Genomic DNA, 72089 nt, shown 5'->3' on the forward strand with positions numbered 1-72089 from the left:
GATCCTTGAAAATATAAATGAGGAAATGTAAAAACTCACAAAAATTTAAAAACTTACACCTGTTGTTATCACATTTGAAACAATTATCAAAAAACAGAAAAAAGAATTATGGTTCTTGGCCTTCTTACTCATATTAACTGATGACAAAAATGTTTGAGATTTCAAAGCTATAGAAAGTATTCAAAAAAGTGAACTTGAACAAAAACAACAAAGAAATACCGACATTCTAAGTTAAAAATGCTCATAATTATGACAAAATGCAAAAGAGAGTTGTGGTTTTTGACCTTCACACTAATTTAATGTTTATTAGCAAGTAGAAAAAAAAATGACCTAAATAAAAAAAAATCAAATTTTTTAAGTACATAAAGAGTAATAATTCAGACATATCAGACTTACGGCACGTGACCTACTTACTCACCTAATGACGATAAACAAGTCTGAAAAGTTCTGATAGTATTCAAGTGAAGTGGACCTTAACAAAAATTTGAACCAAGAAATTCAAATTGTATAAGTAGAAAAGGAACTGTTACCTGAATATGAAACAGCATGTTCAGTTATTTAGAAATTTTACTTTGACAAACTGACAAGTTTCAAGTTTTATTGATAAAGTCAATGCCCTTTAAGGGCATCTGACAACAACAACATATACAGTAACAAAAGAATGAAAATGGCAAAAACGACAATAATGGCAAGACACATTTTGTTTGACTGTATTGTTATTAGTAAAAGCTCTACTTTACTGCATCACCAATAATTTATACTTTGCATTAACTGGGAGCCCCTTACCCTGCATAAATTTTATAACATTATAATAAACCCAACGGGTGATCTTTTGCGGCGAATGATTACACATAATGGGGATTCCGAGTTTCTGATTGGTTGAAAATGGGCCGTTTTAGTGGAATCCGGGATTCTGGTGGATCGGTGAATTACAGCTTTCAGTCTTGGAATCTAAGTATTGTGGCGCGGAACTTATAAAACTGGACACGCACGTCGAACGCCAGCTTTTCCTTTCTATTTTCGCCTAGAACCACCCAAAATTACAGTTATCAAATTTCTTATAAAATCAATATGAATTTATAAATCTGTTAACAATTTACACAACCATAACTAATATAATTAACATTTCCCCGGAGGATCAGGACCATACAGGACCAAAGCAGCTGACCAACGGCAGAAATGTAAATATAACGTATAAAAAATAACGATATCATAAATTGGTGTGAGGTAAAAGTAGCGTTAAATAGCAATGAATTAAATTGCCAAATCCGCGTAGAACAAGAATAAGGTAAGAAATCCTTCCAATATCTGAGCTAAATCACAGGGTTTACAGAAAAACCTATGTGCTTACGTTGGAAAAGGATAACACCGACACATTGTACAGGTCAGTTAACAGGAAAAATGGCTGTTTCCGCAAACATTTGTGAGAAATGGCATTGACAGAGCGATCACGTTGCAGCTTTTGTATTCACTTGGTGTTTTATACAGTAATAAAGCATAACATAAATATCAAAATCTTATCGTATCTTATCTGGCTACCGACTAAAATCTCTTTCTTTAGAAATTTTTTTTTATATATATTCTGACTTCATCAGTTTTGAAAAGAAAAGGGACATTATTAAACAAAATTTGAATAGCCTCAGGAGTTATCATATTAGCAGGTAGAATATTTTCTGTATAATGTATCTATTTCCAAGAAAACAGATATCACAGTTTTGACCTACAATCGATTTTAGTCGTACTTTGTTTGATAAGGCGGGCCCCTGTGTCTTATGCGCTACACATCGACTCATGATGGCAAATATTTGTGACAAGTTATTTCAGAATCCCTTCATGCATAAAGACGTTATGACCCGGACACAAAAAATGATCCGACCCTATTTTTGAAATTTGACCTTGGAGCTAGGGAACTGTGTCATGTACGCGACACATCGTCTCATGATGGTGAACATACCGGTATGTACCAAGTTATTTTAGAATCCCTTAATGCATAAAGAAGTTATGGCACGGAAACGAAAATTTGATTTTTTTTTACCTTTGACCTCTGTGTGACATTAACTTTAAAGAGAAAAGAAAAAGAAGTGTGTGTGAAGTTTAAGAGAGGTAAGGTGTAATAGTATTCAAGTAATTGCAGGACCAAATTTATGAGGACACACATACAAACAGACCGGACAGACGGACAGACTGTATGGTGACTCCCTCTCCTTCAAACTTCGTTTGCGAGTTATAGTTATGAAGAAATATGAAGGGAAACGCCGATATTTAATGAATAAGTCTGTTGCTAACAGGCGTACAGTCTTTTTTACGAAAGTCGTCAACATTTGTACAGTACTGCAAGCAAACATGCATACAGTCAGGACATCACACCGAATCTTCTTTCATTGACGGTTATAAACAAACTGGAGGTTTTAGCAATGATTTTATTTAATTTACCAAACTAGCATTGTTTCTTTATCAACGAAACTGTCGGATTTATATGTAGATCATTCTTCAAGTAAGAAAATATGTACTTTTGACGCCAACAATGTGCAATTTCTGGACAAAATCAGTGATCAGTCGAGTTGATTGCTGTAATTTTACCTGTAATCAGACTAACGCATTATATAAAAAATAAACAAATCATGTTCAGATTCCAATGAAATATAAATACACACACCAACAAAGCACAATAATCATTTTAAAATAGGTTTTTCCAACTTTTAGCGGTCAGATTATAGTTTTGATTGGTCTCAACAGGAAAAGGGGAAGTACAGTCCTTTATAGGGTGTGCGTTCGGGTGTTAGTAGTGGAACTTTAAAGTCGCAGGACATAAATAATTTATTTTCTATTTTTTTTTGTAATAAGCACATTAATATGAGTTCCTATTATATTCTTTCTGTTATATATAAATGATGACTGACTTGATTGTTGACATATCGGAATAAATGTGGGAAAGGGATTGCCTACATGTTCTTTTTTAATTTTCACATTTTATTTGAATGAGAGCCGTTCCAAAATTAGTCCTTTAACTCACGAAGCATGCAGGAAAATCTAAACATAAAGAGAGGACCTCCGTGGCATAGTTGCTCACTCCGAATCATTTGCACCTCGGTATCGTGGGTACAAAACCACGCTTGGTGTGTAAAATTCTTCATGTATGGAAGCCATCCACTTTGCGCAAGTTACAGCTGTCTTAAGGAAGGTCGATGACTTTACCAAGGTGTTCGCCCGTGGTGAATTAGTGTTCGTAGGAGCAGTTGGGATCTTCCTCCACCGTTAAAAGCTAAAAAGGTCGCCATGCAACCTTAAGTATATCGGTATGGCTCTAAACCCAACACAATAAAGAAGTCAATAACTGTATATGAAGAATTACTTTTTGGGAAGGTAAAATAATTGCTTGTGTTTACAAAGCACACGTGAAAAAAACCTGACTTCTTTGTTTACATAATGCAATTTCTATATTTGCCAAAATTCATTTTTAGATCATCACACTTCTAGTGCCTGTTATCTGTATTACGTAGTGAATTATATATTCCAAATCGAAGCGTGTCCTTTAAACGTGATGATATTGGTCATATATCTTTGAATTGTTAGCATTCGTGTCAAAATCTTAAAAAAAGAAAACTAAGGGGATTTCATGAATAAAGATTATTGAATAAATATTACTTGAAAGCATTAATTGTATATATGCAAAGAAACCTTCACAATAGATGTTAAACTTGTGTATCGTTCTGTGGACTATAATTAAACAGCAATATGAAATTCTTGATCCGTAAGTACATTTCAAGTTTCTATTTTAAGACTAGACTGTGACAATCGGAGGGTTTTAGCTGTCAGCATTCAAACTACAGAGCATTGGTCTCTCATTATTACGGTGCATATTCATATCGGCGGTTTCTTTGCTTAAACAATGTCCAGGTCGGTAGAGGAGGCGAAAAATCGAGCTGCCATCCATGGTTATAGGTATGCTGCTCAAAAAAGTAGAGCACGGAACATTAGAATGTCTTTTATGGGCGGCGGTTACCGCCAAAATTAGTAAATATACAATCGATTCCTAAACAAGTCAGTCAGTGCAGTGCATTTCAACGCCGTCTAATCTAAAATTCCATCCCGTCCAATATATTTGCATTCAACGCTTTGCATTTTGAGACTATTTAATACAAAACTTCATTCCATTCATTTAAACATGGAACGATGCATTGAAAAACTTGTTGCGATGCACCGTAATATGAAATCATCCAACAAAACATGATACCATGCAGCTCAATGTGAAGCCGTTTAACACAACATGAGTACGTGCAGTGTAAAGTGAAATGATTTATTACAACTTGACGCCGTCTAATGCATATTGAAACCGCTCTGTGTAATCTAGGGCGGTGTATAGAAACTTGATGCCATGCAGTCTAAATTGAAGTCGTTTAACGCAACATGAATTCGTGCAGTGTAAAATGAAACGATTCTTTAAAGCTTGGTGCGGTTTAATGCATACTGAAGCCGTGTTGTGTGATTTGGAGCGGCTTATCAAAATTTGATGCCATGCAGCCAAATGTGAGCCGTTTAACGAAACACGAATACGTGCATTGTAAAAGATTAGTAAGACAGTATCAGTTCATAAGTTTGACCTGTTATAAATATAGATTCTGGATATGTTTTCAGAAGAATATCTTAAATTTTGTCCTAAAACCGACTTCGTGGTAAAATCCTAACATTTAATTTCAAACAGTTCCTGCGATTTATCTCAGTATTATTAAAAGGGACCTTATTTTCGGGAAACATCTTTCTTCTTAGTTTAAGCTTTGTGAGAAGTATGATTCGTGAAACAGACTCAGTAATAGAAATAATAATGACAAAATTAACACTAAAAAATTCCAGAGTTAATTATTAATAATATAAAGTCAATGTTAACATGGATTTCATACGACCTGTAAGGGGATTTGTCAGGGTCGGATCCAGAAATTGTTGACGGGAGTGGGAAGGGGGAGGGGGCACCAGGGAGACATCACCGCCGAGGCGCGTAGCAAGGTATTGGAGTGGAGTGCCTTTGCCAATGTTAGGGAATTCAGGGGGACTTCCCCAGGGATTTATTTGAAATACAGGTATGAAATGGTATCCTCAGGTGCATTTATTGGTGGGTATACTCCCCTCTTATCGGGGGAGGGGGGTGGAGATCAGGGGGCTTTCCCCTGGTAATTTTTTAAATACAGGCATGGAATGGTGGCCTCTGGTGCATTTTTAGGTCTAAATTTTGAGGTATTGTAGGAGTACGTAAATCCCTTCTTGATTGGGTGGTCAGGGGCTCTCCCCCTAGAAAATTTTGAAATACAGGTATGACATGGTGGTCTCTAGTGCGTTTCTGGTTCTAAATTTTGAGAAAAAATATTCCTTTGTCAAAATAGTAGGGTGAATCTTTGATGAGTATAGGCCACTTCTCAGCCAACTGGGGGGGAGGGGGCACGAGCCCGCTCGGCCCGGCCCTGAATCCGGGCCTGTTATGAACCGAGCGAGCGTAGCAGGTACTTGTGGAGATATAGTTAATACTTGTATGAAATCCAGGAAACTGACCGACCAACTTAAATGAAATACTGTTAAAAAACTGCGGCATAGTTAGATCTACCCCACCACCTACCCCCGAAAAAACAAACAAACATTGACAAAACATTGTACAGTGAAGTACATGTAATTAAGACATTCTGTCTAGAAGCATAAACATGTTAACATTGATTTAATGTTATTAATGAGTAACTCTAAGAAGAAAGGTGTTTCGTTTCACAGACATAAGGTCCCTTTTAATACTGAGATAAATCGCAGGAACTGTTTAAAATTAAATGTTAGAGTTTTACCTCAAGGTCGGTTTTAGGACAAATTTTAAGATATTTTTATGTAAAACTGACCCAGAATCTATATTTATAACAGGTCAAACTTATAAACTGATAGTTTTAACCTTTTACAATGCACGTACTCGTGTTTCGTTAAACGGCTTCACATTTGGCTACATGGCATCAAATTTTGATAAGCCGCTCCAAATCACACAACACAGCTTCAGTATGCATTAGACGGCGCCAAGCTTTAATAAATCGTTTCATTTTACACTGCACGAATTCATGTTGCGTTAAACGTCTTCAATTTGGACTGCATGGCATCAAGTTTCTATACACCGCCCTAGATTACACAGAGCGGTTTCAATATGCATTAGACGGCGTCAAGTTGTAATAAATCATTTCACTTTACACTGCACGTACTCATGTTGTGTTAAACGGCTTCACATTGAGCTGCATGGTATCATGTTTTGTTGGATGATTTCATATTACGGTGCATCGCAACAAGTTTTTCAATGCATCGTTCCATGTTTAAATGAATGGAATGAAGTTTTGTATTAAATAGTCTCAAAATGCAATGCGTTGAATGCAAGTATATTGGACGGGGTTGAGTTTTAGATTAGACGGCGTTGAAATGCACTGCACTGACTGACTTGTTTAGGAATGGATTGTATATTTACTAATTTTGGCGGTTACCGCCGCCCATAGTCTTTACTATGTATTGTAGTGTTTACTTTTTAATCAATAGCGAGTTTGCTCGCAAACTTGATGAAATTAATTAGTTGATGGTGTACTGAATGGAACACTAGCCCGACCTTTTCCATAGTCTTTAACGAGTTTTTGCTTTGAGATCATACATATCAAGCGCACTATTTGTTGTGCATATCATTTTACTTGTGTTCTGAATCCTTCATTTGAATCGTTCCCCTGCCTTTAAACAATATAATGTATAGTATGAATTTGCTTTTTGGCATTCCTAGGCGATGCGACATTGCCATACGGAATGAGTTCCAATCCTGGTTCTGCCATATAAAATATATTTACATTTACTATTCCTGTTACACACAACAGCCTGTTTTATTGAACGAAATGTAGATATGGTGAACCGTTCAGACTATCAATATAAAATCGTGAAATTCGTACAAGTAAGAAAATATTGATATCGACCCTATTAACAATAAAGCAACTTACCATTTTCAAAATTATCTGAAGAAACAAAAACACAAGAATGATAAAAATAACAAAATCAAAAAGCAGCTTTAATTTTACACTCATAGAACAATTGAAACCGACACTGGTAAAAGAAATTTAAGGGGAGAAACAACTTTTCAAAACAGCTTTTCTTGGTGTAAATCGGCTGTTCATAACACTACACAAACAGATATTTAGTAGATTTTATGAACGAAGCGTGCTTTTAAAGGTTTGAACATCCGACATTTAAATCTGCCCTGTGACTTTTCAGACGTCTTCAGGATTTCAGGATTCCTGGTTAAATAAAAAAACTTACATCACTTCAATGTAAATCTTTTAAGTATTTTAATATAGTAATATTATGGGTCGATAGTAAACTCATTTTCAGCTTAGTTTTTTGACGTTTTGAAATAAGGCGTGAAGGCTGACTGTTATAAAAAGTCAGATCTATACACCAAATTGATTAAGCTTAGTCATTAGCATAGAGCTTGCCTGTGCATCAAAAACTGGTGTGCAGAGAGACCGCCGGTGCCCCGACAAAACCGGAAGTAAGGGGTTTTGAATAATTCCCTTTACATTTCGGCCAGTATTTTTTGGAAGCCTTGAAAAATGAATACAAATAGTGCTCTTCATATGTATGATCTCAAACCAAAAACTCGTTAAATTCTGTGGAAAAGGTCGGGCTAATGTTCCAAGTCAATACACCATCAACTAATTTCAACGAGTTTTAGAGCAAAATCGCTCATACATTCTAATGTTCCGTGCTCTGCTTATTTTTGAGCAGCATACATATTATTATGGACGGCAGCTCGATTTTTCGCCTCCTTTACCGACCTGGACATTGTTTATAGCAAAGAATAGCCGGTGCCGACGCAAAGAAACCGCCGATATAGTAAATTTCGCAAATAGTGTGCCGATATGAATATGAACCGTGATTATCGACAGGTTCAGTAATCTAAAGCCTGCCAGGTAACTCCTACAAACGAAGTTTTAAAGGAGTACATCTTTCAGTACGTTGGTCGGTTGATTGGGCGATTGGCTGGTCCGTTGAAAAGCAGACTTCTTGGCAGATTCCGATGCAATATTATATACATTGTTATCGTGAAGTTTCAATATCCGTGACATAGATATTTAGGATTGGTCCTATTATTTCAGAGTTATGTTCCCTTTGAAATATGTACGATGTCATTAATGGTACGTAGGATTGTATTGCCTAATATTGCCAAAACTTCTCGGATTTCAATGAAACGTCATTCACACAATGCAATCATTTATGCAAGACATATTTGTTTTTGTATGTATGATATTTCTAGATAAAATATGACATTTACATTTTTGGTACACGGGACTTTGTGGCGTATAATTCTTCAACAGTTTTAAGGACGGTTGCGGCAGTTTTTGGGTAAAAAAATCCAAATAATAGAATTTGATCAAACTTTGTATATGAACACAGCGGCATGTTAGAAACAGAATCATATAAAAAAATTGAAGGACACCATGCTTGTTGAGGAGTTATCTGCCTTTGAATATGCAAATTTGAAGAAAAATCAAGTTTTAAGGACAGATAACTCCTAAACAAGCACGGTGACCTATGATTGTTTTTGCATTTTTCTGTTTCTAACATGAGACTGTGTTCGTATACAAAGTTTGAACAAATTCTATTATTGGGAAATTTTTGCCCCATCTCTCACACAAGGAACTGCAGCGAGCGTCTTTAAATGGATTCCAGTGCACACTTGATCACGTGTAGTGTAGAACGCACTTTAGATTTATGTAACTTAATATATACTGATTCTATTCTATTACAATGTTTTGACAGTTTTAATGCCTTTAATTGGAACTACATTTGATCCCCATGAAGTGTAGATGTGCATGACATTTTAGAGGCCATTGAGGCATTGCGTAATCATGCACCTTTGGTTTTTGACAAAATTCATAATGTTCTCTAACAAAGCGGTATTACGGGGTAATTAATCACTTCCAGAGATAGCTCAAATTAAAGTATCTATAGGACATGATTTGCTTTCTTTTTTTCTAGATCTGCTCACGATTTCATACATTTACACACTAACTCATGGTTTCCTAACAAGCTACCGTAAGTATATATATTTGTGCACTTTTTCACACGTTCGATTTCTAAAGTGATGATTTACAACATACATTATTGATAATATACTCTTAATGTTTCTATCATATAATTCCTGCAGTCTTTAAAATATGGTGAATGATTCAATATTATCGAATTAAACTACATGTATTTGTAGCATTTTGAATGTGCAGACATTAGACTAGTTCCTAGACTATGATATATTATTTTTTTGTTTTTAAAATTGTGACTATAGACATTCTTTATCCTATGTCCAATATCATAGATAATATTACAATCAGTTCTCTGCGAAAATCTCTAAAATAGACTGGCATTTGCCACTAAAGTTTATATTTTTAACAATTAAATTCTTTATTATCAGTCTATTGGCTTGTGTATGCAGACATGTAGGCTTACTGCATGAAATCCATACACATATTTACAGCAAACTTCATAAACGTTTTGTCATTACAAATCTCTTTGCACCTAGCATGATCAGTTGGGTTTATAGGGAATCGATCCTACCGATTTTCGCGATTTACCGAATGAGATATACTATCGAATTAAAAAATGTGTACTTCCGGCACGTGCACAGAGCGTCTGACTTCGGATGTTTTGGAAGAATACGCCTTTTCCTTGTGCCTAATAAGCGTTCACATAACTTGTCCGAACCACAACGTCTTGCACATCAGTACAAATATGGGCAGTGTTATTTTTTTATTCCAAAATCTACTTTTAAATTGATACAAACGCATATTTGTGGGCAAGCTGATGGACTGTAATGACTGAAAAGAAAACGAACGCCTAAGCGGTAAACACGTGTTATTTCCCGTCAAGACTGAAAATAGCATAATCTTCGACAATACTCAATATGAGGGAAGGCGGTACCGTGTGTTGTGTTGTTGCCTTATGGGATGAGTTGAAGTCGGATCGATTCCCGATTGAGGCAGTGCCTTATTTCATATATGAAAGTTAGTTTGTTTACAAGGAGAGTGTACTGTTTTACAGATTGTAGCCTGGACTGCGGCGGACACGGCAGGTGTGACTATAGGTTTTCAACTAAATATTGCAGATGCAACAGCGGATATACAGGGGATAGATGTCAAAAGAGCGAGTATATTTTGTGTCGTCTAATCAATTATATTTTATAACGGATGTTCCTCTATATAATGATGCCACTCGCACAGTCCTATTCCTTGTATATATTGATTTCAATAACGTGAAAGGTTTAGTCTTTCAAAATAGAGCACTGTCATTTAATGAGATAAATGTTGCTCACATAAACGGATGTTTGTCTGTTTAAGCCATCGGCCAGTTGTATACTCGAACTGATTTCGTCCACAAACTGCTGTATGAAGAGTATGATAGAGTTATTATAATAGATCTGGGATGCTGTATTCGGCTCGAGTGAATTTTTGCCAGATCGGATCTCACGAGGCGCGCAACTTTGCAAAATCCAAGAGAGCCGAATACAGCATCCCAGATGTATCTACCGTTATGACGATCCTTTTATTATACACCTCCACATTTTTTTATGTGCGCTATTTATAGAACCGTGTCAAGTCATGCATATTAATGAAAATAGTCAGGCAACATACAATATAAAGCGGATTCGTATATTAACTTGTGCAATGCCATGCGATTTTTTTATAGAATTGATATAGGTATATTATAATATTTTATATCGGATGTACGTCTGTTTCATGCCGCTCTCTCAGATATATTCCTGTAACGAATGTTTGTCTATTTCATACCGTGCGCTCTATTCTATCCTATAACGAATGTACGTCTGTTTCATGCCGCGCGCTCTATTCTGTTCTATAACGTCTGTTAATTAACTTAAATATTCAACATATTCTTAATAAACGCGATGAATTAAAATTTCATTTAATGCAGTCTTTACATATTGATATTATTGGAATATGCGAAACGTTTTTAACACAAGATGTACACGATAATGAATTAGTAATCCCAGGCTACAATTTTGAGAGAAAAGATCGTGTTTGTAAACGAGGTGGCGGTTTAATTGTATATATATCAAATAAAATATCATATATAAGGCGCTATGTAGGACCACATTCGTAACAGATCGCATTTGTAACAGATTTCGTACGTATGCGATCGCATTCGTAACGAGTAAAATGTGTTACGAATGTGTTTGTCCAACATGGGGGTTGACATGAGAAGCACATATGTATCATGTTGAGTTTTATACTGCAAATGTTCAATCAGTTGGTTGGCATCGCAACATCATTATATGACTGCCATAAGCACCATCACAAGTTAGCGTCGTCGTCGTCGACGTCAATAACGTCTTAAAATTATTTGAGCCGCATCGTGAGAAAATGGGCCTTCGGGAATCTTCGAGGCTTTGCAACCAGTGTGGGCCCAGATCAGCCTGTGCATCCGCGCAGTCTGATCATAGCCCACACCGTTCGCTGTTATTTCAAAGAAGGCTTTATTCTACCTGAATATGAAATTTTCTGACCCTAATTCAGATGCGTAAATTCACAGGTCAGCCTTAATATAGAGTTTCCGGAAATTCACGAAAATATCCGAATGCCAATTTTCCCGTGACTTGGCTCAATTTTTATTATCATTTCTGCATCCACTGCCACTACCACTATAATATGATTACAACTTCAGCTACTTCTACTGTTACCTCGACTAGCTGAAATGTAGACCCACATGCTCAGGTCACTGGTTCGAACCCGGTGGCGACATACATTTGTAGCTATCTTTCGTTGTCCAGAGCTGTCTCAAGTTGGGTGACAAACAGGAGGTTGCTATGTCCTGGGACAAATTATATACAACTTGTCATGGACGGAGTCGTTAGCCTTAAGTATAGGAGGGCCCGACCTTGTGCATGCTGCGAACTAATGTCTATGAGCTTTTAAGAAAAACACCTTAGTTTTTAATTACCCTCACCCCACGGAGCACGCTAGTAAGGAAATAGGCCTTCGTTTATTATTACCCCGCCGTGAAATAGCGGAGTTTGTGCGTTCGTGCAGTTATATATAGGTTCTTTTCCTTGGTATAACTTGCCCATGCATTGTCAGATTTTCAAATTATTTGGTACAAATGATCAGCATGGATAGAAGGTTTGTTGCGATCATGATCCATGTTGCTATATCCAAGATCAAGGTCACAGCTTTGAACTTAGATTTGTTTTGTTATTTTGCTGTAATATATACGTTTGTGTCCGGATCATAACTCGCTTTAGTCAGATTTCCAAATACCTTGTGACAAATAACCACCATTTATTGACAATCTGTAGTGATCATATTACACCTATTACTGCAAACGACTCAAATTTTGGCACCCTGAAGAATGGTTTTGATGAATATTATATTTGTTTGTTGGATTTAGAGCGCTTGTTTTCAACAGTATTTAGGTAATACAGGTTAGGGCAGTTAATCTTACCACTGATCCTATAACGGACCAGTCTAAGATGACGATGATGGTTATGATGATGATGATGATGATGATGATAAAAATGTCAAAAATATTAAAATCAGCACAACAGTATCTTTATGTTAGTTACAGACAACTTCCCAGCTTGAAACAGCACCGATAGGCGAAAATCGCAACAGATACGTGTGGTTTTCACCCGGTCTCGAACGTATATCCCTCGACACTCTAGTCGATTGTTAGTTCCTCCCATTAATATTAATTGAAATTATATCCTGGCTCATATACGAGTTTACACTCATACAATCGTTTACGGGTCTGGTCAAACGCACCGATACACTTAAAGTCTTAACTGGGTGGATGAGAGACACAACATCTCTGGAAATTCCGGCCCTAAATGGGAATTCAACAGGCTCCGCCGGTTTCGTAATCTGCAAAACTATCCACTGCACCACCCGCACCGATGGAGTTACTTGTGCCGCACCTATAGAGGGACAAAATAAGAGTGTTTCCATACGAATGCAGACACCAGGCCAGGCAAGAAAACTCGCTTAGTAAATATAATCCAATAAAGTTCACGTCGGGGTTTTGAATAGGTCATATTTCATTTGATGTATCCATTGTCGTCAGTATAAGTTTTTTTTTTTTTTAGATTTATGTTTAAAGCAATGCAAATTGACAAAGATGAAAAAAAAAAACGAAAACGAAAAAGCAAGATCTTAATGATATATAATTTCAATGCAAGTTTGGTCAAAATCAAATAATAAATGTGATCTATGTCATGTTTACAATGCTAAAGTCAGCAAATTTTGTCATTGTAGGGGCCATAACTCCAGGACAAATGGTGCTATATAGCTGGTTTTCGCAAGGAACCGAGCTGTTATAGATATATAACTTCTATACAAGTTTGGTCAAAATGAAATAATAAATATGGTCTCTATTGTGTTCACAAGACTAAAATAAGCAAATTTGGCCATTTCAGCCATTACTCCGAGACAAATGGCGCAATATGGCTGTTTTAAAGGAAGTGAGATCCTTTATAAGTTTAATAAACATCAAATAATAAATGTAGTCTCCATTGTGTTGACAAGGATAAAATCAGCATGTTTTTTTTTTACTAATTCAGGGGCCGTAACTCCAAGTAATTTGGTGCAATACGGTTGTTTTTGAAAGGAACCGAGTACTTATAGATATATAAGTTGTGTGCAAGTTTAGTAAAAATAAACAAAAAATGTGGTCTCTATCGCGTTCACAAGGTTAAAATCAGTAATTATTGACATCTCTGGGGCAATAACACCAAGACAAATAAGGTGATATGGCTGGTTTTTGAAAGGAACCGAGATATCATAGATATATACACGTTCTGTGCAAGTTTTGTCAAAATCAAATAATGTTGTCTCTATCGTATTCACAAGAAAAATGTGAACGGACGGACGGTCGGACGACGGACGACGTACAAAGGATGATCACAATAGCTCACTTTGTCACTTCGTACAAGTGAGCTGAAACGTGTTACAAATGTGTTTCAGATGTAAAAATGCACTTTTTTGTTCATTTTTCCGATTGAAAATGACATGTGACAAATGTGATCAGATGTCACATCAAAAAATCGGTATCGATCACATTTGTCTCAAAAACTGTTACAAATGTGCTTGATTTCTGTTACATATGCGATCTCATTTGTAACACCTGTTACATATGCGATCGCATTTGTAACACCTGTTACAAATGTGATCTGTTATGGATGTGGTCCTACAGCGCTATGATTTAGAATTAGATGCATTAGAATCAGTTTGGATTCAAATCAGTTTAACCAGAAATAAACCTTTCCTTGTTAACTTTGTATATAGACCCCCTGATTCTAAGCAGTCATGGATAGATTTATATGACAGTCAGTTTAGTAAATTAGAGAATCAACATTATGAAATACATGTTCTGGGTGATTTCAATATAAATTATTTCCCAACTGCAAAAAATAATAAATTCAAAAACAAACGATGGGAGATATTCCTTGCAAAATATGGTCTTTCACAATTAATTGAAACACCTACAAGAATACATAAAACGGGTACTTCTATTATAGATCACATTTATACCACAAGAAGGGATCTCATATCTGATATCGCTGTATATGACTACGCTATAAGCGATCATTTACCTGTCTCTATTACAAGATCTACAAAAAAGAAAACAATGAAAAACAATATAAATAGTCATGAAACAATAGTTTACAGGTGTTTCGAAAACTTTAATGTAGACCTTTTTAGAACTGACTTAGCAAATTCACATCTAAATGGTATCGAAACTGTATCTAACCCAAATCTGGCGCTAGATATGTTTTATGATATCATCAACAGTGTTCTAGCCAAACACACAAAGGTTAAACAGAAAAGAATTAAACAGGTTTGTCAACCAGCTTGGTTTACAGAAGATATTCGACAAGCAATTTATCTCCGAGACTACTATTACAAGCATAAAGACTTTGAAAATTTCAAGAAAACTAGAAATAAGTTATCTTCTATGATACGGAAAAGTAAGAAAACTTTTTATAACAACGCTGTAAAAGATAATAAATCCCCTAAACATCTGTGGAAAAATCTAAAGAATATTACCAATAATGACAATGAAAACCAACAACTTAATATTCCTAATGAACTCATAATTGACGATAATGTCGTAACTGATGAGTTGGAAATATTAAATGCCCTTAATTACCATTTTGTAAATGTATCCCATATAATTACAAAAATACCTTTAGTTGATACAAATTTCACAAAACTTCAAAAATACTTAGATGCGAAATTGCGCCATGTACAGTTTAATATTGAATACATAACTCCATTGGATGTAAAAAATATCATTGACAAACTTGACTTATCAAAATCTACTGGTCTTGACGGTATCGGACCAAGATTGTTGAGATATTGTGGAGATCATATTACTTCTGCAATTGCATCTATTATAAATAATAGTATATACAATGGTACTTTTCCTGATAAATTAAAAGAAGCAAGGGTTATTTCTAAATTCAAGTCAGGTAACAAACAAGACCCAGGAAACTATAGACCTATTTCCGTACTTAATACAATATCTAAAATATTTGAACGTCACATTGCTACACAGTTACAGGACTTCTTTAAACGAACAGATATAATACACAAAAATCAATCAGGATTCAGACCTAACCACTCCTGTCAGACTGCTTTAACATATCTAATAGAAACGTGGCTAAAAGACATTGACAATGGGAAGTATATAAGGGCTATATTTCTTGACTTAAGGAAAGCTTTTGATATGGTGGATCATGAAATACTGATTTATAAACTGAAACTTTACCATTTTACAGACAGAACATTGGATATATTTAAATCTTATTTAGCTAATCGAACACAGACTCTAGAAGTAAAGAAGCTGCATTCCAAAAGAATGACAGTACAATCAGGTGTCCCGCAAGGATCCATACTAGGTCCCCTTCTTTTCCTGATATATATCAATGACATGGCGTTAATTTCAAATACTACCAACATTGATCTATATGCCGACGACTCCACCCTACATAAATCCGCCGACAGTATTACAAAAATTCAGTCTGAACTTCAGTATAGCCTAAATAGTGTCCATAATTGGTGTAAAATAAATAACATGTCACTTCATCCTTCAAAAACAAAATGTATGGTATTGAGCACTAGAGTCAAAATAAAACATACTAAAAAAACTTGAGTTAATTTTAGACGGTTCGGTCATTGAAAATGTGAAGTGTCAGAAAGTTCTAGGTGTATATATCGATGAAACTCTGTCTTGGCAATCCCACGTTAGTACCATGGCCAATAAACTAAACTCAAAAATTGCTCTACTTAGAAGAATTGCATTTTTCTTAACAGATGAGATGAAACTATTGTATTACAATGCATATATTATGTCAACCATGGAGTATTGTTGCAATGTCTGGGGACTGTGTCACAAATCGGACACTGATAAAATTACATCTTTGCAGAGACGCGCTATAAAAATAATTACAAAATCAAATTGTAGCAACTTTGATGAAATATTAAGAAATTCAAAACTTCTATCTTTTGAGAACAGGTGCAAATACCATATTTCATTATTAGTGTACAAAAGTAAAAGAGGAGATTGTCCTATATACATTTCAGATTTACTACATTTTGTTCATAATGATCATTACAGTCTGCGCTCAATCGAAAACATGGATCTTTCTATTGTTAAACCTACGAACTACCTGAAACAAACATTTAGCTACAAAGCTGCACACATATGGAATTCACTTCCTTCTTACATTAAACTTCATAATAATGATATAACTACTTTCAAGCATAATTTAAAGAATTTTCTCTTGTTACGATAGTTTTTAACAATTAATTACTTGTAATTACAAGAATTTTGTTGAATTTGGTGTTACTGTATTCTATTCCAATAATAATAATATTCATACTATCTTATTATTCAAATCTGGAACTATTTATTATCTTATGGGACAGACTTTCTTTTTTGTATGTATCTTAATTGTCATGTATAATCTTTGTGACGCATGATAATTCTTTTAAAACATAGTTATTGTTACATTACGTTTATTTAAGCCGTCTTTAATTTGAGACGTGTTTGTCGAGAAAATTTAAGTAATTCTGATATGTGTATTTTTGTATAAATGTTAAATTATAAATTGACTGTATGATTGTGTGTATGTGTGAATGTATATCAGTTGAAGGCCATACTGGAAATAAGTTGTAAAATATCTGTATTTGTACACTTAGTATGTCACCTTCAGAAAATAAAGTTATTATTATTATTATTATTATTATTAATTCATGCCGCGCGCTCTATTCTATGCTATAACGAATGTACGTCTGTTTCATGCTGCGCGCTCTATTCTATCATATAACGAATGTACGTCTGTTTCATGCCGCGCGCTCTATTCTATTCTATAACGAATGTACGTCTGTTTCATTCCGCACGCTCTGTTCTATCCTATAACGAATGTACGTCTGTTTGATGCCGCGCTCTCAGATATATTCCTGTAACGAATATTTGTCTATTTCATGCCGCGCGCTCTATTCTATCCTATAACGAATGTACGTCTGTTTCATGCCGCGCGCTCTATTCTATTCTATAGTGAATGTATGTCTGTTCGTGCCGCTCTCTGAGTTCTGTTCTATAACGAATGATCGTCTGTTTCATGCCACTCTCTCAGTTCTATTCTATAACGAATGTTCGTCTGTGTCATGCCGCCTTCTGAGTTCTGTTCAAATATCTGTCTATTTCTTGCCGTTTTCTCAGTTTTATTCAGGTTCGACGTCGTTGGAGTAAATAAAGCCATAATTTTTTTTGATTTGGTATTACATTGAACACTAGTGCCACAAAGACCCTTATCAACAGCCTGGTTACTTCACGGTTAGACTACTGTAATGCCTTGTTAAGAGGTATTCCAAACAGCACACTTAACAAGTTGCAACATGTCCAGAATACGGCAGCTCGCGTCATCACCAAGACGCCCCGTCGCAATCATATAACACCGGTTCTGAAGGAGCTCCATTGGTTGCCAGTAAAATACAGGGTGCAGTATAAGGTTCTGACCCACACCTTTAAGTCTTTACACAATCAGTCCCCTGCCTATATTAGGGATATGATAGAAGTGTATAAACCGGTCAGAAACCTAAGATCACAAGACACGCTGTCACTGGTTATGCCAAAAACTAAAACCATGATGTATGGCAATCGCAGCTTTTCGTGCACTGCTCCAAAGCTTTGGAACTCCCTTCCCGTTAAGATCAGGGAAGCTGACACGCTAGCTACTTTCAAAAGCCTGCTAAAAACCCACTTCTTTGTACAATATTTTGTTAACTGACCGATACATTGATGCTTTTTTTTTCTTCTTCTTCATAAAACTGCGTAGAACAGTATTTTATCCTAGGGTAACCTAAATACTTTTAAATATGTATGTATGTTTATCTCGTTTAATCTATACGTTTTACATCTATGAATTTTGTTAATGTGGAATGCATTATTTTTGTATGCGTATTTGTTAATATTTTTGCAATTTTTCTGTGAAGCACTTTTGAACGTGTACACGTGCATGAAAAGAGTGCTATATAAATGTAGTATAATAATAATAATAATAGTGTAATAAAGCTGACGTTGACGTCGTTTGAAGTATAGAAGACGCTGGTCGAAATTACTTGGTCTATATGATTAAAGAAAGGAGGATTTTTGATGTTTTATAAGAAGAATATTACATTTGTGTGTTTCCACACTAAATTAATTATATCCGTTGAATAAAATTGATCAAATGTTCGGCAAAGCCTCCCATTGTATTATTTCATTCAATTCATTTAATAAATTAAATATGAGAAGACACCCACATAATTTCCTCTGTCTATTTCATGCCGCTCTCTCTGTTCTATTCTACTAGTATAACGAATTATCGTCTATTTCATGCCGCTCTCTCGGTTCTATTCTACTAGTATAACGAATTTTCGTCTGTATCATGCCGCTGGCCCAGTTCTGTTCTACCAGTATAACGAATTTTTATCTCTTTCATGCCGCTATCTCAGTTCTGTTGTACTAGTGCAACGAATTTTCGACTATTTCATGCCGCTCTCACAGTTCTATTCTACTAGTATAACGAATTTTCGTCTGTTTCATGCCGCGCTCTCAGTTCTATTCTACTAGTATAACAAAGTTTCGTCTATTTCATGCCACTCTCACAGTTCTATTCTCGTGGTATAACGGATTTTCGCCTGTTTCATGCCGCACTCCTGTTTCTATTCTACTAGTATAACGAACTTTCGTCTATTTCATACCGTTCTCTCAGTTCTATTCTACTAGTATAACGAATTTTTATCTCTTTTATGTCGCTATTCTCAGTTCTATTGTACAAGTGAAACGAATGTTCGACTATTTCATGCCGCTCTCACAGTTCTATTCTACTGGTTTAACGAATGTTCGTCTATTTCTTGCCGCACTCCTATTTCTATTCTACTAGTATAACGAATTTTTGTCTGTTTCATGCCGCACTCCTATTTCTATTCTACTAGTATAACGAATTTTCGTCTGTTTCATGCCGCACTCCTATTTCTATTCTACTAGTATAACGAATTTTCGTGCCGCTGTCTCAGTTCTATTCTATTAGTATTACGAATTTTCGTCTATTTCATGCCGCTCTTACAATTGCGTTCTTAAAGAAATTATGTCCTATTTCATGCCGCTCTCTCAGTTCTATTCTTAATGAATGTTGTTCTATTTCATGCCGTTCTCTCAGTTCTTTTCTTAATGAATGTTGTTCTATTTCATGCCGTTCTCTCAGTTCTATTCTTAATGAATGTTGTTCTATTTCATGCCGCTCTCTCAGTTCTATTCTTAATGAATGTTGTTCTATTTCATGCCGTTCTCTCAGTTCTATTCTTAATGAATGTTGTTCTATTTCATGCCGTTCTCTCAGTTCTTTTCTTAATGAATGTTGTTCTATTTCATACCGCCCTCTCAGTTCTATTCTTAATGACTGTTGTTCTATTTCATAACACTCTCTCAGTTCTATTCTCAATGATTGTTGTTCTATTTCATGTCGCTCTTACTATTGCGTTCTTAAAGAAATTATGTTCTATTTCATACCGCTCTCTCAGTTCTATTCTTAATGAATGCTGTTCTATTTCATGCCGCTATCTAAGTTCTATTCTTTATGAATGTTGTTCTATTTCATGCCGCTATCTCAGTTCTATTCTTAATGATTGTTGTTCTATTTCATGCTGCTCTCTCAGTTCTATTTTTAATGATTGTTGTTCTATTTTCAATGACTGTTGCTCTATTTCATACCGCTCTCTAAGTTCTATTCTTAATGATTTTTGTTTTATTTCATGCCGCTCTTACAATTGCGTTCTTAAAGAAATTGTGTCCTATATCATGCCGCCCTCTCAGTTCTATTCCTAATGAATGTTATTCTATTTCATGCCGCTCTCTCAGTTCTATTCTTTATGAATGTTGTTCTATTTCATGCTGCTATCTCAGTTCTATTTTTAATAAATGTTGTTCTATTTAATACCACTCTCTCAGTTCTATTCTTAATGAATGTTGTTCTATTTCATGCCGCTCTCTCAGTTCTATTCTAAATGATTGTTGTTCTATTTCATGCTGCTCTCTCAGTTATATTCTTAATGATTGTTGTTCTGTTTCCAATGACCGTTGCTCTATTTCATACCGCTCTCTCAGTTCTATTCTTAATGATTAGTGTTCTATTTCCAATGACCGTTGCTCTATTTCATAACGCTCTCTCAGTTCTATTCTTAATGATTGTTGTTTTATTTCATGCCGCTCTTATTAGACCATTTCACGGCAAGCGTCTAAGTATTGGAAAAGTCTTGATCGGTAGACGCATTCTAAGCGAGAATTCTCGAGACGCAACGAGATTTGAAAAACTGGGGGCTCTTCAGTTATTTATCGATTTTTGCAACAAAGTTTCCTGATGTATAAATCGGTGAAAAAGGTTTTCACTTCAGTGGTTTATTGATTCGGCTGATATTGACATAGGAAAACTGAGTAAAAATATGGTTATGATTTTGTCAGCATTTGACCGTATTCATATCGAACACTCAGATAAAACCTTCAACCGTTTTTATCAGTATGTGTATTTCTTTTTTTATCAAATTTGAATAACGTGAATATTATGCAAAAATTTAGAACCCATGTCACCGCTAAGAGTCTGTTTTAAAGAAGCACTAACAAAAGGCAAAAAAAAAAAAAAAAGGCAAAAAAAAAAAAGCCCCAAAAACAATGGACTTTCGCGTTTAAACAATTATACGCTTACTTCATTTTCTTATTTTAATCATTATATTTAATTGCTTTTTGTTTCATACATAAAATAATACAAGTGTATCATTTTTACACAGAACAAAATGAAACAACAACAACAACAACAACAAAAAAAAAATACAATTGGGTCAGGCTACAAGTTATTTCAAATGATCGGTATATAAGTCCTTCCCACAATTTAACATTCATCTTTTTAAATGAACATTTTAAACCATTGTTAACAAATACGTGCAATTCAGATTTTAAAATAATTCCAGTTTTGAAACTTCAAATACAAATGACTCTTAAAAATAGTCTTTGTTTCATTCACCCAGTCAAAAATTCCCCCCCCCCCCCCCTCCGCCCGGAACACTGGTTGGATCGTTCGCCCGTCAGTCGGGCGACCACATGTTTAGTGTCTGGTACGGCCACTCTATCCGTAAATATTATTTATCAATGGGACAAGTTTAAGTTACTGTGGAAATAGTTTAATGCTTGCAAACAAATAAATAAATAACATGTTGAAGAAAACGGGTGTATAACCCTAAACAAACAATAATCATTCCCTTATAAGTTGGTCGAAATATGCACAATCAAAACGACATGAAGTTAATTTCAGACGTAAAAATTTACGGACATGAAATAAGTAAATTTATGTTCTCTTATGAAATAAATTGTTTTAATTTTGGTGGGTATCGTCTTGTCTAACATAACGCATCACTGCTAATCCGCCCCTGTATTTGTATTTATTGTCGTATCAGTTCAAATACTAGTCTGACAAGTTTTTATCCCACGGGATTTTCATGGGCAAATTTAGTGCAGTGACAAGTACATTCTTTATCGGAAATCCGTAGAGGACAGATCGTTTACAAAAATTTAAAGAAGATTACGACGGAAAACTGCAGCGCTACTGTTTTGAGAATTCACAATTGAGATGAGTATACATTATATATTTTCTTTAGATGTCTGCGCTTATAATTTTGATTGCTGAACTTTCTGTTTGTACGGCATTTGAATATGTCCTCTGGAAAGTAATGGAGACACGTCAGCAAGATATTGGCTATTTGGTTTTATTCAATCACTGACTGAATCAGTCTGAAGTGAATTTTAGTTATAAAAAAAATAAATAAAAAAATAAATAAATAAAATTAACAGACATAGTGAGCTGACAAACACTCACAGGTAAAACATGGGTGTGGTCGAGCGTTCTTTTTGTTTGCATGTACATACGCAAAAATGCAGTACGTTAGTTCCTGTACATTATTCTCGGTCATTATTATTTATGGACTTTAATCATATGTACAATATGCATGTACTGGTTTCACCCGAGGTGTATTGAGGATTATGCATTTCTAACGTACATTGTTGCGGAAATATTTTGTAACATGATTTAGTATCGCTAGGATTAATCAAAGAATTTTGCTTTGTAGCCTAATATAATTAAAAAAAATCACAAGCTTTTAAGTCATTAAATCAAATAGAAATATACATTTGGTTGTTTCTTACCAATTGTCAAAATTATACGTTAAATATCTTGCTTCAAATGATAAAAAACATGCTGCATAGTCTAGTTACAGCTTAACAGATCCGATGAGAAAGGAGCGACATACAATTAATTGGTTCCATGCCGTTTTCAACAGTATTTCAGTCAGATGGTTAAAGTGTTCGTAGAGACTGCACATGGGAAAATTGAACTGTTAAACAATATAATCCGGACATGTTCGAAGTAAGACGCAGTTCTAGCCTATACGATTTGATGCGGATTATCCATTACGTCAGCAACTGTAACACCAGCATTAACACGGTCAATCTCTGGTATAAGGGACTGCAGAAAACTAATGTCGTCAACCGGCTATTCTCCTAATGTCTTTAAACAGTTTAGCTATAGGAGCGGCGTGGCATGGTCGGGATCGGCAGCTATTGGGGCACCTTGTGTTGAAAGGTAACTGCTGTACCTGGTTAATTTTATTAGATCCGATTTATCTAGGTCCGTTGCATGCATTACTTAGCTGCCTGCATGTAAAAGAATAAGTTATAAAAATGCATTGATATGGAAAACGAAATAATCAAGAAATATCGAAAATAGGTGTAAAACAGAATTGAATCAATTATGAGAATAATGTTAATAATAATAATAATAATCATAATAACAATAATGATATGAATAATAATTTCATAATATGAATGCAAAGAAGACGTCACATGAAACTGTCCAAACATATTCTGTTTATGACGTAACAAGTCAGTGGCAGTAAGACTCTTCTAATTGAAAGTCTTATGGCTATTGGTTTCCTATTCGTCCGCCTGTCCGTCCGTTCGTCTGATGTTCGTTCAAAATAAATAGATAATACATTTCGACTGAAACCTCAGCAAAAGGTTTCATGATGACCCTAGCTTATAGTAATCGAACTATTGGATAATATGTACATGTACCTGAATGACATTGTAACATTTAAAGATATACAATATGTAAAATATGCAGCGAGTTTCATAGATTTTGATACATCTTAAAAAATTAAGGTACATAGCAAAAAGTAATTTCTAGCTCTAGACTTTTAACTGTTTGTCAATGACCTGCTGTACCTATTGAGTAAACGTGTATTCACTGCATACCTCGTTTTGGCGAATTTTATTTTCATAAAATGTTGAGTGGCCCTCAATACACGTAATGTGCATTTCGGTATGACATATTGTAAATCTTATTAGTACTAAAATCTAAAATGCATTACATTCGTTGAAATCTATAGTTATCATCTTATATCATAGAGATCGTTAGAGCATCTTTGTCACGTTTCTCATTAGTGCGAAGTACTAGAACCTACAATTTCCTATTAGGTCTGGTATGTTCTGCTCTTATTTTCATAGTTTTCTGCACCTTCGCGCTGCTATGTTGCTTCCAGGCATTTTAGCTGGAGCTTTGTCTTTCATATTTTCTCATCATTTTCATATATACCATGCTATATATTTACAATATGCCATAATTTTCATTTGAAAATTTACAATAAAGTCACGGCCTTATCCCACATAATTTTGTTTTTGTTTTTGCTATATTACTTGGTACATTCACCTTTGTCATAGAACCGATGAACTCCCTTATGCAGTCAGACCCGTACTGTAGACAGCCTCCAAAAAATATAACCTGCTTACTATGGTCACACGTCACCTGTCTTGCGAATATATATGTTATCACAAATACCGGCATTTTTTAGTCCCCAAGGGAGGTTCTGCAGCCGGGTTTGACTGTGTATATATATATATAAATACCCTAGCACCCACCAATAAATTAAGTAAATTTATGTTCTCTTATGAAATAAATTGTTTTAATTTTGGTGGGTATCGTCTTGTCTAACATAACGCATCACTGCTAATCCGCCCCTGTATTTGTATTTATTGTCGTATCAGTTCAAATACTAGTCTGACAAGTTTTTATCCCACGGGATTTTCATGGGCAAATTTAGTGCAGTGACAAGTACATTCTTTATCGGAAATCCGTAGAGGACAGATCGTTTACAAAAATTCCCTCACACCCTTCCCATTACAGTAACTTTGTTGTTTTTTAACATATTTCTGCCGTCAAGTTTAATCTGTTTCAGGGTCACAATGGTGAATCATACTGCTGAACCCTGCAACAAAATGTACTGCTGCACCAAACATGTCACGCCGCTTCTGTAATCTATGGTATATTAGAGAATAAACTCTTTACAGTGTGTGTGTATAAACTCAATTTTGCTAGTATGCTTCTGTTGGTACATTTAATCATCATGGAACAATACGGTTGAATGAAACCGGCTTGATTTTTAACTGCATGTATTCATTTATAAACATTCCGAATGTTACTATCTTTTTCTTTTTGGTACTTTGTTTGTTGTTTTTTGTTAAATTTGGTTTGAAGTTAAGCACGAAGATAACATGAATTAGTGCGGGTTTGATGATAGTAAATACTCGGAAAGCAGGGGGTGGAGAGAGCCTTTTCGCTGGTCAGAGCCTCGGATTCTCCCTACCTCCCCCCTCTTATATAAAAATATCATAAAAAATAGAAAAGAGTTAGGGTTGGGGCAGCCGGCTCGCAGCATACGATTAACCTGTCTTTCTGGGTAGTTTTTAGATGAAATTAAAACAAAAAATAATAATTATAATAATAATAATGCGTAAAGATTAAGATAACATGACAAGTATTTGTCATATTACATATGAATTGTCCATTCTGTATTCTGTCTTACTGCATATGTTCATAAATAGTCCGGTATATTTTATGTTTCTTTCGGCATATTGATTGCTTAAGTACATGCATATTTGGAAAGAATTATGATATTCTGTCTATATATATTTCGAAGGCGTTCTATTGATGCATTGTGTTATTGGGATATTGATTGTTATATGAACAGTAGTTAACCACCATCTTTGAAACCAGTTTAAGTTGTTTGTTTGGTATTAGTTATAAAGTAAAGGAAAGAAATAAGGCGTGTATGCGTATATAAACTTGATTTTATTAGTAAACATACATTATTTGCATTGATCTGATTTCATCAATTTAGAATTTGTATTGTCGTGACTTAAATGGCGCTTACAAATTGTAATCTTTATTCGGGTACAGTAAAGAAAGTCTTCTGTATTAAAATGTTTGGCTCAAGTCAATTCTAATTTCATTTTAATTTTTGTCCGTGTTGTGAGCAATATTTAGTGATCCACAAAATATTTTATTCTTGTATACTACGGCAGTATCAAAATAAAAGCTCACTTGTCTAGGTTGACCTTCTCGTATCTGCAACCTCGCGCTCGGTTGGTCATCTCTTATTATTGGTGTTATTGGGCGGGCGCTCTTTAACCGTTAGAGGGGGCCTTGTACCATGTGGTCGGCCATTCACCTGGTCCATGGATTGACTGTGTCTTATATAAACAGGGTTGTTCAACTTATCGGCCATACGATTATTAGTGATCAGTCGAAAGTTGCATTTGTTATATGTACGTGTAGGTCCGTACATATTTTTATAATTTGTGGATCACTTTGCTACAAACCTCTAACACATGGGTTATGTTGAAACAGACATGTAAATCCCCCCTGTTTTCTTACGTTTCCAGTCTGCTGGTTAGCTCAGTCAATCGCTTGGATGGATTATATTATTATTGTAGCATGTTTGCTATAACCATTCCCTCGCACCGGTCCGTTTGTTCATATATTACATTGAAACAATTTTTCAATATTTCAATATTTTTGTGCGTTTGTTTGCTGAAGACTTTCTTGACTTACATCAGATTTTATTTTGATCTTGGTGTTATGTTTCATTTTGCATTTACTTAATCTAGGAAGAATATTTTTGTTGATATATCATCTCATGTCATAGAGATCTGTGAGAGCATCTTTGTCACGTTTCTCATTAGTGCGAAGTACTAGAACCTACAATTTCCTATTAGGTCTGGTATGTTCTGCTCTTATTTTCATAGTTTTCTGCACCTTCGCGCTGCTATGTTGCTTCCAGGCATTTTAGCTGGAGCTTTGTCTTTCATATTTTCTCATCATTTTCATATATACCATGCTATATATTTACAATATGCCATAATTTTCATTTGAAAATTTACAATAAAGTCACGGCCTTATCCCACATAATTTTGTTTTGTTTTTGCTATATTACTTGGTACATTTACCTTTGTCATAGAACCGATGAACTCCCTTATGCAGTCAGACCCGTACTGTAGACAGCCTCCAAAAAATATAACCTGCTTACTATGGTCACACGTCACCTGTCTTGCGAAAATATATGTTATCACAAATACCGGCATTTTTTAGTCCCCAAGGGAGGTTCTGCAGCCGGGTTTGACTGTATATATATATAAATACCCTAGCACCCACCAATAAATTAAATAGATTATTGTACTTATCCATTTGATCTCCATTATTTGTGTTGGGTTTACGCCGTTTCTCAACAACCTTGTCACGGCGTTTTGCTTACACAACCTGTTTTTGGGGGCAATGCCCCCAGATTTAACAAACCGTCTTTCAATTTTCTTGTCGAGCTTATGACCAAACTGACAACACACAGAAAACAAGTTCCAAAGTATTTATCAAACATAACTTTCATATTGCATTTTGCAATTATATTTTCGATCCAGATATGATTAAATAGATCTACACATTTTATATCAACAACAGTGTGTGAAGAAAACTAAACTGCATTATAAATATAAGTTATAATAGATCTTCTTAAGCGTAAGAATAATAAAGACGCTTGATTTGATCACGTGATCGATTCTGAAACCGATACTTGTTTTGATCATGTGACCTATTCTGAAATCCAATAACTAGTTTCAATACGCTCAAAAAATGTGTTCATGATTCTGCGTGAAAATAGCAATTGCAACGCCACTGATAAGCCTTTAGATTATTGATTTTTTCATCACCGTGCCTCGACACTGTTGTGGATGTGTATTATGAATGCCGTGTATTATGGAGAAACTTTATCAGTTTGCGGCGATCAGTACCGTTTATCAGTAGGCGAATCTATAAATATGCGGCGACATCCTATAGATCCCGATTCGCAATTCTGTGCAGGTGTTATTTCTAAAATATTATTTCAGAAAATACAGTGCTGAAATGAAATACTTTTCGCATGTCTAAGAAAATATTTTCAAGAGATATGTTATTTATAAAAATTAATACTATATAAAAGATAATAATAATAATGATAAAATTAAAAAAACAGTGTTTTACTTGAAATAGAATAGGTAGAAAAAATTCATTACTTATTCGTCAGTTTGAATTTATGACTTATTTGGTTCGGGGGTGGGGGTGGGGGAGGGGGGAATTAATTTGAAAATTCGATTTTTTGTAATTATTATCTAATCTAATGATCGTCAGTAGATTTTTTCTCTCATTGTTCGAATTCGTAAAATCAACTATGAACAGATTACTTCTGTTTTACACCAACTATTAAGAACATTTTAAAGCTTAAAGGCATATGTATGTACTTGGTCGGACCGTCCTTATTCGTGATTGTTTGTTATGTATAATTATATATTTTGATCTCGAAATCAGCTGTAAATCGTTAATTAAAATGTCTTGTCCACAGAAGTTGCATAAAAATGAATTGAATTTCAAATAGTTACTAAAAGTTAATACACAATTGCACGGTGCATATCCGTATCGGCGGACTCTGCGAAATATGGCTTTATCGGCGGTTTCTTGCGTCGGCACCGGCGATTCTTTGCTATAAACAGGTTGGCAGTTATAAAAAGTCAGATAAATACACCAAATTAATTAAACCATAATGTTTCCAGATAGTTATTAGCCTAGAGCCTCTCTGTGCGTAATGCAGAGAGCCTGTCTGTGCATCAAAAAAAAAAAAAAAAAAAAAAAAAAACAAAAAAAAAACTGGTATGCAGAGAGAGAGACCACCGGTGGCACGACAGAACCGAAAGTAAGTTGTTTTGAAAATTGATATGTATGATATCAAAGCAAAAAACTGGTTTAAGACTGTGAAAAAAGTCGGGCTAGTGTTCCATCTCAGTACACCATCAACAAATTTCATCGAGTTGCGAGCAAACTCGCTGATAATTAAAAAGTAAACACTATAAATATAGAAAAGACAACCTTATGTTCCGTGCTCTACTTATTTTTTTTGAGCAGCATACCTAATGATCATGGATGGCAGCTCGATTTTTCGCCTCCCATACCAACATGGGCACTGTCTATAGCAAAGAATAGCCGGTGCCGACGCAAAGAAACCGTCGATATGAAGCAGATTTCGCAAAGAGTGCGTCGATATCGATATGTACTGTGAATTGGAGAGAGCAGCCTGAATATACATGTCATTTAGGGAAGGTTTGAATCCATGGAGATGTTGTCAAAAGTTATGGCATCAGAACCTTGCGGGCATGCAGTAATTTCAATTGGAACCACCACGCCACCGCAAATCAGGAGAGATATTTTTTTTTACTTTTTCCTGAGATCAGACCTCACTATAGGGCCAATAGAAACGCGCTTATTCTGGAAAAGTACAGCATTTCCCAGACTGAACATGTGCCTGATTCTTTAGTCTAAAGATCAGAACATCATGTATATGACGTGTTTAACATAATTATAATGTTCGGGAAATCCTTGAAAAAGGACCGAAGAAAACATTCATTCCCAGATTTTTATTTAAAAAAAACAAAGCCATATACGCTGATCAAATTGGTATTTATCTGCAGGAAAATTATCATTTAACGTAAAAAGTGTGCTAAATACTGTTATAATTGTGCGTACATATACGTATTTCATCATTTTTCAGACCGAGTAATTTTTGCTATGGGAGGTAATCCACCACTCCGCGATGATAACTTGCCACAGGTGTCCGTTATATTTTGGCCTCATTTTCTTGGTAATTATCCCTGCAGATATACATTTGTGTTACCAGTTTAATGTATTTCTTCTATCTGAGGGTGCAGATGGTTTCTGATGGTGATATTCGAAGGCAGAACCACCAGAAATCTTGTTCTTTTTCCACGGGCGTTTCGTATCCTAATTTACTCGAACCTAACTGTATACTCCAGTTCGGTAGGTTCATTGATATGACAAATCATGGTTTTCATAGTGTTTAATGTATTTCATGATATTGATAGTTTGAAATACAGGTGTACATTAAATAACTTTGAAACAGACAATGTTATTTTGATCAACAAACATAACAAACAATATGAATAATAATATCATCAATTATCATGTATGTTTTTAAGAAAACAGTTACTTAATTTTAGCAATAGTTGGAATGGAAAAAAATGTAGATCTATAAAAATATTTTTTACAGGTGTTTGTATGTTAACTAATGACGACTCCTTATTAAAACGATGCTTATTGTACCCATTAGAAAACATAGCCTAGATTTTTTCAATGTCAGTTCAAGGAAATCCTGTTCCTTTAAACTTTCACATATTGGAATATTTTGACTTTCTTTCCAAACTTTCATAAAGTGTTACAAAGTTTGCCTGTTTCTGTTAGACTGTCAAGAACACATGGTGTCAGGACTTAGAGTGCAAACAGAAGTATTGAAGAAATTGAAATATATTGTATAGCTTTATCTTTTTCATTTTATCAGACCTGGCAGTGAAAGGTTTTTGTTTGTCGATGAACAACTGCTATTGAACAAGACTAGATTTTTTATCTTTACCTTTTGAACAAACTATAGAAGTGTATTGAACACAAAGTTAATAAATTTTTTGTGCACTCTTGAAGTTGTGACCACTCCATTTCTTGCCACACACAAGTGCATTACATAATGCATGCATGTACTTCCCTGACATGAATGGGTTACATCAAGTCTTGAAACTGCAAAGCATTGCCCCCATCAGTCCTCTCAGTACTTTGATTATACTTTCTAACCAGTAGGTACTCTCCGTAAGAAATTTACATCTTTCCTACTTCATGCAGTGCTGTAGGAAGTCGGGCCCGAACTAACATCTCCAGATTCCGGAGAAAACTGCATTTAGTTATTTATGAAACAGCTGAAACGGGCTTAAACTTCATACGAACAAAAAATCAAAACAAAACAAAAAAAACACTATTTAATAACGCTACAAACCGTAAAATAAAGGCTGCAAATAAATTAATAAATTCCACAAACAGACAATATGAACTTGGTTGGAAAATGCGGGAAAAAACATGTTTAAAGTTCCTTAAACTACCTAATTTTCTTAGCACTGTAGCGGGAAAATGAACCCGGTAGTCAAGGAGTTTTGTTATCTTATTCTGTTCAAAAACATCTCGGGATCATTTTCAGAAAATTTCTAAAAATCTATGGAAGAGAGAACGAGCAGTAAAATGTGTAATAAAAAGTGTCATTTTTTCATTACGCTTTTTTGTGTGTCCAACATGCATTCAGGCATACAAGTGTGACAATAAAAATCGGAAAGAAATCGGAGAATTGCTAACAAAATTGAAGTACGCTTAAAATGAAATTTTTGTTGTTGTTTGTATGTTTCCCTAAATCTCGCGTGAAAAGGATGGTAGGGGAAAATTGAAGACAATACAGCGAAAACAAAGTCGGAGACCCCGCATTTTATCTCTCATTTTACAGTAAAAAAAAATTGTATTATGAGCTTAGTTTTTTTTTAATTCTATGGAATGGTTTTTACACATTACTTAGTCATTCCGTTCGAAAATGATAATTTCGTAGAAAGTTTTTGGCTTAGTCTTTGCATAAAGTAAGAATTCCTTCGGCGAATAGTCGGAGTTCATATTTGAAAATTACATTACCGTATAGATTTCAACGGCCCTGTTATAATAAATGAAATAAATTTCTTTTTGATTGAAATGGGCGCCCGAAACTAAATTAAGTGATTTTTCGACGCCATTTGCGTAAATTGGCATTTGACCTATTCAATAATTGTACATAGAGTGAAGATCAGCTTTTGCTCTTAATTAAACAAGTTATTAAGGACGCAACTTGTGTTTGAAATTCCCGCTCATTACACCTGTCAATAAACTACACACGCAGTGGTTGGTCAGCTATCGTAAGACATTGAAGTAAAGCGTTCAGCTATACAGACTATTTCGTTGTTTATTCTCAACGTAGTTCGATCCAAAAATGAAGAAAACTGTCTCAAACTTAACACGCTGTACATAACCTATCTATCTATCTATCTCTATCTATCTCTTAGCCCCCAGTTTTTGTCTTATCGTTTAATCACGTTAATTCACGGATTAACGCTAATCAGTTTGCGCATGCGCATATACTTCGTGAAATGGTCTTAAAGAAATTATGTCCTATTTCATGCCGCTCTCTCTGTTCTATTCTTAATGAATGTTGTTCTATTTCATGCCGCTCTCTCTGTTCTATTCTTAATGAATGTTGTTCTATTTCATGCCGCTCTGTCAGTTCTATTCTTAATGAATGTTGTTCTATTTCATGCTGCTATCTCAGTTCTATTCTTAATGAAGTTTTTCTGTTTCATACCGCTCTCTTAGCTCTATTCTTAATAAATGTTGGTCTGTTGCATGACGCTCTCTCAGTTCTTTCATGCTATTTCATGCTGCTCTCTCAGTTATATTCTTAATGATTGTTGTTCTGTTTCCAATGACCGTTGCTCTATTTCATACCGCTCTCTCAGTTCTACTTTTAATGATTGTTGATCTTTTTCCAATCACCGTTGCTCTATTTCATACCGCTCTCTCAGTTCTATTCTTAATGATTTTTGTTTATGTCATGCCGCTGTCTCAGTTCTATTTTAATGAATGTTGTTCTATTTCATATAACTCTCTCAGTTCTATTCTTAATGAATGTTGTTCTATTTCATGCCGTTCTCTCAGTTCTGTTTTTAATGAATGTTGTTCTATTTCATGCCCCTCTCTCAGTTCTATTTTTAATGAATGTTGTTCTGTTTCATACTGATATCTCAGTTCTATTTTTAATGATTGTTGTTCTATTTCATGCCGCTCTTACAATTGCGTTCTTAAAGAAATTGTGTCCTATTTCATACCGCTCTCTCAGTTCTATTCTTAATGAATGTTGTTCTGTTTCATACTGATATCTCAGTTCTATTTTTAATGAATGTTGTTCTATTTCATGCCGCTCTCTCAGTTCTATTCTTAATGGATGTTGTTCTGTTACATACTGATATCTCAGTTCTATTTTTAATGATTGTTGTTCTATTTCATGCCGCTCTTACAATTGCGTTCTTAAAGAAATTGTGTCCTATTTCATACCGCTCTCTCAGTTCTATTCTTAATGAATGCTGTTCAATTTCATGCCGCTCTCTCAGTTCTATTCTTAATGAATGTTGTTCTGTTACATACTGATATCTCAGTTCTATTTTTAATGATTGTTGTTCTATTTCATGCCGCTCTTACAATTGCGTTCTTAAAGAAATTGTGTCCTATTTCATACCGCACTCTCAGTTCTATTCTTAATGAATGTTGTTCTATTTCATGCCGCTCTCTCAGTTCTGTTATTATTGAATGTTGTTCTGTTTCATGCCGCTCCCTCAGTTCTATTCTTAATGAATATTGTTCTATTTCATGCCACTCTCTCAGTTCTATTTTTAATGAATGTTGTTCTGTTTCATGTCACTCTCTCAGTTCATTTCTTATTGAATGTTGTTCTAGTACATGCCGCTCCCCCAGTTCTATTCTTAATGACTGCTGTTCTATTTCCAGTGAGTGTTGTTCTATTTCATGCCGCTCTCTCAGTTCTATTTTTAATAAATGTTTTTCTGTTTCATACCGCTCTCTTAGCTCTATTCTTTATAAATGTTGTTCTGTGGCATGACGCTCTCTCAGTTCTTTCTGTCTTATTGAATGTTGTTCTGTTTTATGCCGCTCTCTCAGTTCTATTCTTAATGATTGTTGTTCTGTTTCATACCACTCTCTCAGTTCTATTCTTAAGAAACGTTGTTCTGTTTCATGCCGCTCTCTCAGTTCTTCTATATTGAATTTTGTTCTGTTTCATGCCGCTCTCTCAGTTCAATTCTTAATGTCTGTTGTTCTTTTTCATACCACTCTCTCAGTTCTATTCTTAATGAATGTTTTTTGGTTTTATATCGCTCTCTTAGCGCTATTCTTAATAAATGTTGTTCTGTTCATGCCGCTCTCTCAGTTCTTTTCTTATTGAATGTTGTTCTGTTTCATGCCGCTCTCTCAGTTCTATTCTTAATGATTGTTGTTCTATTCCATTGTTCTATTTCATACCGCTCTCTTAGTTCTAATTCTTAATGAATGTTGTTCTATTTCCAATGAGTGTTTTTCTATTTCATGTCGCTCTCTCAGTTTTATTCTTAATGATTGTTGTTCTTTTTCCAATGAGTGTTGTTCTATTTCATGCCACTCTCTCAGTTCTATTCTTAATGACTTTTGTTCTATTTCATGCCGCTCTGTCAGTTCTGTTCTTAATGATTGTTGTTTATTTCATACCACTCTCTCAGTTCTATTCCTAATGACTGTTGTTCTATTTCGAATGAATGTTGTTCTGTTTCATGCCGCTCTCTCAGTTCTATTCTTAATGAATGTTGTTCTATTTCATGTCGCCCTCTCAGTTCTATTCTTAATGATTGTTGTTCTATTTCCAGTGAGTGTTGTTCTATTTCATGCCGCTCCCTCAGTTCTGTCCTTAATGATTGTTGTTCTATTTCCAATGAGTGTTGTTCTGTTTCATGCCACTCTCTTAGTTCTATTTTTAATGAATGTTTTTTCTGTTTTATACCGCTCTCTTAGCCCTATTCTGAATAAATGTTGTTCTCTTGCATGACGCTCTCTCAGTTCTAATTTTAATGAATGTTGTTCTGTTTCATGTCGCTCTCTCAGTTCATTTCTTATTGAATGTTGTTCTAGTACATGCCGCTCCCCCAGTTCTATTCTTAATGACTGCTGTTCTATTTCCAGTGAGTGTTGTTCTATTTCATGCCGCTCTCTCAGTTCTATTTCTAATAAATGTTTTTCTGTTTCATACCGCTCTCTTAGCTCTATTCTTTATAAATGTTGTTCTGTGGCATGACGCTCTCTCAGTTCTTTCTGTCTTATTGAATGTTGTTCTGTTTTATGCCGCTCTCTCAGTTCTATTCTTAATGATTGTTGTTCTGTTTCATACCACTCTCTCAGTTCTATTCTTAATAAACGTTGTTTTGTTTCATGCCGCTCTCTCAATTCTTTTATATTGAATTTTGTTCTGTTTCATGCCACTCTCTCAGTTCAATTCTTAATGTCTGTTGTTCTTTTTCATACCACTCTCTCAGTTCTATTCTTAATGAATGTTTTTTGGTTTTATATCGCTCTCTTAGCGCTATTCTTGTTGTTCTGTTTCATGCCGCTCTCTCAGTTCTATTCTTAATGTCTGTTGTTCTATTTCATTCCACTCTCTCAGTTCTATTCTTAATGATTGTTGTTCTATTCCATTGTTCTATTTCATACCGCTCTCTTAGTTCTATTCTTAATAAATGTTGTTCTATTTCATGTCGCTCTCTCAGTTCTATTCTTAATGATTGTTGTTCTATTTCCAATGAGTGTTGTTTATTTCATGCCACTCTCTCAGTTCTATTCTTAATGACTTTTGTTCTATTTCATGCCGCTCTGTCAGTTCTGTTCTTAATGATTGTTGTTTATTTCATACCACTCTCTCAGTTCTATTCCTAATGACTGTTGTTCTATTTCGAATGAATGTTGTTCTGTTTCATGCCGCTCTCTCAGTTCTATTCTTAATGAATGTTGTTCTATTTCATGTCGCCCTCTCAGTTCTATTCTTAATGATTGTTGTTCTATTTCCAGTGAGTGTTGTTCTATTTCATGCCGCTCCCTCAGTTCTGTCCTTAATGATTGTTGTTCTATTTCCAATGAGTGTTGTTCTGTTTCATGCCGCTCTCTTAGTTCTATTTTTAATGAATGTTTTTTTCTGTTTTATACCGCTCTCTTAGCCCTATTCTTAATAAATGTTGTTCTGTTGCATGACGCTCTCTCAGTTCTATCCTATAACGAATGTTGTTCTATTTCATGTCGCTCTAACAACTGCCGCTCTTTCAGTTCTATTCTATATAACGAAATGTTCATCTATTTTGTGCTTTTTAATCAGTTTTTATTCGAAAGCAGATGTCGTTGGCTTATTTCTACTCTGTAACGAACGCTAGTCTCTTTTATGCCGTCTGACTATAATATTCTATCGCATAGTCATTTCACTTTCTTATTTTTATTCAAAATTAAACTGTTAAAATGTTAATCTTCGTTGGCTTAGCCATTTTTGTACTTTGAACAGAAATCTGTTGAATGGGATTGAAAGATTTCAAAACTAATGATAAACCTTATTTTAGCAATTTTCTCATCTTACTGATACTTATAGTTTTCTACTATTTTGCAGAAAAATCTTTTTTTCAGTTTAGTAACAGAATTTTATATAAAAGAAAACCTTCTTTTCATATTTACAGCTGATGTGTGTGATCTTAGACCATGTAAACATTCTGGGCGGTGTCAGAATACTGATTCCAGTCCATATTTCAAATGCACGTGTAATTACGGGTACCTGGGCGACACGTGTGAACGTATGTTACACCATTTTGTTTAACATAGTATGAAGTTTATAAAGAAAGTTTCTTTGTTATCTATTTTACGTGATTAACGTGGCTTGCATACCTGTACCAGACTAATATTTTTCAAAGTAGTAATTGACCAGATTGCGCCGTCTCTAGATCATGTGATCTAAAAATGCGAAACATTCGAAAAATAAGCTTCAGAATGTGCTGGACCATTTCCCTGAACATGTTGACGAATATTTCTTTCCTTACAAAACATCATTGTGATAAATAAATATGCTAATGAGTCCTGTATCAACTCTATGAAATGTTTCTGAGTAGAAATAACACAAGTTGCATGTATTCGACGGCAGAAAGTCAGAAGGTCTATAGCTTTTAAAAGCAACAGTCGCTTAGAATCGTTTAACGCACTTTGTACAAATTGAACAAATATAAGGTTAGATTTATATACTGTCTCTTTATTTACGTTTCTAATAATTTTTCTAAATTCTTAGTATCATAAATTTCTTCATTTTGAATTTGCTTTCGCATAAAACGGCGTACCTGTTTTGTGGTTACCGGTATTAAACTAGGAAGTTGCGACGTGAGGTTTAGATTCCAACTAATATCCGCTTAATTTTCGCTTATTTTTTATGAACATGCTAACTTTTATTTTAATGGGGCAGGTATGGGCATCCGATCAGTTACTTGTATTTCAACATGTTTTACATGGGTCCCGTGCCCAGTTTGGGGATTCTGCGCGATTTCATTACCATGCTAGAGCCTTTCGAATTATTCAATATTTTCAGTCTTCATCTATATTAAACCCAAGTTTCTAAAACAGATATAATTGGAATTAAGTGATTATATATTCAGCTTTGCTTATCAATTTTTCGCCATCGGAGATATTTGGAAAATCTGTGATCTCGATAGTGATTACTCAGAAAGAGCAAGTAATAACTCCCGACAGTGCCTAGATTGATAGGACCAGTAGTGATCCCGACAATGATTACACTGATGGAGTAAGTAGTGCCTCCAGTAGTGCTAACAATGATGGGTCCAGTAGTTGTCCCGACAATGATTACATGAATAGAGCAAGTAGTGCCTTCGGTAGTGCTAGCATTGATGGGTCCAGTAGTTGTCCCGACAATGATTACATGAATAGAGCAAGTTGTGCCTCCGGTAGTGTTAGCATTGATCAGTCCAGTAGTTGCCCCGACAATGATTACATGGACAGAGCAAGTAGTGCCGCCGATAGTATTAGCATTGATGGGTCCAGTATATTGCCCCGACAATAATTACATAAATAGAGCAAGTAGTGCCTCCGGTAGTGCTAGCATTGATGGGTCCAGTAGTCGCCCCGACAATGATTAAATGAATAGAGAAAGTAGTGCCATCGATAGTGCTAGCATTGATGGAACCAGTAGTTGTCCCGACCACTGGCACCAGAACAGAAAGAAAATGCCTCTGTACATGTTATACCCTACCCCTAGGTATTCTATAAGAACCATGGTCATGAACGGGAAAATATACCAACCCGTTTCAATCGAGCATTTCATACTTAAAACACGCAGTTCGGTAAATGTGTACTATGGATATCAAACAAGTAGTAATTTATCTTCCATTGTGTACTGGTCATATTTCTTCAATACATCTTATCTTAGAAAAACAACGCGCAGTTTATAGTTATTTCAATGTTACACAAAAAAACTTGCTTGAACTTCCCTGGTGGAGTTCCGTTCTAGATTACAAAACCATTCTGATTGGCTGGTGTGAAAATGTATGTCAATCGTCATTTTACTACACGTGTTCGCTAAAATGTGAAAATGCAGCATAAATGTGCAAAATGAATAAAATAAACAGAACAGATGCAGACCAATGTACGATTTCAAATTAAAGATCATATACAAGATGAATTTCATTCATCATTTCGAGTTTTAGTGTAAAATTGTGATTTTTTTTAAAATTCTGTTTTTGTTTGTTTACATTTCGCCAAACATGTGCACACTGCCGTGACCTCTAGACCGGATGTTCATTAGGGAAGGTCAAGCAAGTTTTTTTTCTGTAACGTTGACGAAAGCATAAAATATGTTGATAATCTCAGCAATATGAAATATTGAGACAATGTGACCGGTGCACGATGGAAGATAAATTATCGCTTGTTCAATATACTAGGTAGCCATTCACCGAACTGCGCGTTTAAATTGAGAAATGTACGATTGAAACGGGTTAGTATATTTTCCCGTTCATGACCATGGTTCTTATAGAATACCTAGGGATAGGGTATAACATGCTCTCCATGTACAGGGGCATTTTCTTTCTGTCCTGGTGCCAGTGGTCCCGACAATGATTACATAAATAGAGCAAGTAGTGCCTCCGGTAGTGCTAGCATTGATGGGTCCAGAAGTTGCCCCGACAATGATTAAATGAATAGAGCAAGTAGTGCCACCGATAGTGCTAGCATTGATTGTACCAGTAGTTGTCCCGACAATGATAACATGAATAGAGCAAGTAGTGTCTCCGGTAGTGCTAGCATTGATGGGACCAGTAGTTGTCCCGACAATGATTACATGAATAGAGCAAGTATAGTGCCGCCGATAGTGTTAGCATTGATGGATCCAGTAGTTGTCCCGACAATAATTACATGAATAGAGCAAGTAGTGCCGCCGATAGTTTTAGCATTTATGGGACTAGTAGTTGTCCCGACAATGATTACATGAATAGAGCAAGTAGTGCCTCCAGTAGTGCTAGTATTGATTGGACCAGTAGTTGTCCGGACAATGATTACATGAATAGAGCAAGTAGTGCCTTCGGTAGTGCTAGCATTGATGTGTCCAGTAGTTGTCCCGACAATGATTACATGAATAGAGGAAGTAGTGCCGCCGATAGTGCTAGCATTGATGGGTCCAGTAATTGTCCCGACAATGATTACATGAATAGAGCAAGAAGTGCCGCCGATAGTTTAGCATTGATGGGACCAGTAGTTGTCCCGACAATGATTACATGAATAGAGCAAGTAGTGCCTCCGGTAGTGTTAGCATTGATGGGACTAGTAGTTGTCCCGACAATGATTACATGAATAGAGCAAGTAGTGTCTCCGGTAGTGCTAGCATTGATGGGTCCAGTAGTTGTCCCGACAATGATTACATGAATAGAGCAAGTAGTGTCACCGATAGTGCTAGCATTAATGGGTCCAGTAGTTACCCCGACAATGATTACATGAAAATAGCAAGTAGTGCCTCCGATAGTGTTAGCATTGATGGGTCCAGTAGTTGTCCCGACAATAATTACATGAATAGAGCAAGTAGTGCCTCCGGTAGTGCTAGCATTGATGGGTCCAGTAGTTGTTCCGACAATGATTACATGAATAAAGCAAGTAGTGCCGCCGGAAGTATTAGCATTGATGGGTCCAGTAGTTGCCCCGACAATGATTACATAAATAGAGCAAGTAGTGCCTCCGGTAGTGCTAGCATTGATGGGTCCAGTAGTTGTCCCGACAATAATTACATGAATATAGCAAGTAGTGCCTCCGGTAATGCTAGCATTGATGGGTCCAGTAGTTGTCCCGACAATGATTACATGAATATAGCAAGTAGTGCCTCCGGTAATGCTAGCATTGATGGGTCCAGTAGTTGTCCCGACAATGATTACATGAATACAGCAAGTAGTGCCGCCGATAGTATATGCATTGACGGGTCCAGTAGTTGCCACGAGAAAGATTACATGAATAGAAGAAGTAGTGCCTCCGGTTCCGGTAGTGCTAGCATTGATGGGACTAGTAGTTGTCCGGACAATGATTACATGAATAGAGCAAGTAGTGCCGCCGATAGTATTAGCATTGATGGTTCCAGTAGTTGCCCCGACAATGATTACATGAATAGAGGAAGTAGTGCCTCCGGTAGTGCTAGCATTGATGGGACCAGTAGTTGTCCCAACAATGATTACATGAATAGAGCAAATAGTGCCTCCGGTAGTATTAGCATTGATTGGACCAGTAGTTGCCCCGACAATGTTTACATGAATAGAGCAAATAGTGCCGCCGATAGTTTAGAATTGATGGAGCCAGTAATTGTCCCGACAATGATTTCATGAATAGGGCAAGTTATGCCTCCGGTAGTGCTAGCATTGATGGGACTAGTAGTTGTCCCGACAATGATTACATGAATAGAGCAAGTAGTGCCTTCGGTAGTGCTAGCATTGATGGGACTAGTAGTTGTCCTGACAATGATTACATGAATAGAGCAAATAGTGCATCCGGTAGTGTTAGCATTGATGGGACCATTAGTTGCCCCGACAATGTTTACATGAATAGAGCAAGTAGTGCCACCGATAGTTTAGCATTGATGGGACCAGTAGTTGTCCCGACAATGATTACACTGATAGAGCAGTTAGTGACTCTGGTAGTGACTCCTGTAGCACCTGTCATTATGTGACCCGTTGTGACTCAGATGGTGCAAAAATTGATAAGAGATGACACCTATATTGCCTGTTCTGATATGGCCGCTAATACCTTTTATAATGACTATTGTACATTGAAATATCAATAGGAAGTAGTGATTTCGATATTACCAATGCTGATATGGTGACTAGTGCCTTTGATAATGATTATTTTAAGTGACAGAGCAAATAGTCACTCCAATACTTATTATACTGACAAATAGCATATCTGACAGTGATCTCACTGATAGTGTATGTAGTGGCTCTGATACGACTTACTACCCGTCGTTTATATGACTGAACAAGCCGTTAAACCCGAACACACGCTGCACACGACTTACGATAATGCCTCTTGTAGTAATTATAACAGTAGAGCAAGTAGTGACCATGAAAGTGTCTAAACAGCTCGTAGTTACTCGGAGTCTCCGATAGTGACCAGTAGTGCCTCTGAAGATGTTAAATTGAAAACGTTAATTTAAAATATCACTAAAATTGTTTTTGTAAGATCATTGAAATATCCATAGTAAGCATTACAGTATAGCAATAAAAGTAAATAAAACAGTTAATGTTCAGATTTTATGATTTATGCCAGTCTATTAATGCCTGTCTATTATATCAAACAACTCCTTCAAATATTGAACTTCAAATATGCACAGCGCTTTAGAGCGAAATCCACACAATCAACTGAAATATTCTAAATTTTAAGTGGTGCTGGACATGCTCCATATTTAGGGTAATCTTCTTTCTTCAGCGTATGACGTATTCAAAAAAGCTTCTTCCCTTCAAACAGTTCTGTTACGTTGGTACCATTCGCCTAAAGTCGGTTCAACATTAAGTTTATTAAACGAAGCCTTATTCTATGACTAGTCAAACACATGTAATTATTGACTAGTGCTAAAGCAACAGCTGAAAATACATTCTCATCCATCAGACGTTCGTCAAAATCCCGAGATTCATCCGGGGAACCATGGTAGACCTCTGGTATGCGAGAATGCTGAAAATACTGCTGATAAACAGGCTGAAATATATTAAAAATGACCCTTGTATGTCGATATGGTTTCATTACATTCGGATTATCGTTTAAGACCGATGGTTAAGAGTGAACTATTAGTCCAGCGTCAGTCGTCCGAGATCTGTCGTCCGCCGTCTATCGGCCACAATTTACATAAACATCTACTCTTCTGAAGATACTGCTCAGAATTACGCCAAACTTGGTCTACAGTATTCAAATTTGAGTAGTGGTTCTACTTGGCCCTTTTTTAAGCTAAAAATATTTAAACGATATCTTCTCATGAACCGCTTGATGGATATTCGACAAACTTTATCAGTAGCCCCATTATAAGGGTTTCTCCAAATTTTGTTCAAATGGGGACAATCGACCCCTATTAGGGATCGCTATCTAGAGCTAAAAGACGACTTTTTCTCATGAACCGCTTGATAGGTCTTCATCAGACTTAGCTTGGGCATCATTATAAAGGTATCTCCAATTCTTATCCAAAGAGGTGGTGGGGTGGCAATATGTCCCGTTTAGCCTTTTACCTATTGCTGCAAATAAAACCATATTTGCCGTGTAGTGTCATTATAAAGTCTGCTCTAAAAGTTTGCAAATATGGGGTAGCTTCAATATGTTTTAGGGGCCGCTGAACTAAAAATAGAAATACATTTAAACGACTGCTCCTCATGAACCGCTTAATATTTCTTAAAAACATGGTCTGTAGCATCATTACTTGGTCCTCTCCAAAAATGTATTCAAATGGGGGCACTCGGCGTCGAGTATGTACTGATTTGGACATTAGTGCCTCCGATAACGATTACACTAGTAGATCAAATAATGCCTCCGGTAGTGCCTGTACTGACGGGGCCAGTGGTTCCAAAGATAGTGATGCATTAGTAGAGAAAGTGGTACCTCCGAAAAAGACCGTATTACCTCCTGTAGTGCCTATTATGATGAGGCTAGTAGTGCCTCCGATAGCGAACACACTACACTACTGGAGCAAATAGTGCCTCCGATAGCGAACACACTACACTACTGGAGCAAGTAGTGCCTCCGATAGCGAACACACTACACTACTGGAGCAAATAGTGCCTCCGATAGCGAACACACTACACTATGGAGCAGTAGTGCCTCCGATAGCGAACACACTACACTACTGGAGCAAGTAGTGCCTCCGATAGCGAACACACTACACTACTGGAGCAAGTAGTGCCTCCGATAGCGAACACACTACACTACTGGAGCAAGTAGTGCCTCCGATAGCGAACACACTACACTACTGGAGCAAGTAGTGCCTCCGATAGCGAACACACTACACTACTGGAGCAAATAGTGACTCCGATAGCGAACACACTACACTACTGGAACACACTACACTACTGGAGCAAGTAGTGCCTCCGATAGCGAACACACTACACTACTGGAGCAAATAGTGACTCCGGTAGTAGTTATTCTAACTGGATCAGTAATGCGTCTGTTAGGGATACAGAATAGAGATGTTATTGACTAGGATAGTGTCTATACTGGACAGGAAAATTGTGCCTCTGATATTGCTTGTACTAACAAAGCATGTAGTGACCCCTATAGTGCCTATGCTGATTGGATCAGATATCAAAAATAGAGAAAAAAGTAACCCCGAAAGTTCCAAAACGGTTTGGTAGTGCCTACTAATAGAGCATGTGTTGACTCCAATAGCATATTTACAGATTTCGACTTTTCTGCTTCCGAAAGTATTTACACTAATAGAACAAGTCATGTCTCCTACGGTGATTATACTGATTGAGCAAGTAGTGTCTCCGATTGTGTCTATACTAATTTGGCAGGTAGTGTCTCCGATAGTGATAATGAAAATAGAACATGTCATGACTCCGATAGTGTCTATGCTGATTGGGCAAGTAGTGTCTCCGATAGTGGTAATAAAAATAGAGCCAGTAGTGTCTCCAAAAGTGTCTATGCTGATTGGACAAGTAGTGTCTCCGATAGTGGAAATAAAAATAGAGCAAGAATTGCCTCCGATAGTGTCTATACAGATTGAGCAATGGTGTCTCTGATACACGAATTGGAGAAGTAGTGTTCGCTAAAAGATATTGTTGTGGTTTCGAACGTACCTATACTAATTTGGCTATTAGTGCCTCTGATTCTGTCTCTGGAAGTAACTTACAGAAGTTGACTCCGATAGATGATTTGGACAGTTGTGTCTCCATTCCAATAGAAATTACACTTAAAGAACAGAAAGTCGCTACTGACTCATTAGACTCATACTGTCTTATTCGGAATGTCGTTTACTGCACGACATTAAAACGTTTTTAACGTTTCTAATTTTAATAGAGGATCACTGTGTATCATCACCGTGTCAGAATGGTGGACACTGCGCCCACTATTGGAGAGATAGATTCTATCGTTGTACTTGCAATAACGGGTTCTCCGGCAGGAACTGTGAAGGTCAGTAATTTGTCTATATCATAGTGCATTAGTTTTGTATGTTTAATCCAATAGAGACTTGAATATTCGTGTAAAACATGCCATTTTATTGACGTATCTAGTAGCCGTTGGCCAGGAAATTTATTTAGTGTGATATGTTAATCTATTTTGAAAGAAAACCTAACTGATCTGAAATAAAATAAACTGTACTAGTACTTTAAATAGCGCAATCATGACAGACTGACAATGTAACTGCACATTTGTGTGTTTACGAAAATTGTGAAGAATAAATCGAAGATTAATTTTGTTAGTATTAACGCCGTTATTTATCATATTCTAGTGTCTCCTTGTTCTTCCAATCCATGTCGAAACGGAGGTGTGTGTTTAAGACTAGGAAGATGGCCGTACTTCCAGTGCACATGTTTACATGGATTCACTGGGAAACAGTGCGAGAGTACGTTTGGTTTAACCTCTAGATTTACTTTCTCATTACATAACACTAGTGTTGGCCCGGTGGAGTTGAAATAGTGTATTTTAAACACACACTTCAGATAAAATTTAAAATCATGATCTACCTTCCGTTCGGGTGCTTTCTTGGGTATTCCAGTCAGTCTAAAAATCTCAAATGTGGTACACTCGAAATGTTGACTCGTACTATTTTTGTAAAATTTAACTGTTTGTGGACATTACCCTTTCTTAATTTAGGACTGTGAACTATAATTTCATGCTTCTCTATATCAATACCATCAGTACCTAAGGACCATAATGGAAATATTAAGAGCTTTACATTTACCAAAATGAAAAGTTTGCGGCAAATTTTTCATTTTCGTAAGGGAAGTTCTCTTTTTGGCTCACCTGAGCAATGCTCAGGTGAGTTTTTCTGAACGCTCGATGTCCGGCGTCCGTCGTCTGTCAACATTTAGCTTGTGTATGCGATAGAGGCTTTATTTTTCAACTGGTCTTCATGAAATTTGGTCAAAATGATTACCTTGATAAAATCTAGGTCGAGTTTGAAATTGGGTTATCTGGAGTCAAAAACTAGGTCACTAGGTCAAATAAAAGAAAAACTTTGGTATGCGATAGAGGCTGTATTTTTCAACTGATCTTCATAAAATTTGGTCAGAATGATAACCTTGATGAAATCTAGGCCAAGTTTGAAAATGGGTTATCTGGGTTCAAAAACTAGGTCACTAGGTTAAATCTAAGGAAAACCTTGTGTATGCGATAGAGGTTGTATTTTTCAATTAATCTTCATGAATTTTGGCCAGAACAATTGTCCTGATGAAATCTAGGTCTAGTTTGAATATGGGTTATCTGAGATAAAAAAAAATAGGTCACTAGTTCAAATCAAAGAAAAACCTTGTGTATGCGCTAGAGGCTGTATTTTTCAATTGATCTTCCTGGAATTTAGTCAGAATGATAACCTTAATAAAATCTAAGCAGAGTTTGAAAATGGGTCATCTGGGGTCAAAAACTAGGTCACTAGGTCAAATCAAAGAAAAACATTCTGTATGCGATAGAGGCTATATTTTTCAATTGATCTTCCTGAAATTAAGTCAGAATGATTGCCTTGATGAAATCTAGGTCAAGTTTGAATATGGGTCATCTAGGGTAAAAAGGTAGGTCACTAAGTTAAATCAAAGAAAAACCTCGTGTATGCGATAGAGGCTGTATTTTTCAATTGATCTTCATGAAATTTGATCAGAATTATAGCCTTGATGCAATCTAGGTCAAGTTCGAATATGGGTCATCTGGGGTTAAAAACTAGGGCACTATTTCAAATCAAAGAAAATATTTGTTTATACTTAAGATTTTTGCTCCAATTTTAATGATAATTGGTCAGAATATTTTTTTCCATGAAATCACTAGGTTTCATTTCTCATACACGTTTATTGTCTTATTGTTTTATCATGTATGGGGATATGTTTTACCATGCTTTATGCATAATACTGAAATAAATCTATCTACTAGTATCTGTCTACACTTAAAAACTAACCAATGCTACCCCATTCATTTAAAATGTCTTAAAGTCATATAGTTAGTCTTTACCATTTATATATTACTATATGTTACATTGAATAATAGTGTGTTTCTTTGTAGAAATTATAACAGTAAAAAGCTGTTGCGTAAAAGCCTTACCTTTGTTTAATTCAGACTTATTATTTTATGTGATTTTAATAATCACAAAATTGACATACAGCTTTCCACCGTCCATTTCAGTAAACTTGTGTTTGTAGGCAGATGTCTACATGCAGAAATGAATAACAGCAATACGAGGATTGTTCAAATATGAATGCATCTAGAACGTTATCTCGCTCAATAATGCGAAAATCACGAGGAAATTAAGATTATTGGGTAGATAAACATGTTAGCTTTACATTCATGTACTATTTTATTGACCTGTCAAAACATGTTTCTGGCTTTCATGCTAATCTTATATAGGCGTGAACAAAATATAATGAAAGCCGGGAACAACCCATTGAAATCCGTTCACTTTATCTGTGACTATCGCTCGCTAAACATTGCCTACTCGTGTATACTAATACAAAAATGGTTGGGAGAAGGTCAGCGTACGCCGTTGAAATACGGTCCTATATTAAGACTCGTTGTATTCTTGGCATAGGACGTAAAGACATTTTTGATGAAATATGTTCTGATTATGGGCATAATGAAATGTCTTTTTCGACAGTTATTCGTTGGTTTAAGAAATTCAAATGTGGTATAGTTTCAACAGAAGATGCACTACATGGCCGTCGGCCGAAAACAGCAACGTCTGCAAAGATAGTTGCTAAAGTGAAAGAAATAGTTGCTACTGATGCAAGATACACCGCTAGGCAAATAGCTAGTATGGTTGGCATCTCATTAGGAGTAGCTCATCCAATTCTGAAACGTAATTTGAAAATGAGAAAGATCTGTGCTAGATGGATTCCTCATCTGTTGACAGATGAGCAGAAAAAGACACGCGTGCAATGCGCAAAATTGTTGCTTAAACAGTTTCCAAATTACAATGCACGGTCTTTCGCAAATGTCGTCACTGGTGACGAGACATGGGTTCACTTTTTTGAGCCCAAACGAAAGATTCAGAACAAAATATGGGCAACAAAGTCTGGCAAAAGACCATGCATTGCAAAGCGGACCATGAGTGTCAAGAAGGTAATGTATGCCATATTCTTCACAACTCAGGGTCCTGCCATTCAGGTTGCTGTACCTAAAGGCAAATCCGTAAATGCGAAATTTTACAAGAATAAAATTCTGCGAAAACAGAAGAAATACATTGTATTTCAAAAATCGAAGACCCGCAACTGGTTTGGCCAATGTCAGATTGCTACATGACAATGCGTCATCGCACAAGGCGTCCATTGTACAAGACTTTCTGAAACAGGAAAATGTTGTTGTGGTCCCTCGCCTTCCATATTCGCCTGACCTTGCCCCGTGTGACTTCTTTTTGTTCCCAAGGCTCAAAAAATACTTTTTGGTCGAACATTTGTGCAGCGCAAACACCTCGGTTCTGCAATATTCCAGTGTCTTCACAGTATACCTAGAAAAGACTATGAAAATGCCTTCAAGGATTGTATTAGAAGACTGAAACTTTGCATATCTGTTGGAGGTGAAAACTTCGAGGGGACCAAATAAAACTTTCATTGAAATCTATCAAGGATACATTTTTATGTGCTTAGATGCATTCATATTTGAACAATCCTCGTATAATAATAACCCGGAAATCACTCGAAATAGCCAAGAAAATATTGAATAGTCAGGTAGTGTCTGTAAGATCCAAACAATTGCCAATTATTATATTTTACAGATGCGCCTGCTACAGGCACACTGCCAATGGCATCATCTACCTCTGTTCTTGATAAATCGTCAACTCGAGCTCAAACTACCCAGGCTCGACAAACCACACCTACAACAGTCATTACAACTTTGCCAAATAGTAAGTAGTATGTTGTAATATTAATTAGCGGCGTGATATTTACCACAATACAATGCTAATCGTCGAAGTCATGGGAGTATAATGTCGGCAATAGTTTGCTCCAGTACAGTGGACGAATATCAGAATGCATTGATCTGATTGGTTAATCAACTCGACTAAAAGCGATAAAAATTCTGATCGCTTCCGCCAACTCGGCCAATATCAGGATCCGTTTCCTTTGCAGAAAAAATCGACGCCATCTCGTGAACATCTTAACAACCCTCATGATACCTGATTACAAATACAGGTTGTGCTTTACCCTACAGTAGCCTTGTTATCAAATTAACTGTTGTACAATTTGACGTAGGTAGAAAAATCAATTTTCAGCAATTTCAATGAATAGGCTAATTGGGTTGATTAATTCACTTTGTCCAGGCCGGCTGATTTAGGCATTCGTTTACAGAGTAAAGTGTGAACTAAGCATGTCATGTACTTTGTTGTAAAAGGGCACGTTTGCAACTTGACCGAGAAAGAAGCGATGTTATCCATCACATAGAAGATAAGGCCAATATTAGTGTTGGTTTTCTTAAAAAACATTCACGTTTTAATTAGGGCGAAGTTTTCATTCAGGAATCATCAGAAACAAATGAAATTTGTCTTTCTGTTGTCTTTTGTGGTTCACAGTACAGTTTAATAAGAAATACGATAACTCATCATATATGTTATAAAATGAATAAATAAGATAGCCATTAATCAGGTGATTTTATACTGGTGTTGTTACTTTGTTGGAGAAGAAGACCGTTAGTAATTTAAGTTCCTAGCTAATTTAAGATACCCTGACGATCCACTCCGCTTTCAGAAAAATGAATATATAGCTACTCGGATTCGGATAAGTAAAAAAGACCAAAATGTCTCTGCTGATTGTGAGACATGATAAGGTGTAAAAAAACAAAAACAAATTGTTTGTTTCCGGTATCCCGACCTACCCTAAATTTTAAACATGGTCAGTGATGTTAGAAATCAACTTACCAATGCTCTAAAGGCACAGCCCCCTTATTTGTATTCAATTTTGATACAAAAATAATTTTCGAAATGTTCCACTTGATAAAACAAAAACAAAAAAACAACAAAAAAAAACAAAAAAAAAACAAAACACAGACCTATCTACCCTATTGTTTTAGCATGTTACCGGAAACAAACATTTTTTAGGTCTAAACACACATAACTGAGTTAATTGTAACTGAAGTTGAACCAATTCCTATGTGAAGTGCAGTTCAGGCATGTATATAGAGCTGTTCAGGCATATATATATGGAGCAGTTCGGGCATGTATATAGTGCAGTTCAGGCATGCATATATAGATCAGTTCAGGCATGTATATAGTGCAGTTCAGGCATGTATATAGAGCAGTTCAGGCATGTATATATAGAGCTGTTCAGGCATATATATTAGTGCAGTTCAGGCATGTATATATGGACAGTTCAGGCATGTATATATGGAGCAGTTCAGGCATGTTATTAATCATTCAGGCATGTATATAGATCAGTTCAGGCATGTATATAGATCAGTTCAGCATGTATATAGATCAGTTCAGGCATGTATATAGATCAGTTCAGGCATGTATATAGATCAGTCAGCATGTATATAGATCAGTTCAGGCATGATATATGGAGCAGTTCGGTGTAATGTTTATAGATCAGTTCAGGCATGTAATATAGGCAGTTCAGGCATATATATATGGAGCAGTTCGGGCATGTATATATGGAGCAGTTCAGGCATGTATATATAGATCAGTTCAGGCATGTATATAGATCAGTTCAGGCATGTATATATAGATCAGTTCAGGCATGTATATAGTGCAGTTCAGGCATGTATATAGATCAGTTCAGGCATGTATATAGATCAGTTAGGCATGTATATAGTGCAGTTCAGGCATGTATATAGAGCAGTTCAGGCATGTATATAGGCAGTTCAGGCATGTATATAGAGCAGTTCAGGCATGTTATAGATCAGTTCAGGCATGTTATAGATCAGTCAGGCATGTATAGTGCAGTTCAGCATGTATAGATCAGTTCAGCATGTTATATATGCAGTTCAGGCATGTATATAGAGCAGTTCAGGAAATGTATTAGAGCAGTTCAGGATGTAATAGAGCAGTTCAGGCATGTATATATAGAGCTGTTCAGGCATATATATATGGAGCAGTTCGGGCATGTATATGGAGCAGTTCAGCATGTATATATAGATCAGTTCAGGCATGTAATAGATCAGTTCAGCATGTATTAGATAGTTCGGGCATTATATAGTGCATTCATGCATATATAATTTCATGTTGACAGCATATATAGATCAGTTCGGGCATGTATATATGCAGTTCAGGCATGTATATAGAGCAGTTCAGGCATGTATATAGAGCAGTTCAGGCATGTATATAGATCAGTTCAGGCATGTATATATAGAGCTGTTCAGGCATATATATAGTGCAGTTCAGGCATGTATATATGGAGCAGTTCGGGCATGTATATAGATCAGTTCAGGCATGTATATATAGTGCAGTTCAGGCATATATATATGGAGCAGTTCGGGCATATATATATGGAGCAGTTCAGGCATGTATATATAGATCAGTTCAGGCATGTATATAGATCAGTTCAGGCATGTATATATGGAGCAGTTCGGGCATGTATATAGATCAGTTCAGGCATGTATATAGATCAGTTCAGGCATGTATATAGTGCAGTTCAGGCATGTATATAGAGCAGTTCAGGCATGTATATAGAGCAGTTCAGGCATGTATATAGATCAGTTCAGGCATGTATATAGATCAGTTCAGGCATGTATATAGTGCAGTTCAGGCATGTATATAGATCAGTTCAGGCATGTATATAGATCAGTTCAGGCATGTATATAGTGCAGTTCAGGCATGTATATAGAGCAGTTCAGGCATGTATATAGAGCAGTTCAGGCATGTATATAGAGCAGTTCAGGCATGTATATATAGAGCTGTTCAGGCAGATATATATGGAGCAGTTCGGGCATGTATATATGGAGCAGTTCAGGCATGTATATATAGATCAGTTCAGGCATGTATATAGATCAGTTCAGGCATGTATATAGATCAGTTCAGGCATGTATATAGTGCAGTTCAGGCATGTATATAGATCAGTTCAGGCATGTATATAGATCAGTTCAGGCATGTATATAGTGCAGTTCAGGCATGTATATAGAGCAGTTCAGGCATGTATATAGAGCAGTTCAGGCATGTATATAGAGCAGTTCAGGCATGTATATAGATCAGTTCAGGCATGTATATAGATCAGTTCAGGCATGTATATAGTGCAGTTCAGGCATGTATATAGTGCAGTTCAGGCATGTATATAGATCAGTTCAGGCATGTATATAGTGCAGTTCAGGCATGTATATAGAGCAGTTCAGGCATGTATGTAGAGCAACATTGAACGTTCGTCCATACTGCTTGTTGTGATATGTTCGTGTGAAGATGAGACAAAATAGTTCTATTAGTCCCCTACTGGTTGAAATATATAGGGACTATAGGAATGCGCTTTTCCGCAATTTCGTGTCATGTCCATAATTCTGTCATCCATGAAGGGATTTTGATATTACTTGGCACAACGTATCTTGCGCAAAACCCGGAGCCTTAGCTCAAAGGTCAAGGTCACAATTGGAGGTCAAAGGTCAACAGGGCTTTTTTTCCTGTCCGGTCCATAACTCTCCCATCCATGAAGGGATTTTAATATTACTTGGCACAAATGTTCCCCATGATGAGACGACGTGTCAAGCACAAAACCTTGACCCCTGGCTTTAAGGTCAAGGTCACAATTGGAGGTCAAAAGTCAACAGGGCTTTTTTCCTGTCCGGTCCATAACTCTCCCATCCATGAAGGGAATTTAATATTACTTGGCACAAATGTACCTCATAATAAGACGATGTGTCACACTCAACTTTCAGACCCCTAGCTTAAAGGTCAAGGTCACACTTAGCAGTCAAATGTTAACATAGCATGAACAGGGTCTGTTTCGTGTCCGGTCCATAACTCTGACATTCATTAAGGGATTTTAATATCGCTTGGCACAAGTGTTCCCCATGATGAGATGACATGTCATGCGCAAATCCCGGACCCCTAGCTCAAAGGTCAAGGTCACAATTGGGGGCCAAAGGTCAACAGAGTTTTTTTCCTGTCCCGTCAATAACTCTGCCATCCATGAAGGGATTTTAATATTACTTGGCACAAATGTTTACCATGATGAGACAACATGTCGTGCGCAAAACCCGGACCCTTAGCTCAAAGGTCAAGGTCACAATTGGAGGTCAAAGGTCAATAAGGTTTTTTTCCTGTCCGATCCAGAACTCTGTCATTCATCAAGGGATTCCAATATTACTTGGCATAAATGTTCCCCATTATGAGACGACGTGTCATGCCAACACCCAGTACCCTTGCTGAAAGGCCAAGGTCACACTTTGAGATCAAAGGTCAATAGGATATGTTTCCTGTCCGGTCTATAACTTTGTCATGCAAAACAGGATTTAGATATCAGTTGGCACAAATATTCCCCTGGATGAGACAACATGTCATGCGCAAAACCCAGGCCCAAGGTCTAATGTCAAGGTCACACTTAGAGACCAAAGGTACGTCAGACACAAGAATGACTTTGTCGGGAGCATTTCTTCTTCAGGCATGGAAGGATTTTGATGTAACTTAGCACAAACGTTCACCAACATAAGACGGATTGTCATGCGCAAGAACCAGGTCTCAGGTCAATGTCATATTTAGAGGTCAAATGTCAAATTCAAGAATGACTTTGTACGGAGCATTTCTTCTTCATGCATGGAGGGATTTTGATGTAACTTGGACCAAATGTTCATCACCATGAGGCACCCTTGTTTTTAGAGTTCCGTTCATTTGTTTTACTATATTCTGTAGTGCCCCCACCCTGGTCACTGTACTTTACTTGGGTTAGGGTAAAAAATAATGTTAAATGTAAACAGACCAAGGGCAAGGGGACTACAGTCAGGGGACCGAGTCCACCAATTATAATACTACAAGGTTATTCATTGTTCAGGGATAAGCAATATGTTGACTAAACTAGGGTCTGGTCGCGACCCTATAGGCTGGTAGCGCCCAAGACAAGGCTGGTAGCGCCCAAGTTATAAGGCTGGTAACGCCCGAGTTCAAAGGCTGGTAGTCTAAATAATGAGACCTCGGGCAGACCGATTTTACATTTTGATATTTTACGTTGTCTAGAGGCGGATATCGACAAGTCAAAATAATATAACGATATTCAACTCTCGAGTACAATTATTTGGACTAAAAGGCTGGTAGCGCCCGAGTTCAGATTTATTTCAGAGTTAAATACATTACTGACAATGTTCCTTTCGGCTTCAAACAACTTTTATTTATGGGAAGCCTTAACAATAACTATTAATTATAACTGAACAAAATAATCATTAATGCAAATATCAGGCAAAAGTCGTGTAGCAGGCGGACCGAGAACCAACTCTAAAATTACAGCTTTCTAAGAGAAAAACAGCCAAATACTGCTAATAAATATATCTGTATAATTTAATGATAATAAGTACCGTGCAGTTTCAAAGTTTGAATAATTCGTATAGGTTTTAGAAGCGTAAATAAAAAAATGTCTAAGAACAAACTGACAAACAGCCTTTCTATACGAGAGACGGAGGCAAAGTGATGATTCTAGCGTTCTAATAATTAACCTTTGTGGTATGCATGGTATGCAAATGAGGATGAATACCAGAATCTAAATTAGTCTGAATAAGGTCAAAGTCGGAAATACCCGGACAGGTCCGTAACCGAGTTAATGCTACGAACTTACTTCGGCCGACCATGACGTCATTCGGGATACGAACGTTTCCTTATATGCAAATAAGGCGGAGCTTAACCTCTAAACTAGTGTAAACAAACAAAGTCGAACAGAAATAAATAATAAAACAATATAGAACGCTACGAATCAACACTACATGCCAAGTATTAAATATCAAAAGTTAACTATTTGTGCAGAATATGAAGCGATTTCAGTCCGCTTGTACGAGATTTTAGTCACCCGGTGCATAGTACAAAAATCCAAGATGGTTGACACTGTCAACATTTCAACTGACATAAACTTTTATGAAGTTTTACAAAGTCAACAATGGACAATTACATGAAAAAACCTCGATTTAATTTATACAGCAGGTCGAGGGTTCAACGCAATAAGGGCGTATCTACATATAATAACTATATGTAGATACGCCCTTATTGCGATGAACCCTCGAGGTGATTGTTGATTGAACGGTTGAATAACTCAGGCTGACATTGCGTACTTTTATAGAAAATCCCTGTGAAAGCTAGAATTACAGTTTCACTAACTGACACAAGCATGACATAAGTAGAGTTGTAACATTTTGAAAGTAATTTAGTAAACAAAATTTAACAATGCGACTGGTTATCAGTCAATGTCTGGAAATGTTACAAACAATGAACTGTGATTAAAGTAGCTGAAAGATAGCCTAACAATTTACATCAAAATGAAAACTACTGATAGGCCGTAAAACAATGCAAAACAATTGCATAAAAACAAGATTGTGAGGCATCCTGCCTCACACTATATATAGATTTTATTGTAATTACTGGCGGTAGAGAAAAATCGAGACCGCTTTTCTGTGGTACAACATGCATGTTACATCCAATTTTAAGGTGTATTTTGACCTATCTCTACCTAGTAGAGTTGTTTTTTGGGGGTTTTTTTTTTAAGGATTAATTTCCCTTTGTTTGTTACTATAAATAACTTATATGATATCTTTTTTATATTACTTTTTGTATATATAGTACAATATTGTTTATACATTATTGACAGATATCATTCATAATGTTATACTGCAGTAGAGAAAATTAGGTGCCTTCCAGTAGGGGACTTTGTATTGCATGGCAATTTTTCATTCACTTGTTCTATCCCATTATAATAAATTCCAGTAACAGTGCGTGCACGTTTATGATGATTTTTAATTTTATATTGTATATAAATGTAAAAGTAAGATCACTTTCGCTGATATGACCTTTGTCATCATTGGCAGTCAATAAAACAAAATTTCCGAGTTTTCACTACTTATTTGCTTTTCATGCATAAATAATCGAAAAACTTTAGTTTAATAGCTGTTTAACTAAAGCAGACCATAAAATATTGTTATATGTTGCTGTCATTTATCTTGATTAAATAATGAATAAGCTTCCGACTTTGATGCAGTCAGTTTTCCTGATGCAAATAATACGCATTTTTATTTCTTGATGATTTGTATTTCAGTCAAGCAGTCGTGTTCAAAGTTTTCGGTGGTGTTTGATTTGGCAGAAAAAATTGTTGAAACAAACCCAGATGCGACGATATGCCAGTCCGGCAATCATTCGTCGTCGGAAGCTTTTGTTCTCAATAACTGTGGGTTTACCTCGACGTCTAGTGTATGGAAACAAGGCTATAACGTAAGTTGAGACACTATTTTTCCTACTTCACTTTCCACTGGTAATGAATATATAACAAAGAATTCATAGTAACTAAATGAAAGTTTTACCGTGAGTGCCAGTTTTGGTTTCTAGGGACAATACATGTTTTTTCCACAAACTCCTCGAAAATCAATGAAAATGTCATTAATCTATGCTATATGATGTAAAATGGTGACAAATGGCTGAAAACTCTAAAAGTTCTTGTATTTTTTAAAATTTAGACCAAATGTCTTTTCTCACATTTTAGCACTGCAATTGTCTAAATGTTACTGAAATTAGCATGTTTCTGATTGAAAATGACAAACATCTTAACGATTAAATGGATCTTGAATCAAAGGACCAAAAATGGCCCCCACTAAATATGCATGTAAAACAACACCATTCCATTGGTAATTAACTATATTTTTCAAAATCCACTGAGATATAATGACCAGACGTCGGTAATGAACCAAAAATAATTGATTATTACATCTATCTAAGACTTCCGCTGAAAAGATATTTGATCATTTAGAATGGGGATATAGAAAACTATTTTGCAATATATTTTATTTTATATTGCTGAACCCTATAAATTGTATGTCGTCACAATACACAGTGATCCAACGTCTTGAAACGAATTTTTATTTTGTATTCTAAGACAGAATGATCGTGCAAAAACAAGGAAAACAAGGGAGATAACTCTTTCATGTAAGGAAGACCGAAAACACTTTAAAGAAATAAGATTTTTTTTATACATCTACATAGGCTTATTTTCTAACTATTATGTCTGTTTCGTTTTATTTCGTATCAAGAAAATTTCTAAAACTAAAATCCAAAACTTTCATTTCATGTGCGTTACAATAGCAACATAGAAACAGTTTTGCATTTTTTTGGATTTATAGTAATTTAGCGAGTTATTTCACATATTTGATGAAATATTAACTTTTAAAAAAAGTCTCTGAAAATCTGATATGCTAGAAAATATCGAAAACCGTTAGTGGATTTTATATGAAATAAAGAACAGCTGTATTTAGTGGTGTTCAGCCTTCTGTGGTTTACAATGGTTTTTAAGGAGGCAGTAAACAGTTTTCTGAGCTTCTCGGCCTAACCACACACCTGAAATAAAGATATTGCAACATTAACATCACTGTATGTCTATCGTTACAAACCATCTGCAATACATCTCTAATATCTAGTTTTCTGAATTTTGTGTTCTCCCGGTCGCGGAAACTGATGACGATAAAAGCTAAATTTGCCAATTTTCAAATCGCTGTAGAAAATTCCCAACAAATGATAGCCCCAACTGCTACACTGTTCCGTCCTCCAGTAACACTGTAACATCTGAAAATAAACTCAAATGTATGTGCCATCCGTACCGTTTTTTCACTATTCCAGTTTTCCTGAGGCCCCTGCTAAAATGACAACCCCACTTTAAGCTAGCTCAGAGGAAGCATGTATACGCTCCTGCAAGTCATTACGTCATACTGTCAAGATCAAAGCTACTAAACTGATTTTCTTTAAATAAGTGAAACTCAATTCTAGCCGCTGAAACTTCAATTCTAGCAATTATTATTATTTTAAACTTCAAATATCCACTTCAATCCGTAAATTGCCTCTTATTTGTAGGCCAATTCGACACTAACAGCTCAAAACTGTTTACTGACTCCTAAAGTATACCTGGCGGTAGGGTATAACTTATACAACTTCATTGTCTTTCTCTCTGGTCAGTTGCCGTAGGTACACTGAAGTCGTGAAATTGTCTTAACATTCGGCTAGCATTCCCTGATATGATTAGTTTATGTTGAAACCTTCTATTTTTAAGATCAGCCGGGGTTTGAATGAAATAAAAAGAAAATATGAGAAGAAAAGAAAATGAATGAATCCTAATATATACTTAAATGTTTATTAGATTTTTTCATCAAGCTATTTTTCCCTCTCGGAAAGAAACTAACGGTAACATCTATGTAATGGGTATATAAGAAGGCAAGAGAATGACGAAGCGGATGCTGTGAAAATCGAAAACAAATAGAAAGTTTGAGTTAGAAAAAATAATTACTAATATAAGGCTGACTGTTAAAGAACAAAAAAAAAAAACTGCCCCGTGTAATTACACATATTATTCACCAGAAGATAGATAAAACTTATTGTTTAAACATGTAGCGCTATTTTCGAGGCCTCGATCTATCTTTCTGTTGCAGATTAAAACCTTTATGGCAATTTATTAATAACTTAATTTTTTGAAACGTCAAAAAAGTACATAGTTACAATGATATGATTATGTCGACATTAAATTCTTTTAGTGTGAATAATATATAGACAGTTATTTGTTCAGAACTTTAGTTATGTAACGGCGGACTGTTTACCTAACCAGCCGTCCTGGATTCTATTCCAAAACTAACCTTTCTTCGCAAGTAACTGTCACTTCTTAAACGAATCAGCGGTGGAGGTTAAATGATTTGACACACAATGTTTTTCATCAAATCATCTGTACAACTCCTTGTTGATGTTACCGGGTTGACTAGCAGAACATATTACGTCCTTTTGATTTGTTGATAATACAATACATATGACACTGAGACGGTAGCTTCAGCGCTAGATACTGTCGCCGAAAAGGTTGAGTTGGAACCCCCAGCAAATGCACAAGAATACGTCTTTAGCTCCGATTGGCTGATAACACACAGCCGGACAATGAGACTGTACATGATACCGACGAAAGCTAATTTTTCATTAACTCAGAAAATAAATCCCTCTAATTGTATAGCAAACATCATGTTATTTCCCAATTGGAAACAGAAAAATAATAGCGCACAAGTATTTAAAATCTAGGTAGTATATTTTAAATACATTTAACATTCAAGAGTTTTATGACTGTAGATAAATAAAGATGTTGCAGATCTCGATGAATGTTAATTTTATAACTACATGTAAAATTCAATTAACTATACATTTCCTTCCAAGATCTACGAAGCATTTGCTGTTATGATGTATTTTCATGCAGGTGATGACGTGGTGTGATAAAATACCTCCGTATACTCCAGTCGCATCATTTCCACAAGGAAAGTACGTCTCTTCCAACAGTATATCTGGGATATTTATCGGTTGTCTCGTCGGATCTAGTGGATTTACAGTATGTAAATTTAAATAATTTCAAATTATTTAAGAGCAGCTGCAATTTAGTTTGAAGACTTGAGTACTGAACATGTATTATATTTATCACGATGTAGACAGAAAATTGGCCGATCGAGTTATCCCGTCTGTTTTGTTATCCATAATACTCACAACACTAGAGTCATCGTTTGAATTTATAAAGGTATTTATAATTGAATGAAATATTTATCTTCAGCCGAGTAAATGCGATTTTTAAAATAACTCAACATTTTCTAATTTCATTATATGACTATGCATCATATAACCAGTCATTTTGTTACGATACATTCTACATATGATATAATATAAAAAGGCGATTTCGTCTGCCTCAGTTAAAGACGTAGAATAGAATTTAAATCAATTATGTTAAAGCGCAGACTCTTTTGCATTTTCATTATTTATATATTGAAGTCACTTTCTCACTTAGTAAAATCAAAGCCTAGAGAGGACTGTAGGGAAGCTTAGCTGAACCGGTATGCATTGTAATGGAGAAGCCAGGCCAGAAAAGATTCCATCATTTTGCAATATTTCACTAAATGCTCCCAGTTTTTTTAATTCATTTAAACCCAAAAAAAAAGAAACCCGCATCCAGACCAAAGTCAGTAAAGATTACTCAGATCGTAATCTTTGACTTGACTCTAGATCTAATAGGGAATCAATGTCTGTCTGTATGAAGTCTGATCATCAGTAAATGCAGATTAAGGCTTTAAAGGTCGCTTTGACCTCGACACCAAAATCAATAGGGGTTGTTTATGTCTTTGGCAAGGTTCTAAGAAAATCAAACGGAATGACGTAACGTCAAAAGTTGCAACCCATTAGTGTAACATAGAAACGACGTCAAAATCATGAAAAATCATTAGTTTACACATGATAAAAAACGGGACGTCTAAATGCTATTATTTCATTTCAGGCATATTTTTGTTTTATGTTATATTATAAAAAAAAACAATGCATACTTATATTAAAATGTACATTTAAATGTAATTAAAACATTTTAACAGTACAATTAATACATTTTATAACATCTGAATGTTAAAGAACATTTTTCTGTCTCGTAAGTTTTTGTGTTTCTTTATAACTGTGAGATTTCACCCACAATGTCAAGAATGGTTTCGTGTAAATAAACCGGTAACGAAATAGAGTGTTTGCAATCAATTTCTTTAACAACACACATTACTAAACTTGAAGTAGTGCGCATTTTTTTTCATTATCATCTTGTATGACAGAGATCCTGTTTTTGGATAGTAAAGACCGCGGTAATAATCTGAAATATACATATCAATTTTTCTGGTTCTCTTTGAAAATCCACTTTTTTTGAACAAATGGCAGACCGATCTATCATTGTAGGTATATTCATTGGATTTTGCCGTTATTGAATAAATAGAAGACAGAATAAAACGTATCTTGACGTTAAGGAGGTAGGTTACCTTCATATTTGTATGTGCGCATGTCCAACCGGAAGCTAACGTGACGATTTACGACGACGTTTACGACAAACTAAATGTGTTTGTATATTCATTCTTCTGAAAACAAATCATGAACCTGTTTTCGATCTGATGCTTTATGGTTTAATAATTCAGAAATAATGAATAAATTGCCGCAGAAACGCTTCAAAACAATGTTGCCTTAAAATGACGTCACTGACGTCATGACGTTACGTGTCAGTTACCGCGCAAAATTAATAGTTTTTATCTTGAAAGTACGTAATTCTGTGCATTTTTTTTTATTTTAACTATTTTCAAATAACCATTATTTGCTGAAATATTTTTATGAGTCTTTTGCTCTGAATAAAAATCAATATTTTGCTTCTTTTTTGTAGTTATATTGAAATGTTATGCGGAATGTAAGAAAATGGATGATGGTAACCAATGTTATTTGGAATATAGTTGGGTGAAAGGTTACTTGTTACGGCCATTTTCAAATAAAAAATCTAGCAGTTTGATTTGTAATACCTATTTTTCAGGTTCCGTTGATAATTTGTTACTTATATACTAAAACTAAGATCTAAAATTGTTCAAATTTCGGTAGAAAAATGTGATTTCTTGAATTGAATTGATGTTACCATGGAAACGAAGCCCGTGACCTATGTATCTAAATGTAAAATTTAGAAGCGTTGACACTGGTCTATTTAAGAAACACAGCTTCGGCCTTTTATTTTCATTTCAACAATATCCATGAGAATAATAGCAGCATACTGAACGATTTTTCCATGAAAAATGCCAGACGAGGGGTACTGCTGTAAGTATTCTAAGCTGTGAAATTTGTTTTAATAAATGCAAATAACACGAAAATATAACTTACGTTAGAAATAATATGATTTATAGCTACATTAACTAGAAAGTTAATCTTATTCAATATTTTTTTATAAGAAACTACAACAAAAAGCAAGATATAAGCTATTTTAAACATCTCTGTTGCCATGGTTACTTTAAACTTTAAGAAAAATAGGGTACCATGTAAAGTGCTTGGCATTTTGCTAATAATATTACCCAAATATTCCATGATGGTCATTAACAGAATGGCACTGAAGCCGTCGAAAACCCCTATTTTTATACATAGTTGTTTAAAAATGAGAGAAAATGCGTTACCATGGAAACACGAGCCCCGCGACATATACATTTTAAGCTTTTATTAGAAAGATAACGTGCATACTAGTAAAATTATCAATTATGCAGACTTCAACGGATATCAATGAAACTAAAATACACTGAAAAGTGTTAAATATCCGTATTTTCCTTCTTCTTTCAATATGAAATACCTTTGGAGGGTCATGTTCTTCAAACCTGGATAAAAATTGAACTTGAAGGGACAGAGACAAACGAAATTGAGATTGTAGCAGTTAAAACTTCATATTACACGAAATACAAAAATGTGCTGCGGTTCAACTAATTTGAATTTACCCTTGTAACAAGGTAACCTACCTCCTTAATTTCTTTTGACGTTAGTTTTTTAAAGTGTGACAATTTTAAGAACTCATTCATCGTCAAATAAAAATATCATCTTTGAAAGCATTTTCAAAATTAGACTTTCATTTTACAGAGAAAAGTAAGCGAAATTGATCAAACTTGTTAAAATACAAAAAAGAAAACAGTATTTTTTGTTATCGCAGTTTACAAAACATGGTTAATTTTTTTATATGTTTAATAATTGAAAACGTGACAATTTTAAGAACTTGTATTCCTGTAACTACAAACAAATAAAAGCCTGATTTTTAGCTTAGCGTTGCTTATACAGATACTGTGAAAACCGCGAAGTAAAATAATCTGAAAATAGTTAGATTTTATCAGATAATGATTTTTTCTCAGCATTTTATAGCTCAACATGTCTTAATTTTGTATTATTTTAAGTGAAAATTACATAACTCAACTGCCGCGGAAAACACCGCCATCTTGTTTTTTAACGTATTCACAACCGTCAAAATTACTTCACAAACGTTATCACGTTCAGTGACAAAGCATGCAAAATTTCCCGCAATTTCAGTCACGTAAAAAAAGAATAATTTCCCTAAAAGTACTGTTAGTTTTAAAAAAATGTTACAAATTACATACAGTTTTTTGGCAATTGTTTCATGCAATTGGTGTTGTTTTATCATATAACTTTGATTAAACAATAACTGTTTTAATACTTTACTACAGCCTAATTATTGCTGTATATTTTGATACTTTTTTCGAGAAAATAGGATGAATAGTCATTAAAAACTTTACATTTATTTATATCACTTCAAGGAATTTTAGCATGGGTCGCAACTTTTGACGTTACGTCACTAGACTGAAAGCAGGTTCGATACACAATCATTGCAGGATCTTCCAAAGTGAGATGTCAATGCAAGAGAACAAACAGAAAAAATGTTAGAATATTTATTATCTAAACTGTGTAACAATTTTTGAAGAAAAAAAAAAACTTACAAAACAACAAAGTGAGATTAATAATTCAGTATGTTGAAGGCCCAATGTTAATATGTCAAGAAATCCAACTGATTCCCTTAATAGTATTGTGTGCGCACTTGAAAATAATTGGGCCAGACAAGCAGCATATCAACAAAATACCACAAGAGGGTTGGCAAGACTAACGTCATATCAGTAATATATAAGAAATGGCCCTAATGGCATTTTTAATTATGAGTGACTACTATTCTTTACAAATACTTTATAAAAAAGCTATATCCGTGATTTTCACGTTATAAAGATTGGTGCTACCGACGACATATTTTTAGCGGATTAATATAGTTTTCCGTGTGTCATTCGCCTAACAAATATTTACCGCGTAATTAATGTAGTTCAACGCATAGACAAAATCAGTGTATATTTATAAAATTTACAAGTGTATCCGATTAAAACCACATTTTTTTTTATTTGTTCACATTATATTTTATTGCATTTCCATAATAAGTTGCATCGATCTGTTTTACTCTCATATCTTTCAATTCCTTGTAAGTATTGTACTACTTTTACGGCGCATGTATGGAGAAAGGTAGCGCTGAGTCGGAACCATGTGTTCTTGGTCTTGGTCACATGATAATTATTTACGCCGTAAAGTAGTACAACGCTTAGACAAAGTTCTTTATAAGAACTTATAATTCCTGACATATTTTTCATGTACAAATCATAAGTGTTCACATTCATTGCATATGCTAAATAAATGGTATCGATCTGTTTACTCTCAGACCCTTGAATTTCATGGAAGTACTGAACTACTTTTATAGCGTATGTATGGAGAAAGGTAGTAACGGCATTTGTAAATACATTTTCACCAATGTCGGTATACGTAGTTTGGCGACTTTGGGAAGGCTACGCTTCCCAAACACTGTACATGAACAACTTTGTAATTATTGTTGTCTGTATGTATGAGATGCACTCGTAAATAGACCCCGCCAAACCATGTATTGTGTTGAAAATCTTTCTTTACAAAAAGGATCTTCTTTACTAGAGTTCTTACAGATTTAGTTCAATATGTCAAAGTTACAAGTAGCTCACATGTATTTATATAAGATACATAATCGTTTTCAGTTCGCAGTAAAGGAATGTGACCAGATCATGTGTATTTACGCTAGCTAATTTTGCGTTTTCAGCTTGCAGTACAGGAATGTTACATGTATTTACATTAGCTTCTTGTGCGTTTTTCAGCTCGTAGTAAGGGGAAGTGACCAGATCACGTGTATTTACATTTGCTACCTGTGTGTTTTCAACTCGTTTACTACAAATCATAATGTATTTACATTAAGTACTTATGCGTTTTCAGCTTGCAGTACAGGAATGTGACCGGTATGCACACATTGAGCATGTCCTCGCTGGAAATGATTCACACGCCACAAAATTTCAAGATTTTTTCACAATCGACTTGTAAATTATATTTCGAAATGTGTACAGTTTTGTATGTGATATATTTATTTGACGTATTTATTCCAGTCATAGACCTAGCTAACATAAATATTTTAAAGAACATTTAAGACAGTATTCCTGAACATTGTCTTTTACTGGTTACTGTCAGTTTAAATACTGTAAGAGCAATGGTCCTGAATATCGTCTGTTCCTGGTTAAAGTCAGTGTAAATACTCTAACAGCAATGTAGCTCAATTATATGTGGAAGAAATATTGTCAAGGTCGTTGCATGTTATGTAGTTTCTCGATTTGTTCAGTTCATATATGTAAATAAACACTTCTTATTTATTCATTATGATCGCTTGTGTTTTTTCTTAGCCATTGATGTATTTGTTTCAATTTTAACCGGAACTCAAAACATTTTGGCCGGGTAAAAAGACCAAATACCTGCTAAGCGAGTCCCAAATTGGTTGAAAATTAGTTGGAACTTGAAATATTAGTACAAAGCAGTGCCGTAAGCAGACCTGAAAAACCACCGAGGCAGAATTTTTCGAGAAAGTGTTGCTTACATAGGCCTAGGTACAACCTTTATAAGTCATATTAATTTTTTAACATCTTTTCTACTTTCTATATAAAGCATATGGAATTGAGGCATACGCTAATTACCGTAAAGTTACTGGTTTAATGAGGTGAAATTTATGTCAATTCTGTATTCAGCAGTTCCGTGTATCGAGCTTGAAAATGGGAGTGTACTGTTTCGTGTTATCAGGCAATTGATGTTTCTGCAAGTAATGTTATGATCATGTTTCTACCCTAATCAGGAATTTTCTTATTTAGTCAATCTCATCACAGATAATTTAGTCAAATGTATACCAGGGCAGATCTGACTGTCTGTCGACCGGTCGGTCAGTCGGTCGATCAGTAGACAATTGGTTTTAGGATTATAACTCTAGAAAGCTTGGGCCTATGATCATGAAAGTCAATAGGGAGTTTGGACATGACCAGCAGATGACCCCTTTTGATTTTGAAATCAGTAGGTCAAAGGTCAAGATCAAAGTGACCCGCAACAGTTAAACAGTTTCCGGATGATAAATCAAGAACGTTTGAGCCTAAAATCATGAAAGTTGATAGGGAGGTTGTTCATGAACAGCAAATGAACCCTGTTGATTTTGAAATTAAAAGGTCAAAGGTCAAGGTCACAGTGATCCGGAACAGTTAAACCGTTTAGGGATGATAACTTGAGACCGCTTTGGCCTAGGAACACAAAACTTGACAGAGAGGTTGGTCATGACTGACCCGCAGATGATCCCTGTAGATTTTGAGATCAGTAGGTGAAAGGTCAGGTTCACAGTGACCCAGAACAGTTAAACGGTTTTAGGACTATACCTTGAGAATGCTTGGGATAGGATCACGACACTTAATAGGGAGGTTGATCATGACAGGCAAATGACCCCTATTGATATTGAGATTAGTAGGTCACTTGTCAAGGTCACAGTGACCCAGAACAATTAAACCGTTTCTGGAATATAACTTGAGAATGCTAAAGCCTAGGATCTTGAAACTTAAGAGGGATGTTGATCATGACCAGCAGATGACCACTATTGATTTTGAGATTAGTAGGTCAAAGGTTAATGTCACAGTGACCCTGAACAGTTAAACCATTTCTGGAAGATAACTTGAGAATGCATGGGCCTAGGATCACGAAACTAAATAGGGGGGTTGATCATGACCAGCAGATGATTCCTACTGATTTTGAGGTCAGTAGGTCAAAGATCAAGGTCACTGTGACCCGGAATATTTAAACCGTTTCCAGATGATAACTTGAGAATGCTTGGGCCTAAGATAGTAAAACTTAATAGGGAGGTTGATCATGACCAGAATAATTATGACCCCTATTTATTTTGAGGTCAGTAGGTCAAAGGGCAAGGTTACATTGACCCAGAACAGTGGAACCTTTTTTGCCAAACAAAACAGAGAATGCTTTGGTCTAAGATCACATTTGATACGGAAGTCATTTATGACTGGTAAATCATTTTGATTTTCAGATCAGTAGGTCAAAGGTCAAAGTCACATTAACCCAGAAGAGTTAAACCGTTTGCGGACGATAACTTGAGACCACTTGGGCCTAGGATCACAAAACTTGATAGAGATGTTGATCATGTCCAGCAGATGACCCCTATGGATTTTTAGATCAGTACGGCAAAGATCAAAGTCACAGTGACCCGGAACAGTTAAATCATTTCCGGATGATAACTTAAGAACACTTGGGCCTAGGGGTATGACCAGCAGATGTCTCATATGATTTTGAGGTCAGTAGGTTCAAGGTCTAGGTCACAGTGATCCGGAACAGTTAAACCGTTTGCAGATTGTAACTTTAGAATGCTTAGGCCTATGATCATGAACCTAATAGAGAGGTTGATCATGACCAGCAGATGACCCCTATTGATTTTGAGATTAGTATGTCAAAGGTGAAGGTCACAGTGACACTGAACAGTTAAAACATTTCCGGTAGAAACTTAAGAACACTTGGGCCTAGGATCACGAAACTTAATAGAAAGGTTGTTCATGACCAGCAGATGACCCTATTGATTTTGACTTCAGTAGGTCAAAGGTCAAGGTCACAGTTTCCCGGAACAGTTTAACCGTTTCCGGACGATAACTTGCGAAGGCTTGGGTCTAGGATAATGAAACTTTACAGGGAGGTTGATCATGACCAGCAGATGACCCTACTGATTTTGCAAAAATACTAGAGAATGCTTTGGTCTAAAATCACATTTTAATACGGAGGTCACTTATGACTGGTAAATAACCCATAATAATATTTATAATATATTATATATAATTACCACTATTGATTTTGAGATTAGTAGGTCAAAGGTCAAAGTCACAGTTACCCAGAACATTTAAACAGTTTCCAGATGATAACTCAAGAATGCTTGGGCCTAAGATCATGAAAGTTGATAAGGAGGTTGCTCGTCATTGACCAACAGATGACACCTATTGATTTTGAGATTAGTAGGTCAAAGGTCAAGGTCACAGTTACCCGGAACATTTAAACAGTTTCCAGATGATAACTCAAGAATGCTTGGGCCTAAGATCATGAAAGTTGATAAGGAGGTTGTTCGTCATTGACCAACAGATGACACCTATTAATTTTGAGATCAGTAGGTCAAAGGTCAAGGTTGCAGAGAATAACTTGAGAATGTTTGGGCCTAGGATCATGAAAATTAAGTGATCATGACCTGCAGATGACCACTACTGATTTTGAGGTCAGTAGGTCAAAGGTAAAGTTCACATTGACCCAGATCAGTAGAACTTATTTCAATATTTCAATAATTCACAATTTTAAGAATTCTCGATTTCCATTATTCAAAATTTCAATAATTCAGAATTTCACAAATTCTACATTTCAATTATTCAGCAATTCAAGATTTCGATTTTGCAATAATTCACAACTTCATAAATTCACGATTTCCATATTTCGTTTCAAAAATTCAATATTTCAATTATTCAATAATTCAATATTTCAGTAATTCACAATTTCAAAAAATTCTCGATTTCATTTATTCAAGATTTCAATAATTCAGAGTTTCACAAGTTCAAGATTTCAATTATTCAATATTTCACAACTTCATGAATTCACGATTTCCATATTTCATGTCGAAAATTCAATATTTCAATAATTCAATATTTCAGTAATTCACAATTTCAAAAAAAATCTCGATTTCAAGTATTCAAGATTTCAATATTTCAGAATTTCGCTAATTCAAGATTTTAGTTATTCAATGTTCACAACTTCATGAATTCACGATTTTCTTATTTCATGTCAAAAATTCAAGAATTGAATTATTCACGATTTCATGATTTCACAAATGCCACTTCAAGAATTCTCGATTTCATTTAAATACTTCATGATTTCTTCTTCACGAATTCATACTTAGAAATCGTGAATTCTTGAAATTGAAATGTCACCACCGGTCTTTCGTATGGTGGGCATTCATGTTCTACAAGCTTTTGTTATTAATAGTACATCAAATGTTCAGTGCACAGTGACCAAATAATTTCTGTTCCTTGTGCAGTTACTGAATGCATCAAGGGGGCATATTGTGTTCTACTAGATCTTGTTAAGAATCTGAAATACACTGCAATTACATTTTAAGCTCACCTGAACTTCTACAGGTCAGAATTACACCAAACTTGGTCAGTATCATGCTGGCAATGAATGACCTCCATCAAATTTTAGGGGCCGCCAGTTGCTATGGCTAAAAGTAAAAATTACTTTTCATGAACCTCTCAATGGATCTTCATCAAACCTGGTCTGTAGCAACCATAAAAGGTCCTCTCATAAATTTGTTCAATTTGGGGTGCTTGGCCCCTTTAAGGGTCGGATGAGTAAGGTCCTCTTCAAGTGAGCGACTTAGGCCTGTTTGAATCTTTTGTTAATTGGAAATTAACGGTCTTCAGAGGCAGTTGATGTTTATTTGCAGGTGATCTTTACCAAGAAAAACAGCTGTAATGATACGAAGTAAAATCAATTTTATTTAAAGAAAATCAGTAAGTTTTGTTCAGAGATTTAAACATTCAAAATTGCTTCAGAGACGTGTTGATCTTACAAAATTCCGGTGAGTTTTGTTGCAAAGATCTATGTATAGTAAAGTTGTACCCCTTCAGTTACTTAAGTAGTGCTAATTATTTCAAAGCTATTGCTAGTATTATACTACAGTTTTTTCTGTATTCTTTTGGAGATATCTACCCTTTGCTAATAAGGGATTTAAATAAGATGAAGAGAATTAAAGACTGTTACTATAGGTTTATGAATTTTTTCCAAATTGTTCTAGATATGGTCTATGAATGATTCAGACTTGCAACAACTTTTGTTTAGATCCACGTTTTTGAGATCTCTGGAGTTGGCTTGTGTTTGTATAAAAAATTTCACACCCTTTACCCCACAAATAAGGTAAAATGAGAGAAAGGACAGGGAAGAATGAAAATTAACATTTTGTAGAAGAAAATAAAAACAAATGAAGGAATGAAGGAATATGATTCTATAAATGAATATGCATGAATGAAGGAGTAAATGAATAAAATGAATATGAATTAATAGATAAATGAATAAATGAACATGATGAATGAATATGAATTATTGAATGAATATGCATGAATGAAGGAATGAATAAACAACTTAATGTGAATGAAAGAAAATGGATGAATGAAATGAATAAAAATGAACATATTATATATGAAAAAATGATAAAATCAATAAATGGATATGCATGAATGAAGGAGTAAATGAATAAATGAATATGAATTAATAGAAGAATGAATAAATGAACATGATAAATGAATATGAATTAATAAATGAATATGCATGAATGAAGGAGTGAATAAACAAATAAATGTGAATGAATGAAAATGGATGAACGAAATGAATAAATAAATGAACATATATGAAAAAAATGAAAGAATAGATAGGGAGTGGGTATGCATGAATGAATATGAATAAATGTATAGTTTTTATGTATGTATATATGAATAAATGAATATTTGAATGAAAGAACAAAGAAAAAATACAGTCATTTTCTTGTTGAAAAATAAATCGTAAACTATGCATTGTTAAAGTTTATCATATTTTCTGAAAATTATTGTAAAACTTGTATCACCATTGTATTTTATTTTGTTTCAATTATATTATCTTTACAATATCTTTTATAATTATGAAAATTAATAAAAAAATATATATATTTGTATTTGATTTGTATGCATTCTCCAGTTCAAAGAAAGTAGGTGTATCATAAAATTGTAGCTCAGCTCTGTTCTATGCTGTCTAAAATTCTGGCATGAAATTAATGTCCGAAGAAAAAAAGGAGGACACGGAAATAGGCTGCGTTCTTCTGTCCTTCCTTCCGTCCATCACACTTTGTGTCTGGTCACTAACTCTGCCATCCTTGAAGGGATTTTTGAATAACTTGGCATAAATTTTCACCATAATGAGATGTGTCATGCGCAAGACCCAGACCCCTTCCTCCAAGGTCAAGGTCACATGTAGAGGTCAAAGGTTAACAGGGTCTGTTTTGTGTCTGATCCATAATTCTGCCATCCATATACATGCCATATAATGCTGTATTGGCATGCAGTATGATTTGTGAAAAATGTCCTTAGGCGGGGGACGTAGGTAACTCTGTTACAAATTCGTGTTGTGTATTAGATATGCACATTAAGCATAAAAACAACCTGAAAAGGTACTGTTGCCCCCACCCTACCCCTGGTACCTGGTGAAGATTAAGGGCTTGTCTGTTCATCCAGTTTCCTGTCCACTCAGTATTTCCTGCATGTCAGCTTTGCCTTGGCAAGGTCATGGTCACAAATGGAGGTAAAAAAGCAAAATATTTCTTTCACAGAATGCACAAAATATATAGTTATGTCTCTCTCTCTCTCTCTCTCTCTCTCTCTCTCTCTCCCCCCCCCCCCCCCCACCCCCTATGGGGGAGGCATATTGTTTTTGCCCTGTCCGGCCGTCACACTTCATTTCCGATCAATAACTGGAGAACCATTTGACCTAGAACCTTCAAACTTCATATGATGGCAGGGCTTATAGAGTAGACGACCCCTATTGTTTTTGAGGTCACTCCATCAAAGGTCAAGATCACAGGGGCCTGAACATAGAAAACCTAAATCCTATGAAGTTTTAACATTCTTGGTGAAGAGTGGTTCTCAAGTTATTGATCAGAAATAGTTTTCCATGTTCAGGCCCCTGTGACCTTGACATTTGATGGAGTGACCCCAAAAACAATAGGGGTTGTCTACTCTATAAGCTCTGCTTATACGCGTATAAGTGTAAGGTTGCACTTTTTATTTTAATAAGTGTCTGAGGTGTCAAAATTCAGAATGTAACAATTTTCAAACAATTTAGCAGTACACTCATCGGAAGTTATAAGGATACGCTAACGTGTATATGTAACTCTCGGATAGTATCCAGGCGCGTAGCTGCTTTTAAGCAGATACGCAGCTGCGTATTAAAAATCTGGCAAGCACACAAAATTAAACTGGCTAGTTTATTTGGTTGTAACAAGAAGTCTATATTGCTTCATACGCAATCACTGCTTACTTCTTATTTTGTTCGAAGTACAGTAAACTGAAGTTATAGCAGTAATAAGGTAATAAGTTACTCAACATTCGTACATTCATGTACTCGCTCAACATCCGTATATGTATTCATGTAGTCACTCGGTCACTGTGAACTTTTATGTAGTTTCATACCAGAGATATTTCATTCATAAATGATATCGAATATAGTACACATGTTTTTATATTCTAATTCTTAATATGAATTTGTAAGTTATATGGTATGTTTTAAATTTGAATATGTATATTGTCTCTTGTAGTTCTAGTTAGAACGGTCATTTACAATTGTTTTATGTTGTATGTAAATTTCTATGTTTGTAAATGAATGAGACATAAAAAAATAAAATAAAATAGCAAACTAGTTTATATAATTAGTTGATTTAACGTGCATTGAAATTCACCAATAATTGTCTTTTATAACAATTTAAGTACAAACATTATCCTACTATTTGATTGCTTATTTTGTAATAATCCTGACCATGTGAACTATCACATTCATACGCCGTCTATGCTAACGGTTTAAAGAGTCAAATTTCTATAATAAAATTATAATTCAATGTCAAAATTGATAAACTGTTGGTTTGAGAAATTGGCAAAGAGACATTTTCAAGGCTAATAGCTTTTGAATGGGACAATTTGTATAACACTGTAGACGTACTTTGTCACGCATAATAATTATTACGTTATTTTCAGATATAGATATATCTTATCTATGAAATTATCAATTATTCCATGGTCCAAATGTTATAGAAAATAAAATATTATAGAAATCAAATAATTACACCTAGGTTTGACACCGGTACAAGTCATATGATATTACAGTATCTGACAACCAATTCACAGTGAGTTAAATATGTTCTTTCTTTATAATTGGTCATTACAGTTTTTTTCAATGGCCATAAGGAAACTAAATTATATGCATTATATTTCAGAAGATCTTAAACAACATTCTGAAAAAATATCCAATCAAGATTTCAGTGTAATATTTGGTTTTAGATGTCGTTGAGAT

General features: G+C 35.4%; 1 protein-coding gene and 1 long non-coding RNA gene across 2 annotated transcripts; both read left to right on the forward strand.

Annotated features, from left to right (window-relative positions):
* Positions 1-22338: 22338 nt before the first annotated feature.
* LOC128550459 (uncharacterized) lies at positions 22339-26884 on the forward strand. Its single transcript, XR_008368304.1, has 2 exons — positions 22339-23221; positions 24873-26884. It is a non-coding gene; the product is annotated as an uncharacterized LOC128550459 (long non-coding RNA).
* Positions 26885-39240: 12356 nt separating this feature from the next.
* On the forward strand, positions 39241-40329 carry LOC123538125 (circumsporozoite protein-like). Its single transcript, XM_045322091.2, has one exon. It carries the CDS (start codon positions 39241-39243, stop codon positions 40327-40329), a length of 1089 nt encoding a protein of 362 aa, XP_045178026.2.
* The last annotated feature ends 31760 nt before the right edge of the window (positions 40330-72089 follow it).

The sequence above is a fragment of the Mercenaria mercenaria genome, chromosome 18, assembly GCF_021730395.1.
Source record: "Mercenaria mercenaria strain notata chromosome 18, MADL_Memer_1, whole genome shotgun sequence".
In the NCBI taxonomy this organism is placed as follows: Eukaryota; Metazoa; Mollusca; class Bivalvia; order Venerida; family Veneridae; genus Mercenaria; species Mercenaria mercenaria.

Excerpts from the sequence above, each read along its gene's own strand:
- LOC123538125 (XM_045322091.2), top strand. The coding sequence starts at position 39,241 with ATGAATAGAGCAAGTAGTGCCTCCGGTAGTGTTAGCATTGATGGGACT.